A 60,528-nucleotide genomic window follows, 5' to 3' on the forward strand; every position below is an offset into this window, starting at 1 on the left:
AGGAAAATCTCAATAACTTTGCAAGCTTTGTATCTTTGTTACTCCTTGTGGTTTTGTTTTACTTAAGCAAGCAACAATACTTTGCCAGGTCTTCAATTAATTGAGTTGTACTATTCCTTGTGCAATGATTTTTCAGACCAGCTAAAGCAAATATCAGTTCAGTCCGTTTTCTCCAGAAAGGGCTACAAAGGGTTCATCAGATTTTGTGCAAAGAAAGAGGAAGAAACTTCTAGGCCAAGGTTGCCGATGACTCCTCTGTGATAAGTACTTGTTAATGGAGTCAGCACTAATGTCAGGAAGTTAAAAAACTCCACCAGCATGCTGATCCCCATGGGATAATTCAACAGCTCTTCATTTGTAACAGTGGCAGTCACAGTTAAATCTAAAACTAGATTTTTCCACACCCTATTAACAGCAGAATTAGAATGCAGCAGGGACCATCCAGAGAAAAAAAAGCATTTTCTGTTATCTCATAGTTATCTTTGAGGAGGTAGCAGATTTCCCTATGAAAATTATCCTTATAGATTGCCTCTTATTTAAGGATGTGCTGATACTATCAAGTGGTGCTCTCTTTATGCTGAAATTGCTAGCAACTCTTAAGAGTATCTGCATGACTCGTTCAGCTGGGAGAGCAGCTTCAATGGATATCTATTTTCCATATATGTAGACAAGCCATGACATTTTCACCCACACTGACATGATCTGCATAAGCCATGTGGTTTCCATTAGGAAGGGTCCATACAGCTTAGTCAACTCTCCATTATCTTGGCTAATAGGAGAATAGAATAACTCAGATAAAGGAAAGACATGCATAATTATTGCTTCCAGATAAGAGCTGGCTCAAATATTTCTATGCTGTGCTCCCCAGACAGAGCTTGTACTTCTGTCAGAGCTTGCTAACTTAGGGTTTATTAACTCAGGCATTACCTGCATCCATCTGGTACAAGCTAGGCAGCTTGGGTGTCTCTATGATTTAATCACCCCACAAGTGATCTACTACCTGATAATCATCTTGACTATAATTAAATAACAACTTCCATATTCACCTTTTTATATGTACTGATACGATGTAGACTCAGTCATGCATGCCCATGTCAAGGTTGAATGTGGGATAATGAGGAAAGGCAAATTATGCATGAAATGCAATAGAGGACTATGCTCAAAGGGAATGCAGAAGGCACACAATGATGTAGAAGGGCTTTATATTCACATCTAACAACCTGGAATTAACACAGGCACTTCCACTCTTGTTTCCAGATAACCCCTGCAGTGGAAGTATGCTCAGGATTGTTACAGGTAATACATGTATGAACTACCACTACCTTTCTGCATGAATTGTCAGAGGTTGGTTTGTTTGTTTGCTTTTATTGTTTTGCAATTACTCAGCCACATTGAACATTTGTCAGTTGTAAATTCTCATAATCTGTAACCTCTACAGACCTTTTAGTACTATTACATAGCCTTCCTGATCTCTGCATTGGTATATAAATTGTATTGTTCAGTCACAAGAGACACACAGTGCTGTTACAAATATATGGGCAAAACACTGTCTTCACCACTATATAAAGAAATACAGATTGTCTTACAAAGAAAATGGAAAATGTTGCGAATACTTTTTTTCTAGATTCTTAGGGGAGGAAAGGGATTGTGAAGAAATAAACTCAGGCTTAATGAAATCAGCAACACCATTTCTTATACATCAAAGGGAATCATCTTAAGGAAACAAAACTATTGCCAGGCAAGCTTTTACTGGTGTACTTGTACATGACATTGTGTTGAGGAATTGCTGGTTATATTCTGCCACACTCCATGTTGAGTTTACAAATTAGCATTGCCTTGGTTTGTCTGCACATTACAATTAGACAGAGCTACACAATGTTGCAAGCCACAGGCCAAGCTGAAAAGGGAAAATTGATGGGTTTGAAAAGTTAGCCATATCATGTGATGTTACTAGACCGGCTACAGAAAAAACAGCTGACAGCAAATCACAGTGCCACACATATCAAATCCCTAAGTATCTGTTCATTTTGCTTAATGCATCACATACAGTGTTTAGATCGCTGCGTAGGTCCTGGACAACATTTTCTATACTCCTGGTATCCTTCAGAATCTCAATGCTTTGCGTGTATGGATTGAAATACACAGAGAAGGGACGGTTGATTGATTTAGCAAAGTCCCTGAAAGAAAAAAAGAAAATTAACACCTTTTTTTTTCTACCACTAAAGAAAAGAAAATTAGATTTTAGAGTCAAGGGAAATAATTTACCTCATCTTTTCTTTGGCTTCTTCAAAACTTTCTGAAACAAAGTAAGCTTCCTGAAATGTGGTGATAAGGCATTCTTGCAAACAGGTTGTCTTTGGATCGAATGTTTTCACCTTGGCCTTGTCAGAGAGAGCATGCTGCACAATAAAACACAGGATCTGTTAAACCATATCTTGATACTGCTTTGTATCTGTACAACAGTTCATATATACAGCTTCACTGTGCTATATGTTTTCTGTTAGTTTGTAGCCTCTCTTGTCTTATGTACAGTGGTCTTTCAGTGTGAATAGAACAAATCATCTGTTACTCATAAAAAACTATTTTTAAGAGTCATTTTTCCTCACAAATACTTAATAAAATAGCAAAGAGCAGATTAGAAATCCATCTGCCATATAAGCATACACACCTTTAGATGGAAATGAGATAGTCATAAAATAACCATTCCTGACAAATTATCTACAATTACAAATACGTATGTCCCCAAATGTCACTTAACTGCAGAATTGATCATCATCCCGGTAGGTGAATTAAGCCTGACCAAATCATTCACATATCCTGCATTACATTTTCAGGCCAAATTCATGTACTATTTTCCTGACAGTGAGTTTGAGTGAAACTATATAAATGAAAACCCATTATTTAGTGCCCATGTATTGTGTGCTGATGAAATGCATTGCCCTCCCACTACATACACCTGAGTAATGAACATTGGTTTTAATACTGCAAGAAAAAAGGAACTAAAAAAAGAAAAAAAAAAAAAAAAAGGCATGCAGAGGTACAAAGCAGACGCTAAGCAGATGAGGCATGAAATATTGCTGCCCAGAGAAGAGATTTCAGATTAGCCTTCATTTTTACATGTCTGGCAAAAGCCACTAGAAATGACACAGAGGTTTCAAAAACTGAAGACCTGGTACTGAGACATTTTAACAATAAAATTTATTTCTACCTCCCCCTTGGATGCTCATGTTAGCTTTTGGATCTAGTTTAACTCTTCGAGCACACACATTTTCATTCTCAGTGCTCTCTGTACTAAAGTACAAGGTGAGGAAGGAAAGCATATATAGGTCAACTTCTGTTAGGCCACTAATATCTATCCACAGGGAAGATGTGCATGAAAAGCACTGAGAAATGACATGGAGAGAGAAAATCCCTGAGATATGAAGGTGTCTCTTATTTCTTTATTTTTATTTCTGCATGGACATACTTTACAGCAGAGTAAAGTATTAGCCTTGAGGTATTCACCACTGTTTACCTGAATTCTTCTTGCTTATGCTCATTTCTAAATCCATGTGAAAGGCTCTGAAAATATCACACTAGTTAGTTCTCAACCTGCTGTTGCCAAATAACAGGACATAAAACTGGAACAAGAACCTCTTCCTCCCACCCTCTCTCTCTCCAAAAATAAATACATGAAAAATTAATGCATGGTAGCTTAAAATGTCAGGAAACTAACTTTCTTTAGTACATGTATCATCTTCTCACAAAGTTTGCTGTTTCTAGACAGCCATCAGTGAAACAGGTTTGAAAACAGAAATCAAAAATGGTCTATGTCAACCAGCACCCTCTACTAAATCGATTGCAGAAACAGCCTCACCCTGACACTATCTCCTTGCACAGCCACATTGTGATCTAGTACCTGTAAATGCAGGCATTTACCTCCTTCCACTGAATTGTTTTGTCTTGACTGGCATTATAAAAAGCTCCCTGGGTTAACCACGGATAACAGCATCTCCTCTTAATGTGTCTCTGTACTTTCAGATGGGACCTGATGCTTCAAATGTCTAAAGGACAAAGTTTGAAAACTCTGAGGGGAATTAGTGAAGCCCTGTGCAGGAAATCAAGAGGGTGCTACTGGCCATGCTTTCTTAGGAACTGAATCACTTCTGGTGACCACTTCTGGCACATGGATTCTTTCCTGTACTGTGACAGCTTGAACAGAAAGAGTGACAGAGTTCTTTCTCCTCTTCCCCTCGCAAATGGCCTCTGCTGGTACAGGTCTGCTCCTTGGACAGAAATACAGTGAGAAGGGATTCTGCAAAATCACAAACAACTACTCGAATCACTGAGCCCTCGTTACATGAAAGGAGATAGTTTAAAGAGAAGCAAAAGTTAATTCTTTATCACAGTAGATGTCCTCTGAGAGGGCATTTCTGGTTCTTCTTCCCAGATTATCCACATGAAACGTCTCCTACTTTGTGGATCCCAATGTAGCTTGTGCATGAACAGAGCTGCTGCTTCCAAAGTAATTTGATGTGCAGACATCAGGAAACATGCAGCCTGGAAAGAGATGGTACAAAATTCTGACATGCCTTCCAAGTTAGCTGACACCTTATCAATTATTATTGTTAGGATTGCAGTTTTGGAATGAAGTACCTAAATTCTGCTGAATTCCCACCTGAGATACGTATTTCCCTTCCAGGATATGGCCTTTTGGCTCCTGGATCAATTAGGCATTGTCATTATGACCAGAGCAATGGGAAGGATCCTGCTGTTCTGGGTAGTGTTTTGAAACTCTGCAGCCTGGTGTTTGTAAAGTCTACAACTGACTTGGTGTGCTGACACCAGCAACGCCATTCAGCGACGGAACACAGGCTGCAGAAAGACCTTTATACAGACCATAAACTGCTTAGCACAAACTAGGATGGTCGGGACACTGACTCAAAGCTGAGATAGAGGCTTTTTTTCAGGAACATTACGGTGCTCTAAAATGTTGCTCCTTGGCACTCTCAACATTGTGAAGTACAGAATCTCAACAACAAAAAAATTTCACCTGGTGAGTCCAAAAGCTTTTAAGACCTCAGACCTGTATTTTTCTAATGAATGCCATTCCCTTATGCTTTGGTTGGACATACAGTTCTTCAGTGAAATCAAATGCCTAAGGATGTAATATGGATTTCTCCATCAGAAATCTCTTAATTCATCCACCTTCATGAGAAGTCAAGGATATTGATAATATGGAAAACAGCTTTCAGTCAAAAAGAACATAACAACTGTCTCTAACAGCCCACTCACACAAGTTATATGCTAATGAAGTTGTTGGTGATTCTCTTTCAGTTTAAGCAACAGAAGTTTGGAGTGAAACTTCCAAGTGGATCGTCACTGATTCCCACGAAAAGCAGCAATGTTAGACTATGGGACATCTCAAGAATTCAGCAACTACTTCTTCCTATTGGGAATAAGCATAACACTACAGAAATACCTCCAGTCCAACTAGATCAAAGACTAAGAAAGCAATTCAGACACCGAACCACAGGTCTCAAGTATCTGTACAGGGATGGAAGCTATAGCACAGGACCTAAAGACCTATACGTTTCTGAAATGCCAGCTGCAGAGCTGGTCAGATATATTATGGCATCTCAGACAGCACCAGGCATTTACATGGAGCAACCATCAATCATTTCCTAAATGACAAACATCACTGACACATGAAAGATCAGTTTTGTCTGTAATTTCTCCTTTGCATATAAAAAAATTAATGTAATAATATAACTTTAAAATTTTTGGTTTCACCAGAAAAGAAGAAAAAAAATAACTCCAGCTAGCAAGGGGTAAAGTTGAGACGAGTTATAAATACTGCACTGTCTGAGGATGACAGCAGGGCAGAATAAGAACACTGGTGAGAAGCTGCCTGCGTGCCAGCACTGGTTTTATCACCTTGCTGTTCTGTTAGAGAATACAGACTCAGAAAACCTGGTCTTAAACGTTATTCTGCTTATGCTTTTCAACATAGGACACTCCCAGATTTGTGACCTGACTTTAAAAGGATTTTATTTTTTATGTTATCAGTGTAAGTTTTATATACTGTTTAGAAAACAGGAAGAGTCTCGATTTAAAAAGAGCACTATAATGAGCATCTGGGATCCAGGAATTATTTTCTCCATCATCTTCATATTCTTCAAAAAACAAAACCAAAGTATTTGAGACTTTTTTGTTATAACGGCTGATACTGCCTCCTCTTAACACAAAACTGTCATTAAAATAAAACATGACTGGATATTGTTACTTGACTTTAAAAAAATCTATACAGAAAGACTTGGAGTCCACCTCTCTGTTAAATATAGAAGCGTATAACAGGGATATATGAAGATCTACAGCCAACTGAAGTTAATAGGAAGACTTCCTTAATCAAAGGGTTCAAGAGAGCATCATACAAACTAAATGGATTAACATTTCCAAAGACATTTGCACTGCCTTTTAGAAATAGTTTTAATAATTGAAATGTACATTATTTCTGCCTTATCTCTAAGTCCTAAATATATACTGTATAATGGCGTTAGCTAGAGTTAACCTGACTATATTAGGCAGAACATTTATAACCACTTACTGTATTATTCTTCCCCCCCAGGCTTCATTTTTAATCTTCTCTTTCTCCTTATTTTGTTGTGCTTTTCAAATTTTCTGCTTGATGTTTCCACAGCATGCACATGAGGAGTTGCATTTTTCAATATCCGAAATTTGAAGTCTAAATACTGAGTGGGGGGAAAAAAATGCAGGAAATCCTATATTGATAGGATGGTGCCCACATTTCTCTAGCTTTTAGTTCTCCTTTGCTAAAGCTGTTGACCAGATTTGCAGAGTGGAACAGTGTAATATAGAAGCAGGGATGACTGAACAAGCCCTTCACTCATCTGAAACGCCCAAATCCTGCTGGCATCTTCCACCCTGCAAATACTGTGACTCAGTTATTTCTAGAAATTTCTAGATATTATTTCTAAAATATAAATATTAGTATCAAATTAGTATTTATATCAGATATCCGTAAAGTCTAGATAGCAAAATTCAACAGTGAAACAAGACCTACCTTCCCAATGACAAGAAAAAATAAATATTTTACCTTCATGGAGAGGACTGTGGGGACAACAGCTGCTGTTGTCTTAAGAATGGCAGCAGTTATTTCTAAAATGACTTCTTCCCTCTGACTTCTGTGGGAAGCATGGGGGCTGCACACATAGTCAGGCTTCATGGCCATGCAATCTGGTGTGGATTCATCCCCATGCACCACAGGAATAGCTAGCATTGTTCACATAGTTTTCAGAGCAATTGCTGCCATCCATTAGCATTTCAGTTACAATCAGGATATTGGTATCATCAGGATCTCAACTACAGTCATTAGCATTACATGTATTACATACCTTTGTAATAGTACATACAGTACATACATCAGCATTACCTTTCAGGTACCTTCAGATCAAGAAGGAAACTTTTCCTTTTAGTGGGTGCTTGGAGATAAAGTCAGAGGTAAGGGAGGTTGCTTTCCCATGAAAGGTCAGAGAGCAGCAATGGCTTGATGCAACGCTGTGCAACAGTGCCTTGAGGTACCCAGGGTTTCTCTTTCCTGAGCACCTGGCTGACATATCTTGTTGAAAAGAAGCACTGTCAATGCCAGGTTTCTGGTCTAGAAAGAGCTTCTCCCCTGGTCAGATTAGCAGAAAATATAGTGCTTTTTTTTTTTTTTTTCATTTTGTTTTCCCCCTTATGTTCTTTTCTACCCTAGAGCACAGTCCCACAAAGATTGTCTGGACATTTTTCACCTTATCCGTTTCTTTTTGGATACTATGGGTATTCTTGGTATAGTGCTGTTCTGTACCTGCAGTGCACAAGTGCTTAGTCTCTCAATAACTGAAATGTTTTAGTCTAAATTAAGTCTCTGTGATCAATACATTCAAGATATGGGTGAAATTTAATAGCTTACGATACACAAGAGGTCAAATCAGATGATTTGATATAGTCGCTTCTGGCTTAAGATCTATGAAATAAATACACAGTGTAATATAAAAGTGTATAGTATCATTGATTTATGGCAAAATTATTATGATATATGGCCTTACGTTTGAAGCCAATCAGTACAGTCTATTAATGTACACATTATTTAATTTTTACTGTTGCTTTTCAAAAGAATTATTCTTTGCATTTATACTCTGAGATTATTGCTGAGTGATGAACACAGAATCGGGATCACAGTTCAGTTAAGATTGCTGTATGGTAACAGAATGTGCACACTTGACAAGAATAATGTGTTTGTTTATAACATTGACGGTGTAAGATTTATGATGTTCTTGACTATCTATTTCCTTGTTTTTATGCTATAGATTTTGTAAATGATGTGATAGGTATTTTCAGGGTCATCACTTAATGGCTGCAACTGTTAGTTTAAATAAAGGGCCTGATTCTCTGCAGAATCCTGCACCGAGTTTGAGTCTCAGCTCTGGATGTTGTTGGGCCAGGGGAAAACAAGTGGTACGTATTCATCTGCTTAACCATCTTTGCACTGTGGGGATACAACATTTCCATGCTGATGCTGAATGCTTCTGTGGCTAAAGTATGCACTGAACTGAGAAAAAATGTAATGAAATCAAATTAAAAAAAAGTTATTTTCTTTGACCTTTTTTTCTATGCATTTCTTTTAATCCCTTTCTGCAAGCTTGCTAATAAAAGAATAGCAATTTGACTACTGAGCTTCATTATTAATATTCTCAGTTACAGGTAAAACAGCAAAAAGAGACTGAAACAATTCTATTGAATTGCCAGGTACTTCACTGAAAGCTGGCCAACAGAGGTGGGAAGATGCTTAAATGCACATAAACAACAGATATATTGCAAAACAGTTTGTAAGCACTATTCTGTATATGGTTTCTGAAACCAACTTTTTAAAGGAAAAGCAATGAGCTCATCTGGGTCCCAGAGGAAACATGGTATTCTTCCCTCTCCTTCCCGTCTCCATCCCCTTCCCTTCCATCTTGCCAAGAGAGATGTATTACATCTCAAAACACTATACTTGTGACAAAATACCTTTTGCTTGTTCATTGTGTTTACTATGCATGAAAAGAGGCAATAAATGATCCACTACAACTACTCACACCATGCAAAGGTAAACACTTTTGACTTTGTAAGAATAGTTCCCTATATATTGTGACATACACACGTACCTCAAGTCTAGCATGAGTTTTTATGCATACCTTAATCCTAAATACAACTAATCTACTGAATCAGTACCTTAATAAATGCTGTTGTTTTAATATCAATAACAAATCCATCAAAGTATTTTGGATTACTTGCAACAGAATTGTGTCTGATTTCAAAACACGTTTCTTTCACCTACTAAAAACATATTCACCTCTTCTAAGCAAAGCTTTCAAAGCCCAGAACACCCTGAACTCTGAGCCTCCATTTACAGGAAATGCAAGTGTCTTATGGGCTAGTTATTTTTTAAATTTCAAACAGAAATAAATGTTGTAGTTTGTGGTAATTCAGTCCTTACAAATCCATTTCATGCTTCACATGCCAGCTGATACTTGTAAAAAGGATTCAGGTCAATAACACATTTTAAAAGAAAGCTTTTTATCTTGAGAACTTTAACTGTTATTTGCAAGTCAAAATATTTACATCCAACTATTATTTTATTATTATTAAAAGAAACTTGATTTTCGTTAAAGGACATGTCAACCAACATACCTTTAGTTCTCCAATAGAAGACAGAAGTCCCGCCCCATAAGCACGTAGCTGTCCTTCTTGTTTGCAAAGGCCAAATTCAATCGTAAAAAAATAGCACTGTAAAATATATAGAAATACAGATATATGCAATGTAGATGCAAAAAAAGCATTTCAGCCAAAACAATTGGCACTATAGTCACCTCATTGCCCCACTTCTTCAGAATTTCATGACTTAACATAGATTCTGGTAGAGTATGTTATTACCACCAAGTATTTTAAACATCTTGTTCTGCAGTAAGGGAGCTTTGCCCAAAAACGTGGTATTTTGTTTTCTTCTGAGCAACGAGGCACTTGACAGGGAGAGCCAGTTAGGAACAGACAAGCAAGACCATTTAGGTATCAAAGACACAAACAGAAATCTACAGAGATTTGTGAAATAAATAAGGTGCTTTAGAAGAAAATCCTATAAGGCACATGGTCTCCCTACCTACGAACCTCTGAAGATTTTTGAGATCTAGTTCAGAACACTCAAATTTGGCACATATTTAAGTGCTGTCTTGAGTTAGAATAAACATACAAAAGTGCTTAAGAGCTTTCTTGAGCCAATGTCTTAGTCCTCACTAGATTTTACTCTGTCATAAAATGAAGGACCAATATGCCATTTGGCATCTTGAATGACAAAGAAAATTACTAGTGAGTTCACTTGGCTCATCCGTTACAATTATTTTCTAGGTCTATATTCAACCAACATAACTAGAAGGCAGGTAACATAGCAGAGCTGATGAGAAATTGTGAAGGAAGTTGGCTAAATCAGCATAACAGTAATGTATCTAGCTTTGCTGTGTTCACCTAACAATGTGAAATGTTAGAGAGACAGTAAAGAGTACAGATAGTCCAGTATCTGCTAAATACAAAGGACAATCACATCTGCTCCTTTGGTAATGAGTTTTAGTTGCTTTTATTATGACACATCAAGATGGCTTTTTGATGTTAGATCAAGCAGATGAGATTAAGTTAGTAACTATTTCTACATATGAAGGTTTGGGGAAGTTAGAAATCAGCTTCTACAAAAACACTGCATACATGCACACACATTTATTTGTGTGTGCGTGTGCATTTATTCGACAATTTCAGTATTTGTGCACAGAAATACAACTCTGCTGAAACTAAGAGCCTTACATGTTTTGTATGAAATTTCAATTTAGACTACAGTTTCATTTAACTATGTAGCAGGTACTGTGGGTGAAGCTTACTTGTGGGGTTTTTTTTTAGGATAAACTTCAACACGCTATTTGGTACTAAATCTTAAACTTTTCTGAATATCTTCAAAATAGACCCTAAACAGATTATTTTATTTATTTATTTACCATTTCCCACTTTTCTTACAAACCCCACTTTTTTAGACTGAATCTCCATCGCTAACGTAAAAGAGCAGTAATTAACAGCTCTTTTAAGTTCAGCAACAAATGGTTAGAAATTGAGAAATGATTCATTTCTCTGCCTCTCATAAAAGTTCCTGTAGTGCCACTGATTCACCCAGCACTACATAGAAATGCATGATTAAAAAAGAATAAAAAAAACATGAGCCCTGCATCTGATCTAAACCTGCTAGACTGGGAAGAAGGAAAGGCTGCAGACACTTAAGATGTCTTTAGTCAGGTTCCACCACAGCAGTCAAATCACAGATATCCACAAGAGGTGAAAGCACAACATTGTCAAACAAGAAATCAAAGTTCCACCTCTGACTTTGCTATTGACTTGGTAAGCCAAGCTGGCACATAATTGTTCATTAGCAATTAGCTGATGTCATCACTTAGAGGAAGGCCAAGGCAACTGCTTTCCAAAAGAGACATCTCGGGAACAAACAACCAGATGCACAGAATGACACAGGCATCACTGTAGGACTTGAGTGAGGCTGAGACACCTGCCACAAGGAGAGAGCAAATTTAGCTTCTTTGCCTAAATATTTCACTAGAAAAACCTTTAGAGGGTTACAGTTCTGGTTCTGTACATGACAACAATGTCAGCAATGAAATGCTCAGCTTTATGCTTAAACCCCACTAGCATCTTTGAATTATCCCTTCAACAATCTTAAAAGAACCAACGTGGTAATGATTTTTACACTATGAACAAGAACATCCTGATAGACATGCAGCTGTACTGGGCTCCTCATAAAACACCGTGATCACAGTCATTTTCATTCTCAAAACAGACAACAGCTAGGAAGAGGGAGTCTGCTGTTTTTCTCTTATAGATCCACCATGGTGGCCCTAACTTTGTCCCCGTAAGTGGTCCTGAAGAGGACCAAATGAATGTCCTGCTGAGAACGCCCTCTCAGCAATCTGCAAGGCCAGTGAAGGGAGGGTGGAGAAATGCTCTCCACTTTTCTGAAGATGGGCACTAATGGGGAAGGAAGAGGCAGAAAGCAAGGGGATATAAAACTAGCACAGGAGAGAGCAATCTCTGCTGTCCAGGGGTAAGGTGTTCACATGACAGAGGGAGACATCAATTTCATTTTTCCCTTAATAGCTAAACAGAGCATAATGAGATATCTTTTTATCTTTTTTTTTTAACTGATGTTGCAAAACTATTAATATTACTATAAAAGGGAGCCATATTTATGAGTCAATACTTACTTCAATGTTGATAAGACATGCACTCTCAACATATCTAACCTAAATAGCGTGCGTACAAAATGACCTGATGATAAAACACGACTGCCCACTACTAACCTGTGGTATTAAGCTACAGTATTAAGAAGAGCCCTTCAAATGAAAAGATGATTTTTTTTTGATAAATTTGCCATATGCAAAAACTATAATTTCTACAATTTAAGAGAGCTCTACTTAGCTAAGAAAATGAGAATAGCACACCCAATGCTGCCATCTTCAGCTCATTACTCAGAAATACATGACTCCCCCCACCCTCCCACTCACACGGACACCCAGGGAAGGCTCAGTGCCTTGTGAGACTCAGCAGGCTTTGGAAAGCCATGCTGTCAAGTCTACAAACACTGGAGTGTGTTGATAAGGAGGTTAAATATTAACTATGTGAAGACCTTTTTTCTTTTTCTTCTTTTAATACACTGGACGCATACCCACTATATACAAATACCCACTCTAGACCTCTCTTTGTATGGAGCAGCGACAGTAACTGTAGTTACTGCTATACACGTATATTACAGAGAAGATAACTTGCTACTGCAGTTGGAGTGACTGAATGAAGTAACGGCTGCTTAGATGAACAGAACTGTAAAAGCCTTCCCTGAAGGCAAATAGCTGATAATTATATCATCATTATGTGTAGACTGGTGAACATAAGCACAAATGGGGATGTTCAGGCCTTCATGTTCTGATTTATATCTTTGACCTCTCTCTGGCATACTCAAAACACTGAAATTACAGCTTGCTCCCCAACCTGCAGCCCCAAACACATGGCTCCTGTACAAGCTACATCAGCATCCTGTCTTCTCCCATGACTTCCACTTCTACCTCATTTTTGGAGTGAAGTACAGCTTGCTACATCCTACAGGTGGGCTCCTGGAGTTCTGTTGGGTTCAGTACCAGATGCTCTCCCTTCTCAACTGGCCTCCTGATCCCTTCATTCACTCCCTTGTCTACACATCTCTTCTCCACCCCCACCCCCAAACTACAATACCCCCAAAAGTTCCATGCCTACAATTCACTGCCCAGAGTTTTCCTTCTCCTCCTACACCAACACCACCTTAAGACCTCTGCTCCAGTTTACTACCCCATAATAGACAACATAAGGAAACAAACATATTTGGTGGCCACAAAGAAGCTCCAGAATTATGCTAAATATGACAGATTATGTTGGCATTTCCACGCTAATCTCTTTCAAGTACTCTTCTCTCTTCCTCCTATTCATCTCCCTTCTCATTCTTATGAAAAGATTATAATGTTATAGGAGAACAGATGAACTTTTGGTGCTTCCACTCCCAAGTCCTTCCATACACATTTACAGCAGCAATGAGAATGGCATTGCTTAACACTCCATGGAAGCTCTCGGCTAGCACAGGAACCGGTCTTCTTAAGCAGTGATATGAATTCATGCTGAGATCAACAAGAACAATAGCATTCACATCCATGGACAGCAAATCAAAATGTAAAAACACAAGTCAAGGAAGAAGGAAGTTTAATATTTAAAGCAGGAAGACAGCAGCTTCCTGCCAAAATAACTATTGCAAACTGCAACAAGAACAGCAGGATGACACAAAGCAACAGAAGAGATGTCTTCCTATCTTGTATAAATTCTGTAATTCTTGAAAAGCCCTCCACTAAAATGCCTTTCTGTCACCCAAATGACCAAAGATGAAAAATCACAGCACCAAATGAAGGATTAAAAATATCTTTTTAAGCCAAGAGACACCAATGTCATGATGAAGACTGTACCAGGAGATTGATGCAGTGTGAGATATTATTTTAAATTATTTCTCTAATTTAACTGAAGTATATGACTGATAATTTACAGTCATGCTCATGAAACGCTGTCTACATGTGGGTTCAAAAATGCATAAATAGATCCATGGAAGAAAAACCTTTAAGTGCTATTACATACTAATACAGCAGGTCTCTTCCTTCAGAATCCATGAGCCAATGGTCGCTGCCAACTACAAGGAGGTACAAGGAAAATATCACCACTGTAGTCTTTAGACATACACAGTTCTCCAGACATTTACAATTGACAGGAAAGTGATAGAACAGATCATGCCCCAGCAAACTCCAAGCTTGCTCTCCATGGAAAACACAATGTCTATTCTTCACATTCATGCACAGTCCTGCATTATAATCCAGACTACCAAAACAAGAAAAGGTTCAGTTACAGATATGACAGCTAATATATATATATATATATAATATATATATTATATATATTATATATTATATGTTATATATATATTATATATATTATATATTATATTATATATTATATATATTATATATAATATATATATTATATATTATTATATATTATATATATTATATATATTATATATTATATATAATATATATTATATTATATATTATATATATATATATATATACACATATATATTCAAGTTTATATAGAAATTTGCAAAGGTAGAAAAGAGGTCTGGTAATTGCAACTCTCCACATCTGACTGGTTTTGAAGATTTTTTTCAAATCACTCTTCAACATCATTTTGCATTTGTGAATCTCCCTCCTGGGACCTGTGCAAAGAACTTGTGCAGGCTGCTGGGTGCTAATGTCACAGACTCAGTACTTCAAAATCTGCCTTGTCTATAAAAAGACCCTTCAAGCCATTCCTTTCACATAGGTTTCTTATGGTATAGCTGAGAGACTGATATTTTTGTTCACTTTGTAATTTTCAGTATGATGAATAATGAGATTTTATCTGTTCTCTAAAAAGATGTTCTCAGGATGAGCACTGGGAACACCAGCCGTGGTCAAGAGCTGATTCACTTGCACTCCTTGTCACAAGGGTCAAGAAAGAGGGACTGAGTAATTGCATGACTGCAAGCACATCATATGGACAAGAATATTCACCACTTCAAGTACTGCTAATGGGATGGGGATACAGCCCCAAGCTGACATGCAGCACCAGAAATAATCACTTATATGTAAGTACAGATTTAATTAGTTGCCGTGAAGATAATACAAATACTAGTATATGTAAATACTTACAAGACCAGTGCCAAATAAATATCCTTAAGGAAAAATCTTTACATTCTTTCTACTAGATTTATGATTTCAAAGGATATTTGAATGGGCTACTCTTAATTCCAACATGTGTAATATATTCAATAATTTGCAAAGATTCATTCCTTTTTCTTTAGAAGAGAAGACCTTTAGCTTTAGCTTTAAAATTACTCACCTGGAGATTAAATCTCTCACATAGCTGTAATTATCTTGTAAGAGGATAGTTATATACAACTGAAAGACTTTCAAAAATCCCTGTTAGAAATTAATCCTAAGAATTAATGAAATACAGGTGTTTTCTTCCCCCTGTAAAAGTTGCTCAGATTGAATGCAAATGTTGATCCAAAGCCATCTGTGACTCGTTTCTGCTTGCTTTCTTCTTTCAGAGCTAGCATAAACAAATTTGTGAATTCTTGCTTATTCTTCCAGTCTCCAAGGTATCAATAGCCACCAATAATAGTAATAATAAAAAAGCTAGCATTCTACATTTGACCGAATTATTCAAGATTTTCAGCCTGTTGAGTAGTGTCAGGAATGTTCCACTACAAGAAACAGACAGATACAACACAGGTAACCCAGGCAACTAGCCAGTACAGCCCAACGTTGGCATCCAAACATCAAGCAATACAAGCTATTTGACAGCTATTCATGTGGGAACAGTATTGCATAAAAATGCAGGGAGAATTTTGAACAACAAATAAATCTCATGATGAGCTTGTGAATAGATCAAAAGAAGAAAAGAAGAAAAATTCAATGGATAAGTCTTTCATTATAGATGATTCACCTACCTCCAGGAAAGGGAGTGACCCTATTCACAACCAACAGCATTTCTAAATAAGAAAACAAAGTTTAATTTTTCAGAGTTACCTTCCTGAAGAATTTTGTTTAGTCTGCCACTTTGAAATGTACTTAGGCTCACTGAAATGAGGTCTCCTTCAGGGATTTCAAAGTGTGTTTATTTAACAATATTCTCCTTTTTCCCCTCATCTGACTGCTTTGCATTCAGACCTTTCACTAAGGGTGAATGTTTGGAACAATCTTTTTATAAACAGAAGTTTGAGTAGATGTGGTGATGCTCATTAGAGCACTCTGGATTAGAAGCACCCCAGCCTTCACGTTTCTGTTGACAGCCATAGCACACAGCATCACTACATGCAAATTCCTCTAATGCAGTGGCTTGACACCGTCAGAGAAAGCATGCACTAAAGTTAGTATTGTGGGTCTTAACCCCTTGCGAATACTTTGAAATATATTTCTTTTTTCAGGAGTTTCTGGAGAAAATCTCATAACAGTGACCAAAATAAAATCACAATCCTGAGCTTGTAAAGCAGAATTTGCAGAGCAACACTCTGGTGGCATCAGTAAGGAGGTAACTTTATACCACCCAATGCAAGAGAGCTCACCAAAGGTAAGAAAATGGGTCCACAGAACTGGAGCCATTGGATATCCCACTCCATGTGTGAATTACTCCTAAATAATCTAAACCAAGGCTTGCTCTGTGCTGAGACATTTGTCCACCTCTCTCATTTTATCTCAGTCAAAAACCTTGGAGACTCAGAGCTGCAGAACCAAACACCTCAATGCTTCAGCAAAAAGAGTTTCTACATTCACGGTCTGACGTTTCCCATCAAGGCAGCCAAAAGCACACTCACTTCAACTTGCTTAACACTGTCAGAAGAATAATTCCTAATTTCTCAAATGTAATTAACTAATAGTGCTGAAGCTTAGTATGTATCTAAGGAGATGAAACCATTGAAACTATGAACTGCTGCTTAGATCATTTGTTAAACATAAGGCATTGAAGCCCAAATGCTTTACCCTTCCTATTTCTCCTTCCTTTTCATTTGACTCTTATCATGAAGAACTTCTAAAACCTGGAGTTTCAAAGCTTTATTAATTTCATATGGAGTTATTAAGAACAAATGATGTGCAATAATGAACCATTCCCTTTCCAATTTATTTTACAATATGTAATGTGAATTCATGTTCAGTGCTCCCTACAGTAGCTGACATGAATATTTTCCCCTTTCTTTTTCAAGCTGTTGCTTCAAATTTCAGCTGTCGAGACCTTTCACACAGTTAGCTCAAGAGGCACAATCCAGTCTTTCGACATGTTTGCTGGTCTCCAAGAAATACGGTTCTCTGAATTTCCAAAAAAAATTAAAAAAAAAAAAAAAAGGCTGGGTCAACATATGTCACTGCTGCCCACCCATAGTCTTCAGCCTGCGCTGCTTCATGAGACCCATCTGATCCACCAGGATCTTCAGGGATTCACAGGCTGCAAGCAGAGACTGTCTTTAGGGCTCTGACATCCCTGTTTTCCAGATCTTGTGCTGCTATTCTTCCAAATGAGGACTTTACATTAACAAAACCAAAGCAAGAACACTGCTAATTTTATACCTTGTTCCAGGGTGCCAGTCCTTACCTGTAAGTGCCCCCGCAGCATTCCGGATCATACTACAGCCTGGATCTTTGCTAGAAAGATGCCAAGGACTGAGTGACAGGTTGGCATGACCCAAACACGAGCAGAATTTGGAACAAATGCACATATGAGAGGTCATTGAGGCGTCCTTCACCTGCCAACACCTACATTTTATGGGAAGTCATCAACCTAAGGACTGGTGCCCCAGTTTTGAAGTGCATTGCTTAGAACCTCCAGAGATGAGGCAAGAACAATCTCAGATACACTTCTTCATCTGACATTCAGAGCAAACATCTCCACAAAAGCCTAGCCCAGGCCTCAAGACCAGTCTCCTGCATTTACCTGTGGACCTCAGCACTGGTCCAGAATTGTTTCCCCCTCTCTAAAAGAACATCTTCCACCCCCAGCAAGCATTCTCACAAGGAGACTCAGAACAGAAGGTGCAAAGCTGTAGTGCTCCCTGAAACATCAAGAAAGCCTCTTTGGACTGGGGAGGCATGCATAATCTGTCCTTTTTTTGCATACTAGAGTGCTATAAGTGAACTATAGAAGGAGAAGACTGGCACCAGAGCTTCTTCCACTCTTTCTAAGAGAAGCTTTTGATAGACTGGCAAGATAAATCCATGGATTCATGAGAAGCAAAGCTGGAGCAACAAATCATAGTCTGGGCAGTCCTCATTTTATAAACAGAGAGCTTACTGAATCACTGCCCTATGTCAGTCCCCTGTCAGAATGAGTTACTGCAGGCTGCAAGGCCTCTTTAACAGCAATCCTTGGCCAGCCCAGAGACAGACCCTCGGCGTTCCCCTGGGGAAGGCACCAGGCACATGTGTTTCTCAGGATGCCATTCCCTGGAGCAGGCTGAGTCCCACCTTATTGCCAGACCGATTACCGTGTCTGGCAATTGCACTGCAGGGAGTGATGCAGACTCACCAAGCCTGCTGAGTGCCTCCCATGACATTTTAGCTGAGGAGGGATATGAGGTTCTTAAGTACATGATCAACAGCAGAAGTCCTAATGTGTCTGCTAACGAGGAGAAATAATATCTCCAGAAAGCAGAGCAGTCTCCCAGGGCTGGAAAGATCTCAGAACCTGGGCAAGCTCTAGAATTGGGGGTGCAGAAACACACTAAAGAGATGTTGACAACTGGCCAATGCATTTGTCAAATGTTTATTTCAAGGAAAAAATGCACTATTTCTTGGCAGTCATATCCACCTAAACATTTCTTTGTAATGAGAAGGGAAAAAAAAAAAAAAAGAGGACTTCATTCCAAAAATAACAGTACACACGCTAATTTTCTAAACTTAAAAATAAATAAATGCTTGTGTCTATTTACTGAAAACTGATTTAATAACCAGATAGCTAAAATCTGTTTTCAAACATCACAGTTTCCAACAGCAACACTGCATTTAAACCCAATGTTCTTTTAAACACATAAATGCAAGGGGACTCCCAAAAGCTTTTCTGGCTCTTAATGTATTTGCTTAACCTGCCTTGCACAAAAAAATAAAAATAAAAAAAATAGTAGGCATCAGCACAAGTGCAAGTTCTATTCATGTCAAGCTGACAGATGGATCAAAGAAGAAAAGTAGCTCAGGGAATTTTAAATATCTATTAATTTTGCCACTAAAAATATGTCTAAACTGGAGACGGCTTTCACAGCCTCAAACAAAATCTTTTTCAAGTACAGTTGAGTATCTCCTTGTCTCTCACTGATTTTAGGCTGTGAGGGCATGTAAAAAGAATCTGTCATAACTACAGATTAGTCAAGTGAGTCACCGCTGGGTTACCTGCCAGAAATCTGTAAATACACAGCAAATTATATGAATATGCATTCAGCAAGGTGGAAAAAAGGTATACTAAGCAAGTTATTTGTGAGCACAAATTGCAGCTCTTCCCTGCATAGACAAAAGCCCAGGCAGTTTACAGCAGCTCTGCTCTAGAAGTGACTTACCAAACATAAAGGTCACTGAAACAATCAGTTATAACCAGGCTCTCACTCATGTGTAAGGTTTCTGCTCTCATATAGGTACTGAATTCATTGCAGACGTGTGACATAAGCTAATAGGTTTCTCGAGAGTTGAAAAATTAATCCTACAAAGGTGTTTGCATGCTAGAAATGTAGAATGTGGTGTAAGCTATAATGTTAACTATTCATACAGTCAAATTATACATTTGTAACAATTGTGGCCTACGGGTTAAAGAGAGGGAAGAAAAACCTTTAGAAAAAGATTAATATGTTTTTTGGGAAAAAAAAAAAATAACAACCCGGGAGCACCCACTCTTTCCAGCGTTTCTTTTAAACGAAATCCAAGCTGTTTTATCTAGTGTTACTAGTAGGAACCTTTATCTAGCTAGTGGGTACCATATTTTATCAGTGCCACGATGACGATCTGCAGAAAGTTCTCTACAAAATACAGAAAATATAAAGCTTACAGATACGAACTGAAGTAAAATTATCTTGTCAAAACTAATGCTTTGTCTGAGGAAAAAAAAAAAAAAAAAAAAAAGTCTGACACCAAGCTTGAATCTGAGAAACAGCCCGATCGGGACAGGGGTGTTGGAACTGCCTAAAGCAGCACCGTCATGGTGCTGTTCTGGTCACTTTGCCTACAACATCATCAGGCACAGCTGGATTCAAACCAAAACAACCAAAATTATCAGATACAAGGCTCTTCTCCACAGACTTCTCTTTGGCTTCAACAATGCCCTGAGGTTTAGGGTATTTGCTTTTACTTTCCCAATTCATCCACAAAAAACCCTATATACAATAACGCCTGAAGCCCTACCAACCCTAAGGAACACCCAAGCGAGTTTGAGACATGCCCTACCACTTGCACTTGCCTTTGACAGAGACTTCCATGACAGTAAAACCACGTGCTCTCTGGAGTTGGCTTTTTTCCTGCAGAAGCCCATATTCTGATACGTTAATCTTTTGCTTGACAAAAACTGTTAATTTTACAGTGGCAAATCCTACCTCCATTTGCACGTGCACAACCATATTGACTTTCAGGGAGACTTGCATGGAAATGTAGGTCTGTGGGCTAAACCCTGACTTAATTCTTTGAAAGCAATGGCAAACCTATCCTTGGCTTTCTGAGGTGTCAGGACTGGCCCTGTAATTAAGATATACTTACAAAAACATTGCAGATCACCCAAAAATATATGAATTAAAAATGTATGAGATCATATTGATGCAGCACTCTGATGCCATTTGATAGAAAGATTACAACAGGCACAAGAACCACTTCAAAAGCTGTAGCACCAACTATTTGAGCCCTAGGCATAGTTAGCTCTTTATGGATACCAGACAGATTTTGTCTTACTTCCCTACTTTTCTCTGAGCACACAAAGAAACTACTCAGGAAAATGCTTGTTGAGAGAACTAGACTGAATACATGTGATATGCTTAGTCCTCGAGCCTGTATTTAAAACAATTCAGATTAGCACAGTTGTGAATATTAAATTAGGATCTTTTCAGCTCTCACAAACATGAATTCTTAGACAGTTTCCATAAAATGATGTTATTTGGGTTATAGATAGTAGCTACAAGTATCAGTGTCCTTCCGGAAGCAAAATCATTTACTGAAGTACTCCAGACAAGCTAAAAGACGAGCGTATGGTTTGAGGACTTTGCTCATTAGACATAATTAGTTTGATTTCTGCCTGAAAGCAGAATCTCTTGGCTTCCTTCTCCAGCTGGTCCCACCAATCCTCAAGAAGAGGGCTGTGTGTGCAGGGCTGCAGCTACGGTTGCACTCTGCAGTGCAGCAGGGTGCTGAGACGCTTGAGCAAGGGGAAGCTGGAGCTGGCCCACCCCAACAGCATTCAGATCCTAGCCGGATAACCAGGCAGCTGAATTCATGGGGTGGGGCTGATCCTAATAGGACTCAGTAGGGCCAGCCCCACATGCAGTCACCCACACTTTTTTCCACAGCACTCCTCAACTGCTCTGGCTCCACAGAAAGCATGGGTAACACTAAGTCAAGCACTCACAGCACAGACAATCCCTTGGTCCTAAGTGACGCCTAAACACGTCTGAAATTAGTTACCATGTGCTGGACTCCTTCACTTCCCCACAATCCTCCTTCCTCTAATGCTTTTTTTCCCCCCATTTCTTTTAAATATTCATTCCATAAGTTATGTGCTTTGCTAGTAGTTATTACCCAAAACACTTGTACAATTGCTGCTCATTGGAAGCAACAATTTGTCCTGGTTTCATATTGTGTATAAAACACTCTTTATGCCCTTTTGTTAATATATGTCCTACTCTAGGTCAAAAGAGAGAAAAAAAACACCATCAATATTCATAGATTGCTTCCATCTATTCCACCATCTCTCTCTCCTGGATGCAGCACTAAAGTGGCAGATCTTTGCTATTTGAGTGCATTCCTAAACTCTACAAATTCTTCCCAGGCTGTTTTTTTGAGGATCATTTTTATCACTGTAGCAGCAGAGTACACATTCAGTGTGAGCTACTGAAGTACCAGCAGAGATTACTATTGCAGAATCTGCAATTTCTTAATGAAAATGAAGTTGCTTCTGAAAATAAACAAATGTAATTAGCAAGCCAGTGCTGTGTGAAATGCGCACCATTCTCTTGTTAACCTATGTGTCAAAATGTATTACTTGTGTGCATGTAAATTTGCATTTGCAGTTCAGTAACCTCGCAGATCATGGTCTAACCACTTTTGGAAATATAATCCTACAAGAAATAAAAACAAATCCAGTGTCTGGCTATAGTTTGTTATTTTATTAGAGGCTTTCTCTTCAGCATGTCTAACTGCTTAGTGCTTGATCTTCATAAACCGCATCTTGTCTACAAGGAGTTATATTATTTCCACAACAATTCCTAATTCTTTCCCTGCTCCCAGTTAAGTCAAATTAGTCCTCTCTTGCATTTAGCTTCCTCATTGCAGGATTGGACCCAAGTACGCAAACACAAAAACATGTTATTAAACAACATTAGGTCAAGTTACTTGCAGGTACAAAATTTTGCTTGGTAGGGCAACTTGAGATCCTCTCAAAAGGCAGGTCAATCACCCAAGCAACTGCTAGAATGCAGCAAGGGTTCACCCTGTGTACCCTCATAACAACAGATGAACTATCCTTGTTCTTAATTTTAAGTAACACCAAAGCATGAAATGTTCCATTTCCAGATGTAGCCCATCCTGTGACCTAGCCTAGAGACTACATAAAACAGGAGGTTTGTTTATAAAATATTTTGCAAACTGATATTTTATGCCACTCTCTACAAATCAAAAGCAAAAAATAAAAATAAATTCCAACAGCAGCGGTCCAGCTCCCCACCTTCGTTGCCGTGGCTGACAACATGATTTCTTCATCATCTAAATTATTTCTCCCATCCCCTCACAGAACTTGCAGTAGCAGAAACGCCCCTTTGTACCTTCTGCTGATCAGAAACTGTAGGAACTCATGTGCTTGAATAGTGATGCTGGTTGATAAAGATGGATCCACTGATTCCTACTCCCCTCCTGCACCTGGATGCAGCCCATTTCTCTCATCCCCAAGCAGCAAACCATGTCAGCTACTAGGTCCGCTCTTCCTGCCATACAAAAAGTCTTTAAAATATATGGGCTCTCATTTCTATAGCAATAACATTCAAACCTGGCTTAATTCTGTAGTGCTGCTCTTAACCAAAACAGGCATTAGGGCTGGAACTGTTCATTTACCCCATTGCCCAGCATGATGATTTAGATATCCTCTCTCTTCCTTTTCTTTTCCAGTTCTAGCCAGAAGAGTGGAAGAGGTTCAGGGAAGAAATAGCATGCACATAGTTACAGAGCATCTTCCACATGCCAAATAACTAAAACTATTGCTTTTAAATGCACATAAGGAGACAACTAAGGAAAAGTATGATGCAATTCTGTGAAGTCATGATGGCACTGAGAAAGCATATAGGGATGATTTGATAATTCTCTCTTCAAATACCAAACTACGTGGCATCAAAAGAGCTCGTAAGAATCAGGCTAGATACAGCTGAGGGAGATAGTTCACCAGACAGCAAAGAGTTGAGTCACAGAGCTCTCTGCAGAAGGTATTGTGGGGACTAAGAGTCTACATGTCTTCAAATACAGACAGCTGTCACTGAACAGATATCCATTCAGGAAAATTAAATACACAGAAACCACATTTGGCTTAAGAGTCCCTGAGTGTCAGAAAGCTGGAAAACATTTAAAAAGAACCAGGCATGCTCATCCCCTTCTTACCCTTTCTAAGCAGCTGCTCGGGACTGCCCTTGGGAACAAGGCACTGGCCACGTGGGCTGACCAGTACAGCAGTCCTTACAGACCCAAACTTGGCAATAGGCTGTCCAAATCCAGAACAAAGACTACAACAGACTGTCACAGTTCCTGCAGAAAACGCACAGGGGTTGCTCCTGTTTCATCAACTCTTCAAATTCTCCCTGTAGCAACTTCTCTGGAGTGCCAGCTTATTTTTATGTAGTACAGAGCCATTTGTTTCTGAGATACAAAGCTAGTTAGATATTGTTGCTGAGTTTTTGTTCTTGTGCCATGAATCTCTGATGTGATGACAATGAAAATGCACCGCAAGAGAACATTGCAGTATTCTAAAATATTAAATATTGATCCCTGGAATCTACAATTTTCCCCTTTTAATCTGGTTCTGTGATAAATGTTCTATACTATCTTTTCTGATCACCTATTTGATTATACATGCAGACTTGACATCAGTGCTCCAACTAGTTTATCAACTAGCCCTTAAAACAAGCCCTTAAAATCTGGGGTCAAACTATTATCTGTTATTAATTCCTTCAAAACATTATGGAAAGCAAAACCAGAGATTAGGGCGTGCTTTTAGAGCTGCAGTCTGTGGGCTCAGCACCACCTCACCAATCAAAGAGAGTAATCCATCAGTACATCAGCCTTCTCTCCTGGTTCAGACAGACTTGTATGACTTTGCAATGATCAAGGCCACAAGGTCTCATCAGCATTGTCCTCTGTTTTAGTATCAGCTTCAGATTTTACATTTGAACAATTTCCAAACATATCCACGTGTAGGTGTTTTTGCCTGGTCAAAGTCAGGAACAGACATAGCCCACACCATGGTCTCATACTTCTCAACTGATGAACAGTATGGATGACAGCATTTTCAGTCTCATGCTGTGTGGCAGGACAATGTCTAGCTGTAGTTTTCTTTCACATATATTTCAGCTTTACAATCCCAGGTTTTACACTGGGGATTGGTTCATCTTCTCTAAGTGACATGCATCCCCAATCAGAGTTGTTTCATGTCTCCCATAAGTCTGTCAAAATTTACTCAAGCAGTTTTTAAATCACATTCATCACACCCAGCTCTTCATGCTGCAGATCTTTAATTAACTACAGGTGCAGCTGGAAGCAACTCCTTTGCAAGAAACTCCATTATGCCTCCACTGGACTTAGGGTACGCACTCTGCTCACTCCTGGCATTTGTCACACAATTATGGCATACATTTGGGATACAGAAAAAAGACTGAGTAGAGATTTGAATGTTAAACTTCAATATGCTCAGTGAGTGCCATAGCTCTTGGGCTATAATAGCAGGTTTCAGTTGGCCAATACACAATTATTTTTATATGGCAGAACAGCTTCAGCAGGGGATCTGATCACAGACTAGCACAGTGGTTAGTTTGCTGCCTATCATTTTGCAAGTGTAAATGAGAAACATTCAAGAAACCTTGATTTTCCAGATGCACAGTGGGAATGTTCAAAATCTCAAGTATTTACATAGTTTTCTTCTCTGCTCCATTTGTTCATTCATGGAGGAAGGCAGTTACCCAGTTCACAAGCTGTACTTACAGCCTAATGCTATCGATAGCCCCTCTGGGAAACCTAATCTGTTTTGAAGATGAGAGATCACAACAGTTTGTGCCATCTAGTATGACCACAAATGCTGCATCGACCCAAAGCTGGTAAATGCAACTCAGCCTTTATCTGCAATGCTCCCGTTTCTTCCATTCTGGTCATCTGCCCCTCAGGGGAAGGGTCAAGGAAAGAAGTCTTACGAGGAGTAGCTGAGGGAACAGGGGCTGTTCAGCCTAGAGAAAAGAAGGCTTAGGGCAGATCTTATCTATAGCAAGGTGGGGATTGGACTTCTGTTCCAAGCACCAAGTGATAAGATGAGGGGAAATGCCCTCAATTCGTGCCAGTGGAGGTTTAGGTTGGATATTAGGAGAAATTTCTTTACTGAAAGGGTTGTGTGGCATTGGAACAGGCTGCCCAGTGAAGTGGTGGAGTCACCATCCCTGAAGATCTTCAAGGTATGTGTAAATGTACAACTTCGTAGCATGGTGTAGTGGTAGACTTTAGTACTAGGTTAAAGGTTGGACTAGATGATCTTAGAGGTCTTTTCCAACCTGAATGATTCGAAACATAATGTGTAATTGTCCTGAATTGTGTGCCAGTTGTTTGGTGTAGAAGAACTTGAATGAAGCCAACAAAACCAGACAGCAGAGATCCTCAGGGAAGACAGGCAAGTAAGCTCACATGAATTGCTTATCCCAGCATATATATCTAAAATACTTTGTGTGTGACTCACACAGAGATAAACTAAGGTCATCAGTAGAAATACACCATTGGCCTCAGCATTTATCCAAGGCAAGGTAAAACGTTCAGATTCATAACAACCTTGAAACGTATTCACAAGACCTCACCACACACAATTCCTTCAAATTAGGAAGCAATTCACTATTGTGATTTCTGCATAAAGACTAGCAAAACCAAGAGAAATTGCTTGATTTCTACTGCCCTATGCTACTAAAATACCGGGAGGAAAATATTGTTAAGAAAAATGAAAAGGCAATTTTTCAGTTTTGGAGAGATGAGGGTTTAAATGTACCTTACAGTAAGTAACTATTGTGGGAAAAAAAAGTTACTAAGGCTAATTAGCCCATAATGGACAAATTCTTGGATGGAAAGATTTCACAATAAACCGCATACAAACCACAGATACTGCCCTAACCTCCTCTTTTCTGAATCACCACCAATTTGCCCCAATTTCTGAATCCCCACTCAATTTTACATACATGTCTACTACTTAACTGCCCTGCAAAGGGCAATCTGAGCTATGCTGAAAGAGCTCAGCAGGAGTTGGGAGTCATTCCTGCCATCAGCAAGAGAGAGAATCCTGCTTATCGGCTTGCAGCTTTACAAAGACAGCTGCTCTCAGGCTCACAAGTCCACAAATTACAAGATAATATTGAAATATAAACTGAGGTGTATTTTTTGTACAATTTTTCTGACAAAACCTTACATTATGTGCTGTTAAATGTGTTGTAAATGATATATTACATAAATTAGCTGAAACACCTCATGCCGAGTCCTCCCTCCAGCACAGAGTTTGATAGGTAAGCAGAAAAGACAGTCTTTGTTTATTAGTACTATATGAAAATGGAAAGACCAAGCATGCTTGAAAAATCAACTCAAAACCATTTTTTACAAAGTCACACACAGTAGCTCAAGACATTAGTTATGATGATCATAATTAGTACCCAGGCAAACATGGCCAATATTATATTTCCTGAACTACTAAGTGCTTTGTACCACAGGACAAGCAAAAAAAAAAAAAAAAAAGGATTGTGGAAATATTTTGCCTTGTTGCAGTAATCTGTCACTCATTCACTTGTATTTTTTTTTTTCTTACTGCCCTAAAATATTGTAAAGGGAACAGTAACTCTCCAAAAACACTGCTAAAACGGTCTTTTGGCTCTTTCAATATGCCATTTCTCAGGGTTAGAGTGTTTAACTTTGAAAAGGAGCAGCAGCCATCTCTTCCCCCTTGCCCCAGCCTGACTACCAGACCCAAACCGGAGGCAGAGGTAGACTCACATCCCTCCCTTTTCAGCCCTCTTCCACTGCAGCCGTCCTTCCCCTGCAGGTGGCCAGCACCTCTGCAAGGTCTCCCATCTAATCTGTGCCCTCAGCAGGGTTGCACAGGGGTGACTAATTGCCATTTGGCAAACCATTCTGGTCTGCCTGGGGACCAGACCCCTGCTTGCTCCCCATGCACCGTGTCAGCTCTGCAGGGACAAAACTACTGGCACCTTTCCTTCGCAGCTCAGGCCTGATGGCACACAAAGAGCAGATCTATCAAGGCAGATACAGGGTGGCTTTTGAGAGCAGACTGGAGCGGAAGATTAGCAAATCACCTGTAATAATTCTTCCCTTTCTGGTCTGAATTCCTAAGAGGCGTTTTCCTCTCTTCCTAAAGCCATTGTCCTCCCGGTAAGGGCTCAGCTGTTAATGTCACTATCTTTTGAAACAGGTCATGATAATGGCAAGCTTGCCTTGAGCATATTGCTTCGAGCTCATTAATATGCATGTTCTCCCTCCATTCATTTGTTTCTCTATTTACTTTGAAGTTGCCTAGCTGGAACCTGCGCTGTTTTTCTGTGTTAAGACTCTTGGCTGGCATTTTTCAGCTTGCTGGTTTTTGTTGGCTTTTTTTTTTTTTTATATAAATCTAGGATGGAAATGGGACGGAATATTGCAAAAGTCAGTTAATAGCACATCAGGTGACATTTGGTGCACAACTAAATGCATTTCTTGGCCTCTTCACCCTCTCTGCTGAGCTATATTCTTTCTACTTGCTCTCAAACTGACTCTGTTTACATTGCAAATTTTAGGACAAGTAATGTCTCTGTATTTGTCAAGCACCTGCCCCAGGGGAGTATAGCCCTTCATTGTGCTTCTACAAAAAATAACAACACCTGGGTTACCATAAGGCTCTTTTTAAATGCCTTTTTCCACCTGAAAGAGCTATTTCCAGCATGGGAGGAGAAATCAACTTTGACTCAGATTTCAAATTCTCAGTGTGATAAGGGAAAGTGACTCAGCTGTCTTCTTTTATTTTTGGCTTTGTGATTCAGGAGCAGTTCATTGTTCAGATGACACAGTCAGTCATAACTGGGAATTTCTGGGAGGGGGAGAGTAAAAGCATTTATATAATATTCAGAGGTCATTTTGAATTAATATCTCTCCCAAACAGATTAGTCTCAACCTTGTCCTCTGCAACAGGCCCATGCCATCTAAAGTTATTATGGGGTGAAAGACTTGAATACACCACTTTTTTCAAAATACCTGCAGAAACAGCCAGATAGCTAGTTTCTCTTGAGGCTGCAACTCATGACAAGGTAGGTCTGCTTCCTATCAAGTCCCCTCCTAGCAAATTTGCATATAGACACACAACTTTCATGAGTCCTCCATATGAACAACAATTTCTTCTCAGTAGACAGCCATTGGAAAAGCAAAAAACGTATCCTGAAGCATGTGAGAGGAAGCAGCCAGGAGCAGGATATCAAGCCTGTCTAATTACAGACTGAGGATTTTCCATTAAATAAAATTGGTGGCCTCATCTGGAGGGCTGCAGGAGAAAGTAAAAAAAAGGGTACAAACAAACTCCTTTTTCAATAGATGGGACTCAGTAGATGGGACTCTAAGACTGTACTAAGCCAGTGCATCACAACTACGACAGTTTAACAGAGCCTTTTTTGAATCTGCTTTCAATAATGAATCCAAGTTATTTCTAACCATTAAAATCCTCACTGTACTTCTCATGTAGGAAAGCAGTAGCACACAAAGTAAGTTTTAAGGTAACCTGGTAATTAAGGTAATTTTTCTGCTGGATCTCCCAGAATTTTTCATCAGATAAAATATTTAAATATTGAGTTGTTTTCTAATGCAATAATGTTTATGAAATTATTTGCAGCGTAGGTTTTAACGGAATACACACAAGCAAGCTGCACACAGCAAGTTAAAACAGGACAGCTGAACTGAGCAAGCAGTATAGCCCAGGGGTCACCAATCTATGTAATGATGCAAAGGACAGCACGTGAGCTTTTTGGAAATGGCACTGCAGTAGGGCTGACAGGCGGGCAGGAGCAGAGAGTCCTGGCAACTTGACATAGCCTTTCAGTGCAAACACTCACACAAGAGGCAGGAAGGTTCCAGTTGGGTGGTCATCTAACATCTTTAACATGCAGCCTCTTCTGTTCTCACTTTCTGTGGGAACATGCCTCATTTGATGAAACATAAAATCCTGCTCACAGCTACTGGCTGAGGCACTTGACCTCAGTCTAAATCTACTGCAGCACAGCCTTGGCTTCGGAACTACATGTTCTCCAACAGGAGCAGTAACAAGGATGCAAAATCATCTCAAAATCTATCACACTACAATACAGTGAACATCTGCAAGACTGATCAGTGAGTACAGAAATAGCAGTGCTAAGAGCCAAAGTGGCCACCTGTGGAGGAACTAACTGCGTAGAGCTGAGAGTACACACCAAAATGTTTTTTCTCCCTCCCCTCTTCCAAATTACCTTGCTTACTTGTTTTCAGCACCTTAAAGCAGACAAAATCCATCTCAGCTAGCCCTTGAAATTGGATGGTTATTGCACATAAATAATAAAACTGACTACTTAAAGATGAGTGTTCAGCTTTTCTCTTATTAAAAACAATGGAAAAACACCTAAAGCTCTGAGATTGTCACATCATAGTCATCTGAAAACACAGTCAGCTCTCATAAGACAATACGTGTCATTTCATCAACCAAAACGAAGGACAGATAGGAGGGAGCATGCCACAAAATGAACTGACTCACGGTGGCTAATTTCTGAACATCTTCATCAGATGCTCCCAGTGAAGCAAGTCCTATCTCTTGAGAAAACTGGGCAAATTTGGGATCAGCAAGTAGAGGTACATGTCCCAGGAGTTCATGGCACGTATCCCTAGGGGAACAGAAATGAGAAGAGAGGCATTACAGAAATAAATTCCATAATCAATTTACCATAGACCATTTTACATGGGTCTGACCTCTGCTTGAAAGGTCACACAAAGCATGTTTTTACAGGCTCTCTCTCCCCTCTATACTGTTCTGTAGAAACACACAGGTTTATTTCTATTAAACGGGTTAACAACTCCTGTTCCATGATTTCCCCATCATTTCCAGATTGACTGGTGGGGCGTGATCATTGTTGTCTTCCAGGCTCAATTCCATGAAGAGCGAATTGCCCAGAGGAAAGCCACTTGTCTCGCACGTACAGTTTTTGGCAATTCTCTCCACATGAATCAAGCTCAAAATCCTACACTCTTCTTCTTCTTCATTACCTCTTCCACACCTGGGCACAGCTCCATAACCAGACATTTTGCTACTTGCCACTGGAAATTTAGGGCAGTATTTACAGAAGTATTTGTGTTTAATTTTTCATTTTGCCATGACTTCCTGCTGAAATTAAGAAGTTATTTTTCTTACAAAGTCCAATTCTCACCAAGCAGATTCCAGAAAAAGCAGAGAATTTGTCTTGTTTCAGAAAATCTACTGTCCACATCTGTAAGTGCATTATTAGTCACAACAAAGTGCAAATATAAGTCTAAAAAAAACTCACCAAACAAACAAAAGTGCACATGCATCATCTACAAAAGCTCTCAAACAATTCTGAAAGTTTTGGTGCATTTGTTCACAGAAAATAATGGAGTTGGTAATAAAGTTCACTTTAAAAATCGGATCTGACATTTCCTTTGCTTTTGTCTCTTCAAAGACACTTCTCTCTTTTTTTTTTTTTTAAGCTGTAAACAAATGTTTTAAAGGCAGGGAGAAAACATCAAGCTTTCTGCCTTCTATCCAAAATCATCCAATTTGTCTTTTATAAACTATTTTTGTTCTAAAAGACACAGAACCTGACACTTCAGATAAATCATAAACAGAAAAACAACCCTCTATATAATTTAAAGCCTCCTATTTTTACTCACTGCTCTTTACCATGAAGCCTGTGCCAACTGTGCCTAGGTAGGTAATGGTTTCTGAATGCATGCAAATGAACATTAGCATTTTGGCATTCCTACTTTGCTTCACCAAAAGCTGATCAAATACAGTTCCAGTATCACAAGGTTACTTGAAAGTCTCTCTTCTCAGCCCAGCTGGCCTCACTGACAGATGCTTGACAACATTTGCTTATGTTACCTTCACACTTTTTGGTGAGACAGGCAGAGCTCAGAAGTTGTGCATGACAAGTTGGAGCTTAGCTCACATTCAGCTAATTCGCTCAGCCACCTAGAAGAATTACCAAATCTCACTTATCTTCTTTCCCAGACATACGTATTTCCCAAAGAAAGATAAGAGGATGTTCATGACACACGATGAAACAAACACATTCCACCTGTTACCTAGAGACTCAGCTGCAGCAATATAGACTGAGTGTTCAAATTAATTGTGTGCCAATATACTTACTCAACAGCTCTGAAACAGGTTTGATAATGTACAGCTGGCCAGGAACAGCATCAGACTTGCATAAGGAAAACTGCTTCCCCCACCCCATCCACTGCCTGGGAAAGCTTGCCCTTCCTTTAAGGTCTTCCTTCCCTTGTTCCTACATCACTGCACCTTCAAGAGCCTGGGAAATTCACAACTTCTCCTTATTTGTATTTATTCAAAATCAGCTGGCAAGAAGGCTTTTTTGTTGTTGTTGTTTTAATCATCTCCTCACACCTTCGACTGGCGATGCTCTGAGACTTACAAGATCAACATTTCCTACCACTGGAGCTGGAGCTTAGATAACCCAGCTTTCCTCATTGGAGCTCGGATATGAAAAATTGGCTTGCTCTGCATGGTATCATCTCTCTGTTCAGGAGATGGTTTGCATCACTTGAGTGGACAATCATCAAAGGTTAATGACCCTTCTTTATTAGTTCAGTTCCAGTCACAACAACTTCTTGTCATCTCCTGCAAGATTTAGCTCACTAACCCAAAGGACTGCAGGGAAACAGAGTTTGATGCACCTCGTGGATGCACCTAGAGAATTCCCAGCATCAAGCAATTCGCTGGAGGAACCCGATTCCTCTAACCATCCCCTTCAATACAGAAAAGGACCACAAAGCCCATTCTCTGCAAGTCCAGTGCCCTACCTCCACTTCCCATCTTCACTGAAGAAATCAACACTGATTACTAAATACTTCACCGGTCCATACATATTTAATGTGACTTCATACATGTATCAGTAGATCTAATAAGGAAAGCAAAGAAGATAAGAGTGGGACTGGCTTTCAAGCTCCTGGCTTCAGGTAAGTGCCCTTGGCTCCAGGCAGGCTTCTACAGCTGCATCTCTACTACTGGCTACTGAGTGAATGTCTATATCCCTGTTTTACTGCGCTGAAGTCACAGCTCCCAGAAACAAATAAGACATATTATTCCTTGATCTGCACTGGGGCACAGGCTCTTTGTGTCACTTCCATCCTTGCACACAAAATGAGAACAAAGGCCAGCCGTACTAGCTTGGCTCTCCTGGAAAGGAAAAGAAGGTGAGAAGGCAGAAAATATTTCTCTTATGCCTTTACCTTGCAGATTTTTCCTTTAAAACTGTGCAAAGTATTTTGAATGGGTAGTTAGAAAGAAGTCATCTTGAAACACAAAGCATATGAACAGCAACCACAAAAATAAAATAAAATAAGGCGTACCACGGCTTCCAGGCAGAACCATGAACCAACATTTGGGATTGTCATTGGAGTCCCTTAGATTTCTGTGCCTGTCTGGTCCTTTATAGATAGTCTAAACAATATAACTCTCTGCTTAACTACCAAGTCTTGATTCTTTTGTTTTGTTTTATTCAGAAAATAATTAAGTTCCTTTAATTTATTCACACACATTGCTCAGAGAAAATAAGATTTTTGTAATGCACTTTTCACAGCAAAATATTTTTCTTGGACTAAATTAGTTAGCTGAGCAGAGGAAATCTATATAGCTCTGTGAATGTAGTAGGAACATAATGAAACTCAGAAAGAAATGTTTTAAAATGCATATAGTAGTGATACAGATCAAACCAAATGAACTCTCTAATTTGTATCTAGCTCTATAGCCTGGGTGTTAAACCTGATGGAAAGCCCACTGAAGTCAAAAGTAGTTTTTTTACCAGGTTTATATCACCGAAATGCAACATTCACCAAGCCACGGACCTGCAGCAAACCTCATTATGGCCCCATATATCAACTAGCAGATCTCAGGCCATTGCAGCTGCTGTGGAAGATGAAGAGCTGTCCCTGCTCAAGTCAGTTTAGTTTTGCCATTGATTTCAACAAAGCCAGGATTTCACTCCTACATTTCTGGTAACACCTACTCTGTGTTCTATTTTATGAAAAAATCACATACAATTTAAAAGGGATTTTCAAAATTTTACAGTGGAGTTCCTCATAGTGCACATTATTTCATTTATGTAGTTTCTGAACAAGCAGATCTGCAGGAAAAAGGTAGCATAATTAGGGCATGACAACTTCATTCCTCTGTTAGTCATAGTTAGAGTTGTTAAGACCAAAATCTGAATTTTTAAGCTTAGACCAAATAGAAAACAAAAATATTAATTCTAATTGAACTAGTATTACCAGACAGTGACATTCCAGACACCATGACCAGAAAGGTTACAGAAGGTAGTTGCAGTTACTACTAAGGATCAGCTGTGACATGCTGCATAATTCTGAACACAAGCAGCATCCTGGAGACTACAGAGGATACAAATATACAAATCAGTGAACCAGAGAACATCAGTAAAAATACAGGCACACTTAATTGTTTCCTGAAAGATGTTCCTTCCTTGGTTCCTGTTCGAGTCATGCACCTAAATCCTCTATTAATAGGCAAAAATATACTCCTAGTTTTAAGTTAGTAATGTCATCACTCACCCGCTATGTATCAGCAGGTGTTACAAACTGAGATACTGGCTTCCCACAGGAGAGAAAATAATTGGTGCAAAGCCTGGTATTTCCTAAGTATATATTTTTATTTTTTTAAATATCTACAGGTATTCTCAGACCAGAGGAAATCCAGCAGCATGCATCCGAGCCTCTCTCTCTAAATTGTAACGTCCCTAAAACTTGCAAGTGCATTCCTTCGGTGACTACCACCTCTTTCTCAATGGAAAAATGGACACAAAACTAGCCTCACGGCATTTTAGCAAATGCTTTGCCCTGTCCTCACGCTGAGGAAAAGAGTAGGTAGATGAGTGTCTAACAGCACCACCTGCTGACTCCGGTCAGAATAATGTTAGTGCATTTATAAATCCAGTTTAATGCGCAGTTCCATTAATCCTTTTACATCCAAAAATATTATTCCATGGTTTCAGCAGTCTATTCATGAAATCAAAGTTAGGCATGGGTCCAAATGTTTACAGAACTGGAGCTGAATACATATACATGAACCCTTTGTGTAAATTTTGGCGAAAATAAAACACACTGAAATAGCACAAGCTGAGTAAACAATGATGCAGTTTCGTTGTAGCTGTCTGATAACTGATTCACTGCATAAATGCCATTCCTGTGGTTTACAAGATCAGCAGCTGACTTTGTTGAAACTACCTCCATATTACCTGACATGAATTGTTCTGTTATTACTGCACAGAGCACAACATATATAATACAAGACAAGAACTATAATCCCTTTGATCTTTTTTCCCCCCTCCATTTTTCACCAAGAGATCAAATGCCAAAATATTTCCTCCAAACTCACAGCACTGTTTTGGAAAAGCCACAATGCTGTCCCATGAAAGTCATAATTAAAGTCACTCTTATTTCTATCGTGTTCTCTGTAAAGGGCTTCATATCTAATATCCTTACTGGGTGAGAAAACTGTGCCTCCTGACTTGTTTGTGTTGTATCATAGGCAAGAGATGAAGTTTTGCTGTGGTGTCTGGCCCAAAAGAGATCAATGGGGATGCAAGGAGATCAAATTATAATTCTGAAAGTAATTGTTTTCAAGGGATTCAGTGCTTTTCTTTCAATCTTCTTTCCTTAATTGTCCACCAGAAAATTGTAGGTTGTTTTTTTTTTTTCAAAATATTTAGTTGAAAACTTACATCTTCCACTGCAAAATAATTTAGGTAGATATTTTTGACCCAGCAGCTAAATAACACAGCTATTTAAGACCGCTGCAAAAAGTCCAAGAAAAAAATCCTAATTAAATTCTGATTCCCCTAAGTGAAGTGTTTTGTCACTGACAGCATAATTATATTTCTACATTTGCAGCAAGCTTCCTCTTTTCAACCTTGGCAACTTCAATTGGGTCTTTTAAAAATTCTGAGAGCATTTCTTTTCCAATCACTGAAGCAAATGTAGCGACTTACGGTTCTGGTGTGTAGAGAGGATCTGAGCCATGTCGTATATACTGAGTACAGTGAAAGACTCTGTACGCTAAGCCAGCTAAAAAATCTCGGGGAGAGAGGTATCCAGCAACTGGTCTCACTGTGAAGCCAGACCTTTCTGAAGTGAAGGAGATAATAAAAGACCATATTATATATCATTACATCAATTTCTGAAGACAGGTAATGGCCTGCAGTTAATTACCAGAAGCATGACATGGAGAATATTGGCTGAAGATCACCGTATGTAATTTTCACCTATTAAGTACAAGAACTATTTTGCATTACTAGCATATGTTTTATGAAAACAGCACGAGGTCCTTCAAAGTTTGTTTAAATAACTTTGTATAGACAAGAAGGTAAGGTACCACATGGGACGTTCTCAAATCACAAAGCATCTGATTTTTATAAATGGTAGCAAAACAGGAGAGAAGCATCCAAAACAGAGGATGACTTCTGTAAATGTATTAGAAACTAACAAAGCAAAACAGGATTAAACCAAACCTGTCCTTATTTTTACAGATAAAATACTGCCTTTCAAAGTTGAGGTCCTCACTTGAATTTTTAAGAAACTGTTGCTCCATCAGGTAAGTCCCAGTAGGGAATTATTTCAGACTCTGTAACTTTGCAAAGGACATTTCTCTCCCACATTCATTCTTTATTCTTTCCAAGAATTTACAGGAGAAAAACTGTTTCAAGTTTTTCTTCAACAGATATTACTGCTGTTCTATTTAGTCTGAAAATATTTCTGAAAGAAGTGCAAGTTTTTGAGTTTCCAGTTACAGGAAAAGAACATCTAGACTTTAGCATCATTTCTTAGAAATCGTAGGGCAGTACATGACAGATCCAGAAGGACACAACAAAATTCAAAGACCAATGAGTCCATTATGAGTCAATGCAGGTGTTCACAAACAAGAGTTAAGGATGAAGCAGGGACAAGGGAAAGTAAGCTTTCTATTATAAATGTTGTATTTCTCTTAGTTAAAAGTTTGCTATGCACATTTGGGATGAAAGAGGTGGTGAGTTTTTTTTCTTCCTTCCCCCTCCATAGTATTTAACAGCACATAAGATTTCTTCTTAACATATATCTTTGCAATATTTTAATTCCTGAGCTCCTGAGGAAGAGAATTAAGGATATGTGTATATGTGTCTGGAGGAACGCCTGGGCAGAAGAGAAAATCTTAACTGGATTCGTTGGCGGCTTATTCTCTAGAGTTAAAAACAGGTTCTTCTTGTCTACCACTTCTCCTTCCACATAGGATACGTTTCCATTATATATAAGAAAGCAGAGTATTTTCAAACTCTACTGTGTAGCACTCTGATCCCTTAAAAATAACACGAAAGAAGTGGCAGATCACCCATGGAGTCTCACTGAGTTTATTCAAGGTACAAACGTAGTGACCAGCTTCATGAGGTCTTGGGCTTTCAGAAAAGCCTCATATTCCTCAGGCTGTATGTCAACATGCCAAACCTCTTTGAATTCAGTTATATTGACAATTTTTTTTTTCAATTTTATTTTTTAAACTGCCTGGATGTTTGGGGGATGCATGCTGTGGTCATCAGGACACCTACCCTGTGGTAATCAGAACAGCAGAACTAACTCAGCTTTGTTTTCATCATACTGAAAGGCTTTTCTCCCTGTGCAAGACAGCATCAACGTGATACATGATTAGTTGTTTAATTCATCTCAGCTTCATACCTGCAAATACATACAACTGTCTTCACTCAGCAAATTCTCTCCCATGGAGAACATCAAACACAGAACGATACTCCAGCCTAAACCAAAGTTGGCTGACAGTACCGGGAGCCTTTTCATTTAATGTGCTTTGTATTACATACTAAGAGAAAGGAGTATTTTCATGAAACACTATCTATTGATAAATCAAATATGAATCTTACCTTTAAGGAAAATAGAAACGTCTTCCAGCTGAGGCACGTTATCCTCTCTATATCCACAGTACTTAGTCAGCAGAGGAAAGTTTTTTAAATATTCACGACAAGCATGGGTGGGATAGAGTTTACTGAGTTCCCTAAATACCACCCCCCATGTCTTAATTTCTTCAGCTGTGTACTCCACTCTGGGAATGGGTTGACCACTGGAAAATAAAATTTAAAAAAACTGAATTCAAACAGCTTCTAGATAGATTCTGGATAACAAAATTTCTGTAAAAAGTATTAATTAAATAAAACTACACAGAGCTTATTTTAAAAAATATTTTAAAATAACAACTAGATGCTTCTTTCTTGAAGTTTCTTCCCTACGTTACATTGCACATATCACATATTTCATAAGAATTGCGTTTCTTACTAAGCAATGAGATTATTTCTTAATCTTTGTATATATCATATTAGAAAGATGGATTTCTTACATAATGTGTTTGTATACCAAACTAATAGCTCTGTTTTCTGTTGATGATGCCTTTGCAATCATTAGCTGAAGATCCTAATTCAGTCTAATGTGTATACTCAGTAAGACCATCAGTAGACTTCATGCTCTATCCATTCTGTAACATGCATTATATTCACAGAGCATCATTGCCTAAAATTTTACAAAGTGAAGATTAGGCAATTATGTAGATGTTTAGAAATACTAGGATCCAATTAAAATACATATATTTACTATTTGATGTTTAAATGTGCAGGTGTGTTTGGAATCCCAAACTCATTCAGGACTGCATGACAAGGAAGCTCACCTTGGAGCCAACAGCCTAGCCAGAGGGAAACTAAGCTTCTAAATACATCACAATATTTTTCTTCTGCACAATTCCTCTGCCTCTTCCCACTTACTCAGATGCATAGAAATTGCAAAGCAGGAGCCTCCCAGGGTGCCTGCTAATCTGTCTCTGACATCCAAGATTTGCCTTAGTGGTTACAGCTAATTCAAAGCTGACTGACAGCACAGAGTGTGAAGGGCTCCCTCCAACTTGCACTGCCTTGTATTTAGCTTTAAGGAACTTCCCACAGCGTGGTCTTCAACTCACATTATGAATTCCCCCTGGAAACTTTACAATCTTTCTCTGGATTTAATGTTCACAATCCATTGTATGTAATCACAAAATCTGCTATGTCCCCAGGTGTCCTTCTTTTTTCCCAGGCCGTTATCAAGCACAGATGAGCACAGGGATTCACAGAATCCCCTTCCAGCCCCCTCAGTCCCTATCTCCCACTCCCCTGCCGCAGTGGGCACCCCCAGCTCAGTGCTGCAGTATCATTCAGTGTCCCAGACACCAGACCTGGGTGGTCAGCCCACCAAAGTGGTGCACCAGGCATGGAGAAGTCTCACTGCAGCAAGAGAGCTGCAGTGCTGTGCATTTGCCAGCAGGCTGAGTGTCCTTCCTGGCTCTCACCCGGCTCACAATCCCGTCTCCACCATGCCAGGTAACAAAGAACGAGCCCTCGTGTCACATGCAATTGCTGCTATGCAGTCCCTATACGCACTAGAGAAGAGCATCTGCCCTACATTTGTTTGTGGCTGTCCTCTATTGAAAACTTACTATTTAATCCCTGTGCCTTTCACTACATCAAGGTATTTTGATCCACAGCAGTACCTGTCAGTTAAAGGCTACTTTGTGTGAGGCACTCACACTTGTCAAAGACTCTCTGAACATACAATGTGTTAAATCTGCTAGTTCCCTTTTAGCCACGCTTTTGCAGACCTGACAAGAATTGCAATGCTTTTAGCAGAGCATTTCTCACCAGCAGAAGCTGCGTTACCTCTGTGTCCATAATACAGCAGGAATCAGCCCTCCACATCTAGCATCTGTCCTCAGCAGTACGCTCCACCAACCTTATGCTGCCTGCCAGCTGATGGAAAGCATAACAGAGCTATTCCAAATTGTACCAAGCACACCAGGTATTCTCCTTTCCTTAGACCCAACAGCTACATCAACCTCATCAACATTCTGCCCATTCAGAGCAGCAAAGCTGAAGAAATCTGGGCACCAATGAAAAAAAAAAAAAAAAAAAAAATCAAGTTTCTATTTAGCCTGTCACTAGAGAGGCATAAAGAAGATCAAGGACCTGAACCTTGTTCATTGTTCACTACGAGGCTTATAACTTTGTTACTGTTTCAATTAATTCATTAGTACTGAAATAAGGTTCACTGAACATTAATTCCTTATTAAAATTTATGCCTAGGAGGGCTGGTCTTATTTCCAGATGATGGTGATGCTGCTTTACAGAGATCACAGTAGCCAGATTTGAGGGAGGACTGTGCCATTTTCAGACAGCCCTGCCAAGCTCAGTTTTCTCACCCTCTTGCTTCAACAAGCAAGCCCCACCTTGCAACTCATCACCCAATAAATCGTATGAGTGTCAAGCCTGCTAAAACAGTTCTCTTGGGGCTGAGGAAGACAACTCTACAGGCTAACCTGACCTGATTTTTTTTATCTCCTCTTATTAAAACAGGGTCTTTCCATTTTGCCATGGTCATGAGCTATCAACTCACATTATGAATTCTCTCTATAAACCTCATACTTTTCCTCCAGATTTAATTTTCTCAACACTTTTTCAATCCCTAATTGCAAGTCCTGTCTCAAAGGGCTAATTAGCAAGATTAACACATTTTCACTATCTTTAGGATAGAAGCTAACTGAAGGAGGGAGGAATATTTATTTTTTGGTCCATTTATTTCATACAGCTGATCTCCATTGATGTTCTCTATCAACATGTCTTTGGCTTTAACACCTAGCACCAGCAAGTAGCTGCTCCTCCAGCTTTGATTCTTAGGGTTTTTTTTTCCTCCCTATCCCCTACTGAGGGCTCTTTATGTTCCACCAAAGTAGAATATCTCCTGCTACAGTACAATAGCAATTCACAAAGAAAATGCCAATCAGGGATTTTCAATTCAACAGTTTTTGACAGAGCAGTTCCTTACAGCTAATTCTTTGTAGCCAAATCTTTTATTTTTTAAATATAAGAGGTTCAAGACAATGCTCTAAATTTGTCTCAGAGGGAAGCACTCCATATACCAGAACTGTCATCTATGTTACCGTGAAGCTCTCCCAACATTTCCTGCCAAAGCTGTTCTTTTTGTATAAATAAGTAAATAGTCATCAGACTGCAGGAGAGGGTGTAACGAGATTGCAATGCAGCGTCAAGACACCTAAATTAGTTTTGAATGCACCAGCATTGGTAGCAGAAATAGCTCGGCTGGAGCAGCACAGGGTCCTCACAGAGCTGATTTACCCCTCCCCAGGCTGCCTCTGTAGGGCAGACATCTGGGAGGAGAGACTGACTGCACAGCCCAGTGGATGTGGCACTTCAGTGGGTTGAAGACAGCTGCTTTAGCAGACCTGAGGAGTATGCATGGGTTTTTACCACGTCTTAGGTAATTGCTCTAATTACTGGCCTCTCAGACATTTTTATTCTGGTGTTGTTCCTGGCTAAAAAACTTTAAAGCTGCTGATAATAGCAGGAAGAGTTTAAAAACTTTTTACATGTTTGAAAATATTATTGGGATGAGGGAGTATTTCTGAGCAGCTTCGCTGAAGTACAACATCAGGTCTTCAAATAACTTCTCTTTTGGGTTGTTTGTTTTTTGTAATTTGCCTGCAGAAATGCTCATTGAGCCTTCAAAATCTAAGGAAGGAAAAGAATTCTCATTTCCTTTAGCTGTTTTTCTGGGAACGTGAAAGATTTTTCTAAAAAGACATTTCTCACTAGTTTCAGGGGGAAAAAAATCCTTGTAGCAGAAGACCAACCACTGCTTAGTGAACCAGCAGAACCTCATCAGCACTTAGGCAGCTTAGAGGGGAAGAAGGGAGGAAGATATTTCCAGCAGCTTAGCAACTGTGAAATGCAGGGCACTACCACTGCTAGCATCATGGATAAATGGAGAACTGTCCAAGTTTACTGAGACAGCTCTACAAGTGCACACCATCTGCCCTCATCCACAGGTACCTGCTTGACACTTCACACTACAGTCAATGCTAGGCAGGAATAACCAACTCTACAGCAAGAATTAGACTGGGGGAAAAATTGATCAGCTGCAAACAAACAAAAACCCTGTCTCAACTAGTATTTGAAAACTGGCTAGCTTAGGACTTACCCAGCAGAAGCCCAGTGTGCCGGATGAGTGCCACGAGCACCCAGCTAAATAAACACCACCATGGGCTGATGAAAGGGGAACCAAACACTTGGACATTTATTAGATTGGTTATGGCATAACAACAGGAATGGGACAAAAGCAAAGAAGAAACATAATTGGGAATATATAGTGACAAAGCCAAGTTAACCTTCCTGTCTCCACCCCTAGCCTTCTGCAGCCTGTGGATTAGCCTTATATTAAAATAAAAAGTAGAACCAAAATAACTTCAAAAATACTTTTCTGAATTGCTTCATGGCAGGACGTGCCTTCTGTGAAGGCAGCAAAAACTGTTGCACTTTATATCCTTTAAACAACATACATAGAAATCCCAGCGGAGAAAAATTAAAAATCTGAAAAAGTAAAATGGAAAAGAACATGAAATTAGTATGTTCTCTCCCTTGATAATGAGGGCAAACAAAACAGTATGATTAGAATTAGTACAATGCTTATGTGACAAGAAAATTGCAACGCAGTAGGTATTTGTAGGTAGCACAGAAAGTTTCCTAACTTCCAGGGATGGCAGCAAATTGAAAATACTGACTTGACAGGGAAAAAAGATCAAAAGGAGGAACCACATGGAGTGTACTTGTGTGCAGGCACCAGGTCCATTAACTACAGGGCAACCCACTGAATGAATTCTGAGAAGTTTACAGCTGTGCTGGCAAAATTCATAAAAGGCATTTTGCAGCATCCAGCATATTAAGTTCATGAAAAGAATCATAACTCCTTTTTCAGTGAAAAATCAAAATTTCAGGCTTCAACAAGTTGAGACCCTGATATCCTCCTGGCTCTATGGAAACTACTGATGTATGGGGGGAGAGGGGAAGAAATCAAGGGGGACATCTAATTCTGCTGGGCTCTTTAAAATAAAACTCTTTAAACCACAACTGTACTGTGATATGATGTCAAGGATTTTTCAGAAAACAACACAGATAAACAGCATCCAGGGTTCATAGACTCTTTCAGAGTGCACAGCACATCCAAATACTAAAGAAATTGCTTTAGCCCCTCTCCACATCAAGGTCAGGACTGTATTGGGCTCCAACTCTCTTTAGTAATCAAAAATCATTCTTGCAGTAAAAGCAAAAAGCAGTAATTCTTTGTCATGGATTCAAACATTGCTTCCTATATTGGATAGCCTGTATAAACCCAAGTTTTCCTTCCATCTCCTTTCTCTTTTTCTTCCCCCCCCCACCCCCCCATGTTATGTTTGTCACATATGGAGTATCCCGTGCAAAAACATATTCCTGCTCCTACCTCAAAAAGCTCACCCTTAAGTCAATACATAGTTTTGGGGGCTCTGAACATCCTCAGGACCTGACTCTTATGTCTTGGCAGCACTTCTGCAGGCAGTGATATGAGTTATTTAATAATTATTACTGACTAGTTTTGAGAGTTCATCCTATACCAATGGTAGGAATCAAACTGTTGTGACAAACACGACGTTTATATGAAGCAGGGGAAGTGTACAGCACTCCTACTGTGTACATTTTCCTCTGGGTGCCTTTCCTGGTATGTGTAGCAGTTCTCTTCACAACAAGCACCATTTTCTTTGGTCAAAATACTGAGTAATGATTTGGCATCCAGTGACCATGGATTCAGCAGTACTTCAGTTTTTCATTAATAAAAGAGTTCCTTAAGTTTAACCAGCTATGAATAAAATGCGGAAAAGATAGCGCTCACATTTCAAATATTTTACTTGCCTATGTCTGTACTGAAAATGCAAGAGGATTCCAAGCATCAGGTTTTTGTTTTATAGGCTACACTAGCAAAAGTTTAAAGGATGACGCTGTCATCTGCAAAACTTCACCCTACAGAATTAAGTAGAGCATGAATTCTAACTAGTCAGCAGCACAGGGAAGAATTATACCAGTACTTACTATTTATAGCTCATGGCAACATCCACGAAGTACTTTCTTCTCTGTCGATAGACATTGTCTTTAAATCCCTTAAGCGAGGAAGAAGAGAGTAATTTATAATAAAGACAGAAAATCAGCTGTAAGAATTATAAAATAAATCATTAAAGTGTTTATTTAGTACCAAATTACACTGTATTTTGATTAACACCATCTACTGGACTGTAAGAGAAGACAAGGATTTTCTTGCTTTTTCCCCCACCAAAGTCCCACGGGAGTATTTTCAAGACAGGTTTGTGCATAGTTGTCATTCATCCAAGACAGCAAAAAAGGGAAACTTTTTCCTTGTCATTTCATCTCATGCAGGTTTTCCTTAATCTGAATGGAGATCTACAGGCAGGCATCAAGCAGAATAACTGACCTTTTCTTAATACATCTGTCATCACTAGAAGACTGAAGTGCTCAGGGTTCATAAGTAACTCATTTTGAAGACGCTGCTTCAGCAGTTGCCATCTTAACCAACACACCAGGGACTGAACCAGCAGCCTCCAACAGCAACTACATACATTGCCCCAGTTTGAGTTACAGAGGAAACACTCTACGTTGTGGACTACAGCAGGCTCTTACCTTTTGCATATTTAGCACAAAAGAGCTGTATAAAACATACACACCAGTCAGTTACAGCCCTTCAAGCTATTCAAAACTAAACCATCATTTCTTCTGTACCTATAAAAGATTTGGACGCTTCAGGTTTTTGACTACAAAAGTTATCTACTTTCAAAGCAGGACTTGTAACCTCTTGAAAATGAAAGAGAGTAAACAGCTATCTAAGCTCCATAGTTAGTAGCCCAGAAAGTGCATTTACATTTCCTCAAGTGGCATGACCTAAACAGACTGCTCCCACCACCTAGGCACAGCTGAAAAAGAAAACACCATTTTTTTCCTTACCGCTCAAATATACAAACACAAATCAACAAAAGGAATGAAAAGACAACGTCTTCTGTTTTAAAACATCTGTATGAGAAAACTGGGAAGGTATTTTACTGCCCTATAACCAAAGCTGTGCTGCTAGGGCAGAGTGAGGGAGAATGTCAGAGGACTGCAGAAAACCTCCAAGCCTCCGCTCTCACACAGGGTAACAAAGGCCTTGTGCAACACCATTCAGGAACCGGACAATCCATTTTCTTCCTTGGCATTCATTTGGTTATCGACTTGCTGTACATACCTTATAGTGAGATTAGTTACTTCATAAACTCAAGCACATATCTGCCCTCTCTGAACCTGCATTTGCGTGGCCTGCTTTCTACAGAGCCTAGCGGTCCCCCTGCAAAATGCAACTGAAGAGTCCAGAATGACACATTATAATGACACTGCCTACTGAAAAGCTTTTTGATAGACAAAAATTTGCTGAAATTTTGGGGAATATCCTTGTCTGCTTAATACCTTCTGACATTAGCATTATGTTACTCAGCTATAGACCATTCAACAGACAAAATGGGATAGATGTCAGCACAGGTGACTTAAAGGTCCATCACGTGCAGTGAAATCGAGACTGAAACCATTAGCCAGTTTGGAGTTGGTAAGTATCTAAAGTGGTGCTATGCTGGTTCCATAACGAGGTAATTCTCTTTGGTCCTCTGGCACGTACATACCAGCATGAAGGCACAGAGCAGGCACCAGAACTAGCATCTGAAAGGCCAGTCACAGATTTTAGGATTTTTTCCCCCACCTCTAATACCTTGTGTGCTGCATAAGCTAACAAATGGTGTGTAAATTATGTTTATAAGAGTTCCCCCAAGTGTAAAATATATATTCATATAATGCAAATGTCTTTTTTCATTGTCTGTAAAAGGGAATGCAGATTTTCAGCAAAGCACTCAAGAATTTAATGAAGGCACCTGCTCAGAACATAAAACACTATCAAATGGCCCGTCACAATCATCAACTCAAGCCTAGAATGAGTTGCCATTATTAAGGCCTCTGTTTGAACCAAATTACTGTTAATGGCTGAAGGCAATCAACAGATTTTTCTATTCTGAGAACACAGTAGGTAAATCCTAGCTTGTCATCAAGAAGTAAGTGGCAGAAATCAGGACAAAGGAACATTCTCCCTAACTGTAGGCCCACAGAGCAGGAATGGTTCATGCTCTGCAGGGGTGGCTGGAAACCAAGCAAGGTGCTGATGCTTATCATGGCTGATAGGCAAGTGACACAAGGGACAGGGAAGTGAGACTGCCAGGGGACATGGTGATGATGCCAGTTTAATCGTGCATGTCTGCACCCAAGACCCTGCCACAGCACAGTGGCTGTAGGAGCTGTGGAGCAGCCAGAGCAGGAGGCCATGGTCTGACTGCCACTTGTGTGCTGCACAGAGTCCTAAACACCAGGTCACCAGGACTGCCTGCCTCTCCTCAGCCAAGGCAGAGGCCAGGGAAGAGCCCGGACAGGCACTGTAACACCACGGTATGGCACAGATGGATCTTTGGAGTTCCCTACACTGAATTTATGTGAACGCATTTAAAAAACAGCCTGCACACTACCGATGAAAAATATACATGACAAAAAGCAAAGGAGACTATTGCCTACAGCTAGTTTTTAATCTGGATATATAACAAGACAGTCTTAATGTGGTCAGGTATTTTAGTTCATTACTTCCCTTCAGCTGGAAGTTGAAGTTTCCTACAATATCAGTTGAACCCATCCTTTTTTTTTTTTTTTCTTTATAAATGGTTGAAAAAAGCATTTTGAGTAGGAACAAATAGAAGTAGTTGCCACCAGTAATGCTGAGCCAAGGTGTGCAAAAGGTAGAAACTGATTTGAAACAAGTGAAAAAACTTCCAACACTAATGCCTGATATCATCTGGCATTTAAAGACTCTGAGGTTACGAATTTATGGATATATTCCAAAAATATATATATATATTTTTTTTTTGCCTCTTGAATTGAGGATTTGGTACTACTGCAGATAATGCTTATGTGAAATGCAAGCTTTTGTCTCCTGTCACTGAAGTCAGGAAACAATGCGAAGCACCTTCCCACCTGCCACATCCATGCAGAGACAGGAACATGTGGCTCTGTTCTATTTTGTAATTATCTTCTGAGTGGCCAGGATGTCTTTCTCCATACTTCTTTCTTCTCTGACACCTAGGTTAATATCAGTTCTTATCTAAGAGCCACTTGTGGCAGAACCTAAGGTCACATTGATTTAAACTCCCCAGTTTGTCTGAAAGCTTCTATCAACCAGCTAATTAAAAAATAAGTAAGTGAAGGCAGGACAAAAGGGAACAAAGTTGTTCAAGAGTAAGTTTTCAGGGGGACTTCCTTTTTGCATGTCCAGCTACAGAAAAGTAGAATTGATTCATTGAAGAGAACTAAATCATCACCTTCTGAGAATTCAGAAAAGTACTCAAAATCAGCAGTCAACATGCTTTTTATTTGACTGACAAACAACCTGAACATGTTATCTACAATACAATTTTTGTTACACTTACAGGGTGATCTGCATCGAGCTCAGATCCATACATCAAAACTCTCTGTGAGCATTTGTCTAATTCAGATATCTTCCTGGGGAACCAAGGGACACAGTCAAGATCTGCAGAAGACAGAATGCAAGTTGAATGTATTGAGTATGAGATTGAGATACATGTCCAAAAAGTTTGTCAGCGTCTAAAGCGAGTGAAATGAAGGAGCCTTGCCTTCCTCATCAGTCCAGATGTTTTCTGGTGGATTGAGAGACACGATATTAGTTTGAAACTTGAGCAGCTGGATTAGTTCATTAAATTCTTTTTTACTGCAGTCACAGTCCACAAAAATTTCCACCTCTGAGTTCCTCCTCTTTGATTTTCGTGATTCAATATGAACCATACTGACATGTTTCTCCTGTGGAAAGACGAAAAAATGGATTAAGAATAAACATATCAGTTAGAATGGTAATATTGACAGCATGTTCTTCAGGGAAGATTTTTTGAATTTTAGATGAAGGTCCCCTCTGGTACAGCCAGCTAGCTATTTCTGCTTTTCTACCTCTGGACTTACATAGTAGGTAATTCTTTCACTGGCACACTCTATAAGGAATGCATATAGTGCATCTCCTTAGCCAACTCATTCATCTAACGCATTCACAGAAGGAAAAGCTTCCATCTGCTGAGGGGTTTGAATCTGCTATTTGTAGACTGGTTACAAAGCCAAGTGGGATCATTTTGATGATCTATTCCTGAGTAACACAGGCCACAGGACTCCCCTGCATGTTTCCAGCTGGCACAGCGCTAACAGTTTTAGACACTCTCTTCAGAAGTAAGAAGAGTGGTTTTGATATACCCTGGGTTGAGAAGACTTACAGCCTAAGACTTGCATCACACTGCTCTGCTTTAATTATCCTCAGACACACCTCCAAGTCCTCTCAGTTTATTAATGAGGTAAGCAGACTACATTGAGTACCAGCAGCCTGACTGAAAACCACCAATTGCATGGGGATCTATACAGGAACCAACACTTTACAATTTATGTTCAAGTTAGACACAAAGCCTTGACCCTGCAAGCACTTAAAGGTGCACGTAAATTTATGACCAAACATTGTCCTGCAGCAAGGCTGCCATCACCATCTGACTTCAGGCATATAACTTAGGTGCTGAACTGCTCTCTGAAAGTGCTTTCTTTCATCACAGTCTGTACAGAGAACTTCAAACCTAATTTACGGTATTGAGAATCACACTTTAGAAATCTAAAGTGAATGGTGTGAACATCAACATCACTGTTAAACTTTGTTCCAGAAAACTCTTTGTGAGTCCAAAATGCTTTGCTGAATGATCCATAAAATTTGAAGTTACACTCTGCAGAATTCAATAAAAGTAACTGCACTCCCTGGTGCATTAATTTACACCAACAAACACCTGACCTTCCTCAGTCTGGTCCACAGAATGACTTTACCTGGAAGAGCCGGAGAGCTTTCACCAACCCGCCAACTTCATTCTTCAAGGAAAACACCACAGCTGTCTTTCCACCTTCAGAAGCCGATTCACCTTTCCCATTTCCCTTATTCCCTTTCTTTTCCTCGTTCTTCCCAGAACTTGATCTGTTCAGCTACAGATGGATAAAGAACATCACTTCAGATGTAAAAGGGCATTTCCCAAAATTAAGTCTGTTTACATGAAGAGAAATATTTGTTAGAAAAACAACTGAATGGAACCCATCCAGACTTAAAGGTTAATTCATTCACTTGAAACTAGAATCACAAGTCAAAAGCATCTGTTAGAGATGATTATGTAAGAGTTCAATTCTTAAAAAGAGGAAAGGCAAAGCATATGAAAGTATAGGATACAGGTATAATTATACTATTAGGGCAATGCTATCAGTAATAAACAAATTGAGTAGAGATGGTCAGAATTACTGCAAAACCACTACTTGTGGTGATGCTACTGTAATTTGTAGGAGTCAATTTATGCTGATTTACACTAGCCTGTATTTTTGTACTATCCATTGTCAGAGTCCAATACTCTGACCAGCTGCTTTCAGATATTCCATAGGTGGCAAGTGTAACGTTTAATACCAAATTTAAATATCTGAAGATATCTGATGTCACCCCAGAGCTCTGATTTATCAGAGTGATGTGCAATGTACTGAAGACACAACACAAAGGTAGGCTACACTTAGCAAAACATAGCAGAGGCAACCCACAGTTCAGCCACAGGACCACTGCGATTTGCATGACTGGTCTCTGTGCTATGCTCACTGCCACACCACTGCACAACCAGAAATCCCAGGAAGGGATATGAGCGTCACAGCCAGTTCAAGCCCACCAATCTCTGAAATCCTCCTGTTCATTGTTCAGTTTCTGTACCCCACGTTGGGCTGAGCCTTGCATTCACTCACCTCCTACAGCTCTGGGACTCCAGGAGACATTCACACTCCTCTAATGAACTCAGGGAGAAACATTTACACCACCAGCTGATCCACTTCACTACTGACAGCTGTTCACCTAAACTCCCCTCTGTGTTGAGAGGAAATCAGCTTCTTTGCAGCTGCTATGGCCAGAGGCACCCTGCAGGATTCCCTGAGCTTCACCAGGGCATCCTCCGGCCCACCACCACTGAGCCTTCCTCCCTCATAGGTAGGGGTTTAAGTGGTCAGTCATGGGCATAACATAGTTGTTATGCTGTGAATGTAATCTGTTGATGTGGCTATGTAAGGTCATTTTTCCCAAGGAAATAAAACCCCTGTTGGTTATACATACGAGGACAGACACACAAGCTGAGACTGCACCTCCCGCAAGTGAGCCAGCTGAGGAACTCCTAAAAATAGAGGAAATCACATCATCCTTGGCCACTCTTACAACCTTCTCTTAATTTCAGGGGTAAAAACTTTGCTTTAAGCCATATTTCGTCCCATAGCTTCAAAAAAAGTTTATGGAATTATATTTTGTCAAGACGCAAACTGTACAGTGAGTCAGACTTTGTAGACAATTTTAATAACACTGACTACAATTTTCAAAAAACAGTCTGCATTTTCCAATATCCATTGTCATGATTCCTGAAAAATGACATCCCCAGTGAGGAGGTAACTGGTTTTTGAATAACAGCATCACCTGTAATATGAAGACTGAATTTCTATGATCACTTTTTTCTTTAGATTCATATACAGGTATTCCCTAATTATTAATGGATTAAATTGTTCTTTGGTAAATTGTAGAGCAGCAATAAACATAAAACAGACACAAAAATAGGTGGAGTTTTTTAAACAGGTCTCAACAGATTCTTAAAGCCAAGATAAATCTCTATTCTTGTTTTTTTGCCTGTCATGTGGGACTGTCAAGGCAGGTTATCCCACCTGCATAATGTCTGTAGACCCATGACAATGGGCTTCAGCAAAGTCTCCTCATGCTTCTAAGAGATTTCAGAAGTTTTCATCGAATGCTCCATGACCCAGGAAAAAAGTCAGTAAGCTTTAGTCTAATTCCTCTTCAAATTGGATTATTTAAGATAGCTTTCTTAGAAATAGATATCACTGACAGATGAGGTATTTGCATCACATCCATCTCAATGCATCCACACGGTTCATGTCAAACTGGAATATCTCCCTCTGCTGAATGAGACCACAGCTCTCAAGTCAGCTCTCACTGGATATTCTGAAGAACACACTGAATTAAGAAGAGGGGTAGTTGAAACATCTTCTTACCAAAAGCTACTCTTTAAAACAGTACAAGTTAAAGAGCCCACACTCTTTTCAGAGCATGCTGAAGAGTTTGGTCTCTTCTCATCCTTTATTAGATCACACACAAACTGGAAAAGTAATTCTGCATATGAAATGGCATACGTAGGATTTTAAACATTTACCTTTCAGTAACTGAGCTTATATGAATCTGCTTGGTAGTAGGGTTGCTTAGGAAAAGGTCACTTTGGCTTTAACTTCAATATATTTGGGATTAACTTAATGGGTTTTTGGGATTTGACTGAGGAATTTTCACACCTATCAAGAACACAACCTCCTCACAAAGTGTCAAAGAGACAAAGACACTATTTAGATGGCATCCATGCTTTTCCACTGTATGCTGCTTTCTGGAAGCTCCGTACAGAGGATCATGCAGTACCATCGTTTCCTCCAGGAAACAACAGCACTTGGCACCTTCCAAGACTGTCCCAGGTTCACCAACACTTGCAAGCAAGCTTTACCTGAAGCGATGACTGAAAGCCTCTCTCAGGCATAGAAAAACTAGATTAGCTTAATTGTTATCAATCTAGTAGGGGGCTGTGTTACTGCCAGAACTCAAATCTTATCAGCCATGCTTATTAATACACTTTATAATTAAATAATGATTAGCAGATCAACTTCCCTAATGAAGACAAATTCTCTGGAGCAAGCGCAAGTGCTCAAGAATGAAAGAGCGACCTACAGCAGAACGCAGTGAAGTAACTCAGATATAAAAACTGTGAAATGAGTTTATCACAGTTCATTCGATATTGCCAACAGAAATAAAGCATGTACGAGAAAGACCATTTAACGTTTTACTATAAGGACTGGTTCACAACTGGCACAAACTGGTGCACTCTGTCGGCTCTACTCAAATTACCAGAGCCTCCATGCACTGTGGATTTGGCATAAGGTTTTATAGAAGCTAGGTATTGATAACCTTAAATATCTAACGCATTCATAGCGGATTACATTATTAGTACCATTAACACCCTCTGTTATTATTAATAAAGCAAACCTGCTCAAATCCCTTTACCTGTAAGCACACAGAAGAGTGTCCCGTGCTTGGGATCACCCAGGCACCTGTCGCATCTGCTCGGCGATGGAGGTGCCAGCAGCAGGCATGCACTCACACGAGATGCTACTATGGAAGTGTTTAAACACCACGGTAGGAGGCTTACACGTGCTTTAACACGGTGGATGCTGCGGGTACAGCACAGAGCCAGCGGGAGCACCGCCGGGCTGTCAAACCCCAGCACTCACCCACACCTGAGCCGGACCCCGGCGCCCTGCAGCGGAGCGGGGAGGTTTGCGGCTCCAGCAAAACTTTTGCCGTGGCTTGAAGCCGCTTCCAAAGCAGCGCTGGTTAAACCCCAAAGCGGCTGCCTGCCCGCGCAGCGCCGACCCCCGGGAGCACCGGGGTGCCCGTGCAGCACGGCTCCCATCCCTCCCTCCATCATTCCCAAACCGGGACCGAGCCGAGCCGGGCTCCCCCTCGCCACCCCCACTCCCAGCCCCGGCACTTACGGCGAGGCCGGCGGGGCGCTCCTCCGGCAGGGCCGAGTCGAGCGAGAAGCCCCTGCGCGCCCAGTACTTGCTGGAGAACATCATCATGGCGGGCTGCATGGGGCCGGCCGGGCGGGGGCAGCGCCGCGCTCTCAGCCTCGCCCGCGGCGCCTCCTTTTATCCGCCCCCGCCGACACCGGCGGAAACCCGGCATGGGGCGACCCGGCGCCGGCTGACGGGAACCGGGGGCAGGAGGGCGCCCACCGCCTCCGCTGACCGCAGCCCCCGGGGCAGAGCCCAGCCCGAGCCCCCTCGGGACCCCCTCAGGAGCCGCCACCCAGCAGGGTCCCGCTGTGGGGAGGCTCCCCAGGGCTGCGGGTTCAGCTCCTCACCCCTCAAGGCGAGGGGCTGGGGCACCGAAAGAGGCAGCAGGAGGTCACCTGGCCCAGCAGGGCCAGCTGTAGCATTAATTGTTTAATTAGAACACCTTCGTGTGGATTCTGACTCCGTGTGCTTATTGGCGGGGTGCACTGTGCACGAGCCTATGGATAACAGTTTGGGCAAGGAGACATCACTCTGAACCCAACTGGAGAACCTAAAAACCTGTGTCTGGAGCCCAAACTGCAGCTGTGGGTGCCAACAGGCATTGGCTACAAGCCAGAGCCACCAGGGTCCCTGTGGGTGGCTCTGGGGAGCAATGGGCAAGTGGTGGCCCTGGGGGGACATGGGGACAGCAGGCCTCACTCAGCGCACGCCAAGAAAAAGTAGCAGCTGAGTTTCTGCAAGGAAAAGTTGTATAGAAATATTTTAAAAATTTTCACATTGACTTTGATGTGAGGAATTCTTTGATGTAGGAACTCATCTCTCCCCGTTTTATAAAAATGTAGGTTGGTTCTGAAAGGAAGCATTAAGGGATAAGAGATATATCTTATAATGAAAGACTTAACAAACCTTCTACATTAAAGGATGATTGATGACTTGCAAAGAGTATTTCCACTGAAAGAGAATGCTTAATTGGAGAAAGCTTTTTAATCAAGGCAGCAATGGCTGTGGTTTCTACCTGAGCTACATAAGGGCCAGACTCTGATCGTACGACTCTCTTATAACCACAACATCAATAAGGCAATTAATCATCTATGAAGGTAGAAACAATCCTGTATGGCTCCTGGAGGTCTGTTTGTATATTAGACAACTTCACTTGTCTCTGAATTGCTCATGTCTCAAGGGTGAAGATTTTTTTTCTAAAGAATTTGTTTCCTACTTAATTTCAGACTAGTATAAGCTCAGAAATTGTAAATGAGCAGAAAGTAATTGCTCAAACAATAATTTGACTGCATTGTTAAGGTAATGTCTCCGTCTCTCAAGCCTACTTGGGAAATTGTGTTAGGATTCTGTATTTCTCTTACACTAACATACTCAAGTCAAATACTCATTTTGTCACTTACTCTCGTCACTTTCTCTTCCTATTATTTTCTTCCTCACTTCTCCCGTTTTCTAGAACTTTTCTATTAGCTACCTTGAACAGGTTATCTTACACAGTGTAGAACTGAACACCACAACTGGATCAGGAGCATTATTTCATTAAGGTTTGTTCAAATACATATAGTTTTCTCTGTTCTAAAGCATCTGTCAGGGGAAATGACTGCTGTGTCCTTCTGCAAGTCTGCAGTGCTTTTCCCTGCAGTATCCCCAAACAGGAGCAGCCTAGCTGAATGTGACAGCTAGCACCATATAGCCTTAACTGTTATATGTAAAGATAACATACATCTGAAATACTGAACAAGGAGATACACAAGTAAAGTGGCAGAAAGTCTTAGTATCCGTGGTGCTAAGTTTCATGTCACATCTAATGCTCAGCTGTTGCTCACCTCACTTTACAAAGTCAATGTCTCTGGCTCTAGCCTCAGCATCTTATACCTAGTGTTTACGTATCTGCCTTATTGAGGGATTCATTTTTCTCATAAAATAGAGACCAGCATGAAAGCACAACAAAAGATTTGACACCATGGAGTACCACGGAATCTTGTCATTTATTACCATTAACAGAAACCAGCAAAAGCTTCAAGTCCAAACTGGCCCCTGTCAGACAGATGACCCCTTTCTTAAAAGGAAAGGTCATAACTGATGTTCAGGACTGGGATGCTTTTGCAGCTGCCTCAGTATTCACACAAGGTCTGAAGCAAGCACTTTTAGCCTCACTTTTCCAGAGTTTCCCATGTGTAAAATGTAATAATGATCCTTTCTTCTGCTTGACGACAAGCTTGTAATTATATTTGGTTCCCCTACTTGCTTCTGTAATGCAAACCAATCATTTTCATTATGCTAACTCACAAAGTTTTACTTTGCTTTCCCAGCTGGGGAAAGCATGTCTACATGTGTTAGTTCAGCCTTATATCCAAAGTTACCAAGAGATATTCTCTGTCATGTTTATTCAGTATTTTTAATAACGGGAAAGTGAATCAGAGTGTTTAGACTTTGATATTCCTGTCCACTATGCATGAGATACCTGGACACAGTTCCTGCAGTTGAACAATCTACGGGAGCAAGATTGCTTAGCACTCTCCAAATGCTCCAGTGACAAAAACAAGCTCTACTCGAGGCTTTTCTCCTATCAGTGTGACAGAGCATGATTTTATCTGCTGCTAGATGCTAGTTGTGCAGCTGGGACACCATACAAATCAGGGGTGACCCCACTACCCAGTAGCCTTGCTATCTATCACAGCTCTGTTTGGTGACTAGAGGCTGGCAAAGATTTTCTGTCTCTTGTAACCTCTTCAGGATGACTCATGAATGCAAACCAAACAAAGCTACTTTATGTCGGCATGGACTGTATAACAGGCAGGGACTACTGAATGATTCAACTCTTTTAACAATGCTGCCTGCCCATGAGTCCCACAAACAGATTGCCTATCCCCAGAGAGGAAATTATTCTTTTGTAACTTCTGTTTTGTAGGTGGATTTTTCCATATCAATGCCAGAATGAAGGACACATATTTATGGACAGAAAACATTTCTTTTTTTTCCTAGCTGCAGTACAACAAACAGTACATGGCTCTGGGAATACTGCTAAACTACAGATTTTGTTTAGAGCTTCTAATAGCACTAAGGAGATTTTAATCAAAAACAGCTTTTGGGAAAAGATATCTACCAAGTGATAGACTGACTAGGAAGGTCTGGAAGTACAGATGGTAAATTTTGATGCAGGTTTTAGAAGAAAACAATGAAATGGAAGGCTCTCATAGACTTGAACTAACAGAGAGGAACCAGTTGAAAATGCTATGCAGAATATAAACTGTGTGACAGTGAACATAAAATGAATTCATGATCTTCAGCAGAAGGAGGGTTAGAGAAGAAAGCAGAGATTGACAATTTCAGATCTAAAAAATAAATAAATAAAAATCAATAAAAACTTCAATAATTCAGAGTTATTACAGCTTCTGAAGGGATGAAACCCAGTGCAGAAAGACAACCTTTTCCTTCCGGTACTGGCTTTGGCTAGGATAGAATTAATTTTCTTCCTAGTCACTCATATGGTGCCATGTTATGGATTTGTAACCAAAACAGTGCTCATAACACACCAATGTTTTAGCTATTGCTGAAGGATGCTTACGCTGTATCAAGGTCCTTTCTGCTCATGCTGCCCCATCAGTGAGTAGGCTGGAGTGCACAAGAAGCTGGGAGGAGACACAGCCAGAACAGCTGACCCCAACTGACCAAAGGAATGTCCTATACAATACAAAGTCATGCTCAGAAATAAAAACAAGGGAAAAGAGGAGAAAGGTGAGACATACAGAGTTACAGCATTTGTCCTCCCAAGTACTTATGCACAACAAAGCCCTACTTTCCTGGAAATAGCCTGCCAATGCAAAGTAGTGAATGAATTCCTCATTTGCTTTGTGCACACAGCTGTTGCTTTACCTTATAAACTGCCTTTACCTTGACCTAAGAGTTTTCCTTTACCCTTCAGATTCTCCCCTTGTCCCACTGGAGTGGTATGAGCAAGCAGCTGAGTGGGGCTTAGCTCCCTATTGAGGTTAACCTGCAACACTCACTTAAGGAAAAAGTTAAAGTTTCACTGGGACACTACTTCACTGCAGAGGAAGTGGGGTCTTCTACTATACTTTTACTACTAGTATCATAAGTCATTAGTTTCATTACCCTCAACTCAAAAAAAAGTAACTTACACAAGATGAAAACTAGGGCTGAGCTTCTACATACAAACACCGTAACACGTAGACAAAAGGTGTAGTACAATATTCACAGCAATTAGTATAGGACATCAAAAGATTGCTTTTCACTTTTCTATAAATACAGCAGCAGTCAGAAAATAATGAAACTATTAGTCCACTACAAGGGAAACACAAGACAGAAAAGAAACTTTTAAAAAAACTAAGTATTTAATGTTTTTTTTGTGTTTTAAAATATGCTTTGAATCTACTGTGACCGGAGGGCTATCATAATTAATGGCAGGGACAGATAGATAAGCTCTCAACTTTTCACAGGATAAAATTTATTGGAGAATAGTTGGGTTAAATCTGATCTTAGGAAATAACATGGTGCAGAAACTATGCTAACAGAGTAGGCTCGTTAAATCTCAGCCATCAATAATTATTTTGATAGCTCAGAGGATGGACACATGAAAAAATACTTAAACGATGCCTATCTTTGAAAAGATATAGGGGGAGGAAGGGCTGAAGAGTTCTGGACCAGCCTGATTTAATTCTGGGGGGAAAACAGTAGTAGCAAAATTATTTGTAAGAACCTAAAAGATAACAGATGATTAAACAGTCAAGATGGATTTGCTGAGAACAAATCGAGTCGAGTAAATCTCATTTCCTCCTATGCCAGTCCTGTGGACCAAGGCAAAACAACTCACATCATCAATCTTGATGGTTGTGAAGCTTTTGCCATAGTCTCTCATAACACTCTCACAAGACAGATAAGGAAAAGTGCAGATGAAACTAAGAGATTGGACAAAAGAGTGGGTTCAGTGTTAAATGGAAGGGTTGTAGAAAACAGGAGAGCCACAAGTACCCACCCTCACTCCTATACTAATTAAGAACAGGCCAAAGGATCACACAGTGACCACCTTTGAGTTTTCAGATTGTATTTAACTCAGAGATGCTCAACAGTTACAAAATCTAAATAGATCTTGGGTGGGTGATGGTGGCAAGCTGCTTACAGACAAGCCACACGGTTACAAGAGAAAGCAGAGCTCATATCCAGGGAGTCAGAGGCTACAGAAAATCACCAGCTGAAAGTGATCATTCAGTCTACCCTGAAAATACAAACACCTGAAACGTGTTTGGGTAATAGCCTGCAAGATTTACAGTTATCCTCCAGTCCTCTTCAATACAGGTGATCTCACCCAGGCTACTTTAGCCAGTTTACATCCCGACATTGAAAAAATAAAAATTATATAGATCACCTCTTGTCCAGAGAACATCTATAGGAGTGCAAAGAAAGATGATCTGTACATAAAAAAGCTGTGGCAATTACGGCAGAGTTTGTTTGGTTTGGGTTTTTGTTTGTTTGTGGGTTTTTGGCCTAAGCAAGAGAAAAGGACAAAACTAGCTACGCAGAAGATTGCTGGAAGAAGCAATGTTTTCCATGTCAGTAAGCACTCCCAGTTCAGTGTAAGCAAAGGCTTCTGACAGCAAGAACCACCAGGCCATGGAAGAGTTGCCTGCAGCAGTTGTGGACCCAATGTTATTGGAAGCCTTTAAGAAGAGCTAAGACAAGCAAGCATCTGGCAGAAGCAAGATCTGCCTTCCAACAGGAGATGCTCTTGCTAGTCTATATTCACAAGCTTTTAAAAGTGCCTTCCAATGTCGCGAATCCGTGATTTTAACAAACTTGCTGTATGTGTATACTCAGGTATATACACTCGTGGTGAAAAAAAAATTGCAGGATGATTGATCTGGCTAAGAGAACTGGTTAGCTCTGAAACATTTCAGATCCTTCATGTGATTTACCACACACCTGCACAAATTGATCATACCAGCACTAATAGGGTAGTAGCACAAGGAAGAGAACAAACAATCTGGACAGCCACTTTTCCTAGCAGAAGCTGTATTGCTTTGCTGCTTGAGGACTTATTGAGTCCATGAAATCACATACCTGTACTTTAAAGATCTTGGTCTCCTGCATCAGTTGCTTTAACATTAAAACCTGAAGGGCACTGAAGCTCTCCTACACCAATGCCCAAACTCTGGCGTGCACCCATGTAACTTAAGGGACAAGTGGACTAATTAAAATACCAAGGGTATTGTGGCGAAGTTTCTGGTGTTTCACCTTGTAGAGTTAATGACAGGCAACAGAATGACAATAAAAGTTGCTTCTGTGTGCTACAACCATTTCTGTGTTAAGTGGGCATTTTAAAAGAGTCATCTTCACTACGAAGGATTAATTTAGGATAGCATGAGGTCATACACCATCAAGTCTGGCTGTTGTCATATTGTACTGGGTGTGGCTGGGATGGAGTTAACTTTCCTCACGGTAGTGCTTTACATTCATGTCTACAGCACTGCTGGTAACACCAGCATTTTTGCTACTGCTGGGCAGTGCGTGCACAGCATTGAGGTTTTGTCTCTTCTTAGCCCAGGGGTGCACACAAGGTTGGGAGCAGAAGCAGCCAGGACAGCTGACCCCAAGTGATCAAAGTAATTAATGAAATCCTCTTTGTACTTTGCTTGCAGGAGCAGCTTTTGCTTTCACTGTCATCCGTGGCTCTTCTCACTTTCTCCAACTATCTCCACATTTCGTGAGAGGGGAGCGAGAGGCTGAGCAAGTGCCTGCCTCCTTGCTGGGGCCAACCACACCATACACAGAGGAAACAAGTGGCAGCAGTCTCCTGAAGTGCTCACCTTGGTTAATAACAAGATATGTACAGAAAAGGCCTAAGGGCTAGTGTTACCGTGTGGTGCATGTATCCTGTATAATCAAAATGTGCATTATAATCCAATTCCTTCAAAACGTAACTGTTTTAGAAGATTTAATTTATTTGAATTACAAGGACAGTTTGAAATATACATTTATGACTAATTTCTAAAATTTATTTGGGATGAGGCAAAAAGTGACATTCTACACTCAATATTTTTTTTTGTTCAGAATGCATCAGAAAATTCAATTTGTGCCTAAGATAGTGATTTAACATGAAAACAGAGCAAACGTTCCCGAGAAAATGTTTATGGTTAAAATCCCCACTTAAATGAACAATGAATTTCAAGTTTAATTTATATGAGACCTGCACTGCAATAACATCACTTAATTGAACAGCAGAGTTATCAGGTCCCACTAAACATGAAGCACAATTCATTTTGTTTTTTTAATACCATGAAAAAGTGTTTGAAAGTATCTTTAAATCAAACCTAATTGCAGACATATATGAAATCTGAATGCCCCATTATGTAGCTGTGTCTTGTCAATGCTCACCTAGTCACAACTATTGAGCCAGGTCCAGGTACATGAGCACACGTGCAGAACCCGGGGTTGGGACTTCCCACCACAGAACAGCTCAGAGAATTTCTCCCTTACGAACAAGCACCAGCCTCTATCACGGTTCTTTCACACAGAGAGAGGTGGCGCCAACCACTGTCTGGAAGTGTTCAGAAAACAGTCAACAGGTTGGAAAAAATATATATTTTAAGATATGTAGTCAGCTACAGACAAAATCTTGTTACCAGCCAGTTTTCTACAGCCTGTGGAACAAACAACTTCAATCTTAAATTGCATCTGTACAGGAATATCAGTTAAATGAGAGACTGAAAAATGCTCAACACTTTTCCTAAGCGAGCGATTATTCCTCCTCACAGCCCACTTAAATCACCCATTTTTAATGTCAATCAATTCTCAGAGGCACTTTTAAGATTCCAGTAACCTCAGCAGCACTTTCCTTTGTTGTCCAACGTGGAACAAGTTGAGAACGTACGCGTTGCCTATGG

At 40.0% G+C, this 60,528-nt stretch overlaps 1 protein-coding gene across 1 annotated transcript; it reads right to left on the reverse strand.

The window, feature by feature from the left end:
- Positions 1-2,002: 2,002 nt before the first annotated feature.
- On the reverse strand, positions 2,003-52,705 carry TPH2 (tryptophan hydroxylase 2; the record flags this gene model as incomplete). Its single annotated transcript, XM_084291547.1, has 11 exons — positions 2,003-2,177; positions 2,266-2,399; positions 9,715-9,810; positions 30,439-30,565; positions 35,939-36,074; positions 37,853-38,049; positions 43,922-43,989; positions 47,389-47,489; positions 47,593-47,776; positions 48,824-48,976; positions 52,607-52,705. The coding sequence occupies 11 exons, from the start codon at positions 52,703-52,705 to the stop codon at positions 2,003-2,005; spliced, it is 1,470 nt and encodes a 489-aa protein (XP_084147673.1).
- Positions 52,706-60,528: the final 7,823 nt, after the last annotated feature.

Source organism: Netta rufina (assembly GCF_964035555.1).
Source record: "Netta rufina genome assembly, chromosome: 1".
Classification (NCBI taxonomy): domain Eukaryota; kingdom Metazoa; phylum Chordata; class Aves; order Anseriformes; family Anatidae; genus Netta; species Netta rufina.